Genomic DNA, 55035 nt, shown 5'->3' on the forward strand with positions numbered 1-55035 from the left:
ACTACCAGCATGTTGCCTGCTGTAGCATAATGTTATCCCCACTTGACGTCTGCTTTTATTACAAGCATTTCAATTCCAGATTGGCTAGTGATCATTTCAATCATGGGAGGATTGCTTCATTGGACAATTCATGTTTATTCACCTTGAGCATGTTTACTAAACCAGTTAATTATCTTTCCCTGTAGAATGGCAACCAGCACTACTGTGGCTTCCAGGTTCGGGCTCCTCAGATCTTCTGGGCTCCAAACCACATCCCCTCTGAGGCTTGCTGCAGTATGCTGGAGGCATGGCGCACACGGCTGGAAGGGCTTCTGGGAGAAACTCCGCTCTCCTTCACCCCCTCAGACAGCTTTGATGGTGGGCGGGGCTTTCAGCTTAAAGAGGATATCCAGGAGAAGCATGCAGCCAAAGAGTTCGGCCTTACTGTTGGAACCCACAGTCAGATCAAAGCTGGGGTGTGAAGGATTCTGGGATAATGTCCTGCTCTTCTGTACCTGGGTCGTTGACGGAACAACCTTTTTTCATGATGGCAAATTAATAACTTAAATTGGGTAGCTTGTGATATTACTAAAAGCTTCAATCATGAGTAAAGTCATGCATCTTGTCTTAATGTTGAACCTGATATGACAACTGTCCACTGGTGTGACTGTTCTCATTAAGGTTGTGAAGGCACCGAATTAATAAAATTCCCTTCACCTGCTCTTGTAGTTCTTACAGTTTATGTCAAGGAACAATAGTCCCAAGTCTACTCATATTTCCAAATAGTTGATTTTGTTCACTAAAGTAATGTCCACTTGGTGTGACACACTTCTGTTTAATTACTTACTATTGCGCAGGGGAGGGTTCTCTTGCAATGACGTACAGAAGATATTGCTGGTGCACAGCCTGGGAAGCTTTATTAGAAAGATATTTATCAAAGTATTGCACTCTGTCATTCTGATAAAAGGGGTCAGTTTCTTAGTCCTTTGGGGTAACTATTACTTTTTAAATTACCATGTAGCCTGAAATTTCCAACAGGGACAATGAGATATCTAAATACTTATTGGTATGATGTACCAGAGCAAATGGCTGTCACTCCAGGGGACAGAAGCCATTAACCTATGAGGACCCTTTTAGACTTCAAATTGTGTGGGTTGCATACACATTTACCAGGTGTAGCGACATGCTTGTTCCTAGTGCCAGCAGTACAGTATCTCTCAATGCACGCCTGAACATTTTCTACAATACAAAAACCCTTGAATGTGTAGGTAACTTTTGACTAGTACTGTGTGTACATTTATTTTATGCCTACAATGTAGTCAGCTTGTAAAACGCCTGCAATTTTCCACTCCCTACTCGGGGGTGACAAAACAATGGTCCCTTTGTTGTGAAATTTTAAATCCTTATGAGGATCCATTACTGATATTTTGTAATGATTGGAAGCATTTTTTAATATGTCAAACTTCAAAGTATGATTGCAAGTGTTTTGTCCATCGGGGTGATAATGTCCTATGTGTGATGCTGATAAAGACATGCGTTGTCTTGGACAAAATGCAAAAATTGTTACGCAGGTGACATAGTATACAAGTAAGCGCATTGCTTTTTTTCTAGGTTTACAAAAATGACATTCTTACCCAAAACTTAATGGCAAGACACTTGGTTCACATTAAAGGAAATGTTTTTCAATTGAAATGCAAGATTTATTTCCTGGAATATTAGTTACAGAAGTAACTAATGAATAAAATGTCTATTTAAGAATCATGACACACTAGAGGACAAGTTCAAGGGACTAAGCATTACATGGTTCATTAAATTCGTTATTTTAAGATTAAAGGTGGCCATATAACATTGAGAAGTTTATTGCAACTTTATTGAATTTTAGAATACACTTTTTTAGCCATATGGCAACTATCCACATGCTGTTTATGCTCTTAATCACATAACTTATTGGTTTCCTCAGAAATGGTGTTATCTTCAAGTCAGTGGTTTATTCACTTTATCAACAATTATGGTAGTATATGGCTTTAACTGTAGAGGGTGCTGACTCTCTACAACCTTTGATTATTATTTGAACCTGCTGGTCATCTATGAACATCTTGAAGAACCATCTGGCCTTAATGGCCATGTACTCTTATCTCCACCCGGCACAGCCAGAAGAGGACTGGCCACCCCTCAAGAGCCTGGCTCCTCTAGGTTCCTGCCTTTCTAGGGAGTTTTTCCTAGCCACTGTGCTTCTACATCTGCATTGCTTGCTGTTTTAGGTGACATGTTTTGATGTAAAAAGGGCATTATAAATACATTTGATTGAACTTAAGTTGCTTAATTGGTTAACTTTCTATAAAGGAACAGGGCGAGTCCCAGATGCAGACACGGAAGGCAGATCGTTCAAGTCTCTGATATTTATTAGTATCCAAGGGGCAGGCAAGAGAATGGTCATGGACAGGCAAAAGATCATAACAAGGTCAGAGTCCAGGAGGTACAGAGTGACAGGCAGGTTTGAGGCCAAGCAGTATGGTCAGGCAGGCGGGTTCAGAATCAAGTGTCAAAACCAGGAGGACTAGCCCAAAAAACAGCAAACCGGGATCAAGCAGGAGCCCGGCGTAACATGCTGGTTGACTTGACCAAACTGGCACAGACAGACAGAAAACACAGGTATAAATACCCAGGGGATAATGGGGAAGATGGGCGACACCTGGAGGGGGGTAGAGACAAGCACAAGGACATGTGAAACAGATCAGGATGTGACACTGAGTAATTTCAACTTTCACGATAATAGTTTCTGACTCATTCAGGTCTGTAGTGGAGGGGAGGGATGGGTAAGTTGGGCCACCCTTGTTTCTAAGATAGAGTGTTCTATACATCAGTTGGTGTCTATGTAAGCTTCAAACAGAAGTCCTAAACCTAGTATGCAAGTGGATCCTTGTAGCTGTGTGGGCTAATATAGTGACCATGTTTGGGTTAATGGCCATGGGGTAAGTTGAGCCAATAAAGATGAGCAAATGGACAGGGCCTTTCCTATGTTAAGTTTTTCAAAAATATAAACTTTTAGCCTGTGTTAAAAGATGCTTTCAATTATTAACATACAAAGTGATTGTGCTGAATTGTGTTTGGGAAATAAAGATGGACATGGTTTTAAAAAGGTAGTGGTAATATTTAATTCAGTACAGAAATGTGTAGGTCGGCTTAACTTACCCTGTCCTGCGGCTCAACTTACCCCATACCCCCAGAGTAAGTTGTTGTGCCAAAATAGCAAGCTGTGCTTTCAAAACTGCAATGTTTACATGAATTCTGATTTATTTCCAGGGACACACAACAATACATGTAGATATCTTTGCTAGAATACTATATTCCTCCTGAGGTCTATTTAAAATGTTGGAACCAATTAGGTAAATTACTTTGACGATTAACACTGCCATTCACAAAGGTTTATTTGGAAGGGATGTAAATACAGCACAAATGTAGCTTTAATTTAAGAAAGCTAAGGACACCACCCAGTGCTGTCACTATCACCCCCTATTTTGATAAACACAGATATTAAATTACTTTCAGAAATTCTGTTGTCTCGTTTGAAACTTACTTACCTAAATTGATACATCTGGACAAAAGCGGGTTTGTTCATAAACTATTATCCTCAGATAACCTCTGTTGTGTATTACTTATATGCTTCATCAGAAACCAAAGATTCTTAGACAGTTCTATCTCTCAATGCAAAAAAAGCTTTTGATAGATTAGAATGGTCATAGCTTTGGTCAGTTTTTGAACATATGGGACCTTTGCTCCAATTTCATATGGTTAAAATACCATATGCCAATCCCTCAGCCATAGGAATAACAGGCAATACCTGCTCTGTTCTGTTCATTATAACAAGAAAGTAGCCAGAAAGGTGCTATTTTTGTCTTTGGGGCCCCTGCCCCAGGCAATTCGGCAATCGAAAGAAATTACACCAATATCTCAATTCTACGGCTCATGTCATCTCATTATATGCCGACGATGTCTTACTTTATCTAGACAACGTATCTCAAGCCCTCCCAAAAGATTGTAAACAAATTCAGCTCCATCTCAAGTTATAAAATATATCTAACCAAATCAGCTTGACTGCCTCTCAAGACTCCAATTGAAGTATTTGGGAATATGTATGTTTTCCTCCTTAGATAAAACCATTGCCAGAAACTTTAACAGAACGCCCAAATCAATTCAATCCGACCTCAGTGGATGGACTAATTTCCCAGTTACTTTGACCGACAGAATATCTATCGTAAAAAATAATATATTGCCACAGCTGAATTTGTGTAGTTCAATGCTTCCCTTGTCTCCCCCTTCTGGCTATTGGGATACAATCCATAGTGTGGTCTGAAAATGTTATCAATTACCAAACTTGCAAAGGGGGAAGGACGTAGGAGGACATTCCGTGCCAAACTTTAAATTGTATTTCCAGGCAAAAGCATTTCGTCCCATCCTAAATTGGTTTACAAATTATTCTTCCACTGAGTATGGAAAGAAATATGGTGTCTCCTATTGCCCTGGAAGAGGTGGTCTTTACTGATATATCCCTTAAACAATATAAATGACAATTTGGTCCTATTATTGCTCACACAATTTCTGTTTGGGCACAAACTTGAAAAACAATGCATGCCCATACTCCAAAATTTCACAATAACGCCTTGCGATCTGGAGGGCAGCCTTTTGCATACCCCAATGGTCCAAATGTGGAATCCGTACCCTTAGCGATATTATGGACAGTAATGGTTTGAGAACATTCCAAGATTTAAAAGACACATACTCATTACCAGGCAACTGCTTTTTTCTATATTTACAACTTAGGTCAGCTATGTTGGCCTATGGAATCCCTTGAGAAACCCAACTACCAAACCATCCAATGATGGAATTTATAAATAAATGATTTGGGCTCCCAAAATTACTGATCTCTATGTATAGCAACTTTGGGAAAGCTGCTATTCTGAGCTTGCAATTAAAAAAGTATGGTCCACTGATCTAAGTGAATCTGAACAACACTTTAACTGGAACAGAATATGAAAGAATTTGACCTTGGCATCTCATAATTTGAACCATCAATTTATACATTTTCAGTTTGTCCACAGACTGTTTAACACCAAGGAAAAGTTTTAAGACAAAATTGTCCCCAACTCCCAACTGTTCACAATTTTTTTCTTTAAGGCCCACAGGGAAGGGGTGGGTTTTTCTCTGGTTGCCGGGGTGGAAAGGGTGGATTTATGTACTTTTTGAAGATAAAAAAAATGCTAAACTTACCCCACTCTCCCCTAGTTTACTAATCTTGAATGGTAACGCCTGGGTTTAGGCTCACTAATTTGCTATGGACACAAAAGCAGCCGCATTACATTCAGTTCTGTTGAATCTACATCATCCCATCTGGCCTTTAGGAGTTCAAGTCTGTCAGTTCATACCCTCCCCACAAAGACATGCTGGTGAACTTTATGCAGTTTCCCACTGTGCAGCAGCTTGAGGCCTCAGACCTTTCTCCCTCTCTCCTAGAGAATAGGCTTTTGTTTGGGTCGACAGGAAAAGGGGCCTGTACCCTGCCACCCCAAGCCATCAGCCTCTAGACAGATGTAGACTGAAGTCTGACATATAGGAGCTAAGAGAAGGCTTTCTACAGGCAAGATCTCACCAGGTTGCATGGTGCTTTGTTTACATCAGCACTACAAGCTATTGTATTGTGTTATGAAACTTCTCTGCTTCTGTTCATTCCAGTACAGGCTTTTTGCAGCTATCAAAACCATTTGAAACTGTTCAGTGATCCTGAACGTACCTTAGTGACCTAGTATCTGTGGCTGCTTGGTGTGTGAGAAGACTCTGTTCGATGGTTCCCATGTGGTGTTTGGAGCCAGTGGGAGCACTCTTGTTTTGGCTGAACGCACCCCTTGCCACACGCCCCTCTGTGGTTCACCACACGACAGAGGCACACTGGGAACATGGTTAGAATGCTTGGAGTTCACTGGGACGGCTGTTACAGAACACAGGAAGCAAAACCGCACAGCTAAAGGGTCAAGGGGTACAGTGTTTATGTGAGGGAGAGTATAGTTATGACGTAGGGCCAGGGGTTTTTCCTGAACCTCTAATTGAGGTTTCTGACATCTAACATTCGCCAAGTCAAGAGCAGAAATAGTTGAAGGGTCAGGGTATGTTTGTGTCTGTGCCCACCCTGCTCTGGGTTGTGACTAGATGGAGTGCAGCTATGACCGGAAGTGACTTTTGTCACTTAACTATTTTCCTAACCTTAACCTAATGCTCCTAACCTACTATGTTAGTTCTCCTAACCTGCTATGAAAATGTTCCCGTATACTACCTAGTCAAAACCCCTGCTCTGCTATTGTCCTCCTTGGTTCTCCCACACTTTAAGGAAGGCCATTCTCCACACAATCAATGGGAGGAAGTGGGCACTCTCTTCCCAGGCCCAGAGCCCGGCTGTCCGGAAGAGCAGATCTGGATCTCTCAGGGAGCCAAAAAAACGCACATCCATTGAGAAAAACCTTTCTGGCACAGTGTTTGAAGCTGGACAGACAGGTGTGAAACACACACGCAAACCAACATATGTTTTTAAAGGCACTGGTTAAAAATATCCAATATAAGCCAAGAGTAACTAAGACTTGCATAATGTAAGGGGAAAAGTAGGCACCTTAACTAACTCAAATGACATTAGACCACTTACAATGAGCCAATTCACTGAATTAAATGGATATGACACTTTTAACATCAGTTACTATACTATATATTACCAGTTCGAAAGACTTTGAATAATATGACATTGAATTTTTACATCCCAAAGGCTGCCTAGGTATCAGGGGAGAGGTTTGAATGTCTGTTTATTAGATAATGCAGCGGTGAGCCATTGAAGTGTGCTATGATTGATCTGTTTTCCTCTTGCCACGGGGTGTCTTGACGGGGCAGTAAATGAGTCTCTGTTTGAGCCAGACGTGACAGGGTTAACGATGGGTCAGTCACTAAAAATGATGACCCACAGCAGGATACGAGGAGAGAGACAGAGGGTGATAGAAATGGAGAAAAATAGAGTGAGGGAGAAAGATCCCACTGGGCACAGATGTCAATTCAACGTCTATTCCACGTTGGTTCAAGGTCATTTGATTGAAATGACGTGGAAACAGCGTTGACTCAACCAGCGTGTGCCCAGTGGGATGGGGTGGAAAGGGAGAGAGGGGGAGAGTTTGGGAGGAGGGGTATAGAGAAAGTGAGGGAGAGAAAGTGAGAGATAGTGAGGGTGAGAAATGGAGAAGAGGTGTCGACTTGAAGGAGATTTATATGATCCATGTGTTATCCTTTCACGCTGTCAGAACACACATTAAAAAACAATCAATTACCTCCTGAGAAAGAAAACGGGGGTCCAACGTGTGTGTGCGTGCCTGCAATGTGTGTGTGCGTGCCTGCAATGTGTGTACAGTGTGTTAGGGGAGAGTGAGACAGGGTTCAGCACAGAGCAGCTGGATTGAGATTGACAGGCAGGAAAAGTGTGTAATCAACCACCAATGTCTACCTGCCCTCCTGCCACAACCCCCCCCCCCCCCACTTCCCCCTCTACACAGGAGAGAGGTACAGCATGAATATCCCCTCCCCCTCCACACACCTCAAAACTAACAGTATGTCCTTTGTATGGTACCTTGTCATTACTGAACCAAGGAATTCAGTCAGTCTGATGTCGGAGTCCAATCCCCCTCCTGATGGACCAATCATAGCTCCCAACTTCACTTCCTCCATTAGTCTACATAGCAGTGTACTCCCTCCTAAAGCACTTATAGACTTAACTACGTTTTGACTTCCACCCTTAGTCTGTTATTTAGAGCAATTCTAACACAGCACCTTTTTATCGAAGCGCAGCATGTGGAGAGCTAAACCTACATACAGACAGAGAGGACACACAGTATGCCTCTCATAAGTTGTGGAAGTGACTGTAATCATTAGCTATGTCCCACCTCTGACCCACACTCTACTGTGGTGAATGTAGACACACGCCTCCCGCCAGCCATAGACACATTTTAGCCTGCCAGATTTACTGGCATCTGCTCTGAGACGGTCCTATCGACTTATTTTCCTCCTGTCGCACATTGAGTGTGTGTGTGTGCTAGCCCCAGAGAACAGTCAGAAAGATCCTGTAAGGCGGTGGGCAAATACACACATTGTGACCTCAGCTCTTAAGGTTAATGTTGCGTTTAACTCAGTCAGCCATCAGGAATTCTCAACCCCCAGCTGGAGAGGAACACTGCAACAAATAAGCTGTGTCGAATCACTAAAGTGCTCTATTTGAAATGGTTTGAATTGAGGAAGCATAACCCTAAGGGAGAAAATATCACAGCAAACAAACACCAGCTCCTTCCTTCCTCTCTTTCCTCCACTTACTGGACTCCACGTCTTTCATCCTTTGATTTTTTCTCTACTTCTGCTTCCACTGGGAAAATATCCTCTCTCTGTAGTAGGAGCGTACAGAAAGCCATTTTCACTGAAAACAGTGGGACTTCCTACACACCTTCTGGTCATTACAGTGTGTTAAATGGCCCAGGATTCCTTAGGGAATGAACTGTATTTTATCCTCTAAGGACTCAAACATTCTCAGGACAGACCCCAGACCGATCCTTTATACCATGGATTAAGATCGATACAGCTCAGAGCACACTCACATGGTGAGGCCTCCATTCCGGCTCTAATAACATCAGACTGCATGGTCCTCCATTCTGGCTCTGATGAATAGAGTGCCAGGCACTAACAGGCTGACATGAGACAGTGACGGGCTGTTTCATATTTAATGGTAGAGTGTGAGTGCGACTGGGAGGCTCAGTGCAGCCTTGGTGGTTGGGGGTGTCAGAGCAGGTTTGGAGTGACAGGGTTAAGACTGGAGTCAGCCATTAGAATCCTCTCTAAAGCCCCTCTATGCTGTAATGAGAAGCAGATCTCGTCAGCCCCCTACCACACTATCTACAGCAGAGTCTGGGGACTGATGGGAGAAACAGGCAGAACTGCACACTCTCTCTCTCTCTCTATGTCTCTGTCACTCTCTCTCCCGCCCTCTCTCCCACTATGTCCCTGTCACTCTCTCGCTTTCTCTGTCTCTGTGCCTGTGCCTGTCTTTCTCTCTCTCTCTCTGCCTCTCTCTCTCTCTCTCTCTCTCTCTCTTACACATGTAGCTTTGCTGATGTATATCACCACATAGTATAAAACTACAAAACACTACATCATCCGTCATATCTTGTCTGTGAGTAATGGGTGCACACAGTGATATTACTGTATTTACAATGTAACATAAGTTAAGCACTTGGTCATAAACAAGCCCTGAGGGAGGAATGGAGAGAACAGAGAGAAGAGAGAGGGAGGATGGATGAATGGGAGTGTTAGCACTCCTATCCCTCACTAGGAGCTCTAGGCGCACAGGGCTCAACTCCAGATGGCGGTTGGGTTGCCACATCCTGGCCGTAATCGCCCCGTAGCGCTGTGTTCACCCTTGTGGACCATCGGAGGGTAAAACCATGAATGGGAACCACCTGGGATGGAGAGAAATAGCCAGAGGTAACTTTCCATCACGTGATTTTACCCTGGCAACTCAAAACCTTTGTACTCTATCATTGGAGTAAGGGCCCAGCTAGCACATACCAATATGAAACCAAAAACATACGTTCCCACAATTTCCAAGGAACTAAATGTGTTAGCTAGGGGACTAGATACTTCTGAGTATTATAGTGCAGGTTTTATGTCCCAGCTGTATGATCCGTCCGCATAGCTGGGTGAATACATTTCTTCATGTAATTTATTCTATCAAGCTGTTTGAGTCATTCTTTGTATCCTATCAAGCTAAGTGTTGACTCCCCCATGTATGTTTATGTCTGCTGTTGCTAAACTCTGTTTTTTCAGTTTGAATAAGGAATGTAGTCGATTCAGATCGCAAAGATTGGATGGTCTTTTTGTTGACAGTATAGACAGTCTGTTAAGATGCCTGTTTAGATGTTCATAACTCACCAGTGGCTGGTTAGTTTAACCAGGCAATGTAACACAACGTTGAGCCCTCTAGGCTGTGGTGACAAGGTACCTGTGGCTGTGAGCAAGGCTTATTTTGTTTCCCTCATCTCTGTCAAGAGGTGTTTAAAAAGACTGCACATTCCAGCAGAGTACTGAGGTGGTTCATTTTTCATTCGCTGTTTGACAGCACAAAAGAGCCAAAAGTCAGCCACCGTATCTGTGAACTCTCTCTGTCTGCAGCGTATAAAACCGGCATTCTCCGGGGCAGACGTCAGGAACGCCGGGATAGGATTACGGGATTAGCGCTGTTAGCATATAGGGAACGGTTTTGAAGTGTACACCCTGTCTTGTCCTCTGTTGAGAGAGTCTGCCTGTCAGAGCTCACTCACTGATCCGTAGTGGACACACTCTGAGCCCTCAGGGAACACCTGTTCAGAGTTATGACCTATTATCTACATGGACCTAATGGGCTATATATCATATGGAGTTACAGAGCATAAAGGTGTGTGTGCGTGGTTGAGTGCGTGCGTGCGTGTGTGTGCCTGCCTGCATGCGTGTGAGTGTGCGTGTGTGTGGTAGGCAGAGCCTGTGGTAGGCACAGCCTGGGGTGTATTCATTACTCCGGTTCTGTTGCAAAACGTTTTACAACAGACAACATTTTTTTGCGACAGAATCGGTGTAATGAATACACCCTGGGTGAACCCTCATTCATAGAGGTCATATTCAGATGAATGAAACCGCTTTCTCCAGTTATTTCACTGGGATGGTAGACTGATAGATATCCCTAGAGTGGTCCCTAGGCTGGATGAGATGTTTTTAGGACAGCAGTACATAGGGGCTGTGAGTTACTGAACAAGTAAACATAGTCGACAGACTGATGGAGAAGGTGAAAGAAGGAGAGAGAGAAAGAGAGACAGCAACTACTTAGACATTTTGAGCGATAGGTAAACTGAGAAGAGGTAAGTATTAAGCATTTCACACCTGTATACCTCTACAATAAAGCATCTGGGTAAACGCTGGCCTTTCCGGCATGTTTGACATTTAGTCAGTTATCAGGTTTCAGCTGCGGTCCATTCAAGGTTGCTGTGAGGGACACTCAGTGTGGAATGTCTTTATGACTGTGCTACCTGATAGGAACACTCTCTGCCAAACACACACACCTGCATGAGCCTGACCCAGAACACAGAATCAAATGAATATCCTCCTACATACGCTAAACAACAACAACAACATCAACACAGTGTTACATTTTCTTATGAAACAAACATCACACCTACATATATCGAATTTCTAGGATAGCACAAAAACATGGAATTATGTTGTCTCTCATCTAAAGAACGAAAGAGAATGAGTGAAGTTGGAGAGGGAGAGAAGATGTGGAGAATGGGGAGGTAGAGAGGGGGTGAGGCTTTTTGTGGTGAGGTAGTTGCATAATGAGGGTGGAGACAGGGTGAAGAGTGTGAGGAGTATGGGGTTTAGGAAGGGGAAAGAGAGGGTCAGTGTGAATAGTGTACTTGGGGTTGGAGAGAGGGACCTCTCTCTCAGCCCTCCTATTGGGTACAGGGTAAGAGGACAATGCCACACTGAAGTGGACTTAATATGAAGGGTTCTTCACTTTTTGTCTCTCTTTCTGCCTCTTTTTCTGGTTTCTGGGTCTTGCGGTCTATCCTCCATCTCTCCCTATCTCTAAATCTTTGTTTTCATTTTGTGTGAGGCCAGTCCATGCTGACCCTGAGAAGTGCAAGTTTACAGTGACCACCCTGTCCACGGTTGAACATAACTAAACTACGAGACCACAGATCAGAACAGCTCTTATTTAAACTGTGTATAAGTAAACCCAAACAGAAAGAATGTCTTATAAGTCAGACTGAGACTGAGACACCACGCTCTATTTCTCTTTGTCTCTGTCTCATATTCTGTCTCTGATTGTCTCTCACTCTTTCTCACACACACACACACACACACACACACACACACACACACACACACACACACACACACACACACACACACACAGTTATTATTACAGAAAGAGCAGCTTTGGTTTCCCAGGATACATCATTAAATACATATTACAGTAATCTAGCCCCCCCACAGGACTCATAACAGTCACCTCCTGTACTAGATTAAAGACTGGTAAAGAAACCTTACAGGAACAGGTCTACAACTGTACATGCTGTGTTTAACCTTTAACCAATAATCAGTGACAAATTAGTATGGCTTTTGTCTTCTAAAGGAGAAAAGGAACTCTCTGTGTCCCTGATTGCTGTTTGTGTATGGTAGGCCTACCCTTCTAATATCAGAGGTCGGTTTAGTCCATTAGACTTTAGGTATTAATACACCTGTTGCTTGGAATGTTTTGAATACACAGTACTGTGGGAATTGTTATTTTAGCTCTGCAGCTGCACGCACAGACACAGATGTGCACACGCACACACACACAGACGTGTGCAGATACACACACACAAACACAAACAGCCTGGCAGCCGGGGTCTCAGAGGAACCACTTCGTCCGCTGGTCGCTCTCTCTGTCTCTGTCTCTGTCTCTGTCTCTGTCTCTCTCTCTCTCTCTCTCTCTCTCTCTCTCTCTCTCTCTCTCTTTCTCTTTCTCTTTCTCTCTCTTTCTCTCTCTCTCTCGCTATCGCTCTCTCTCACACTCTGTATGAGGGTTACTGTAGAACAGAACAGAGGTTGGCAGCGGTTTAAGGACCACGGATGCTTATCTAATACACTTCCTATATCCCCCCTGATGCTCCTGATACCGAGGACAATGGATATGCGTGAGCACTGGGGACTCCCTTTCAACCCGCACAGAAACAATACAACTGCATCCACTCTATTGGTCCTTTATGAGGTCAGAGTACTCCCTGATTAGAGATCAGTGGCCATGTGACCTAATAGTCATATTTCAGAGGAGAGATCATTAGTGAATGTTGTTGTTGTAGCTTTGACTATTTATTGGTATCATTAGTCTCGTCATGTACTGAGAGTAACTGAAATCTGTGACTAATTGTACCGTAATGAGAGTGTGTGTTAAATATCTAGGTCTGCTTGGTTTATGGATGGTTTATTGATGATGTGGTCAATGTGGAAGATAGTATTCCTTTGTACTTTGTTTCATAGACTTATACTGTATAATAAGCTTTGTTTACAGACATCTATCTTCTCAGCCTGTTTGTAAAATTCATGACAGAAGTTCATATTTGATCAGATGGTCAATATATATATATATATCCGACAGTCTTATTTGTCTAATGAACGATGACGTCCTTTCAAGACACAGTTCCCTTCACAGTCAATGTCTCAAACTCGGCTATTACAATGGACTGGGGCCTAAATGCTTTGTGATTGGTTGTTTAGACAGATAGTGCTGCTGTATGGGGGACAGAGGAGCAGGTGAGCACTCAGTCAACACACATTCGGCTCCCACAATGCTTTGTGCCGGTTCCAAAAGGATACGCTGGTGCTCAGAATGAGACTGAATGCTGGTGAACAACAATATAAATTAGAACAAAAAAAGAACATGGCACCTGACTTTATAAATACTGTATTATTTATACTGAACAAAAATATAAATGCAACATGCAACAATTTCAGTTGAGTTAAGGTTCAATTAAGGAAATCAGTTCATTTAAATAAATTCATTAGGCCCTAATCTATGGATTTCACATGACTGGGAATGCAGATATGCATCTGTTGGTCATCGATACTTTAAAAGAGAAGGTATGGGCGTGGATCAGAAAACCAGTCTGTATCTAGTTTGACCACCAATTGCCTCATGCAGCGCGACAATCTCCTTCGCATAGACTTGATCAGGTTGTTGATTGTGGCCTGTGGAATGTTGTCCCATTCCTCTTCAATGGCTGTGCGAAGTTGCTGGTTATTGGCGGGAACTGGAACACACTGTCATACACGTCAATCCAGAGCATCCCAAACATGTTCAAGGGGTGACATGTCTGGTTAGCATGCAGGCCATGGAAGAACTGGGACATTTGAATCTTCCAGGAATTGTGTACAGATCCTTGCGACATGGTGTCGTGCATTATCATGCTGAAACATGAGGTGATGGCGGTGGATAAATGGCACGACAATGGACCTCAGGATCTCGTCACGTTATGTCTGCGCTTTCAAATTGCCATCAATAAAAGGCAAGTGTGTTTGTTGTCTGTAGCTTATGCCTGCCCATACCATAACCCCACCGCCACCATGGGGCACTCTGTTTAGGTTGTTAACATCAGCACACCGCACGCCCACACAACGTCACACATGTGGTCTGTGGTCATGAGGCTGGTTGGAAGTACTGCAAAATTCTCTAAAATGACGGAGTCATTAACTCGTTTTTCAACCACTCTACAAAATTCTTATTAACAAACTATAGCTTTTTATTTATTTATTTAACCTTTATTTAACCAGGAAGGACTCATTGAGATGAAAATCTATTTTTCAAGAGCGCGCTGGCCAAGATAGGCAGCACCAAGTCATTACAAAAAAATTAGAGAGACAACATGAAAAACTACAAGTAATCCAATAAAAAAAACATTGAATTCACAAGAGTATAAAACAGCAAATTAAAAACATTGACAGGTCAGGGAATCAGCCTTAAAATCCTTCATCAGTGATTTAAAAACACCAATCGGGACAAGTTCTTCCAGTTTAAAAGTATTTTGTAAGGTGTTCCAAGACGATGGCATAGAGTACATAAAAGCCCTTTTACCAAATTCAGTTCGGACATTTGGAACAGTTAGCAGGATAAAGTCCAGCAAACGAAGAGAGTACCCACCACATTTCTGAACAATAAAAATGCCCAAATAAAAAGGTAGTAAACCCAAAATGGCTTTGTAAATAAAAGTATACCAGTGACTGAGCCTACGAGTGACTAGAGAAGCCTGGTATACAAAGTGCAGTGGGTGCATAAGGGTTTTGCAGTTTAAAATAAATCTCAAAGTGCCATGGTAAAGAGTGTCAATTGATCTCAAACACTGAGCGGAAGCATTCATATATAAAATAGTTTTGGTTAGGACATCTACTTTGTGCATGACACAAGTAATTTGTCCAACAATTGTTTACAGACAGATTATTTCACTTATTCCAGTGGGTCAGAGGTTTACATACACTAAATTGACTGTGCCTTTAAACAGCTGGGAAAAATCCAGTAAATGATGTAATGGCTTTAGAAGCTTTTGATAGGCTAATTGATATAATTTGAGTCAATTGGAGGTATACCTGTGGATGTATTTCAAGGCCTATCTTCAAACTCAGTGCCTCTTTGCTTGACATCATGGGAAAATCAAAAGAAATCAGCCAAGACCTCAGAAAAAATGGTAGACCTTCACAAGTCTGGTTCATCCTTGGGAGCAATTTCCAAACGCCTGAAGGTACCACAGTCATCTGTACAAACAATAGTACGCAAGTATAAACACCATGGGACCACGCAGCCGTCATACCACTCAGGAAGTCTGTCTCCTAGAGATGAACGTACTTTGGTGCGAAAAGTGCAAATGAATCCCTGAACAACAGCAAAGGACCTTGTGAAGATGCTGGAGGAAACAGGTACAAAAGTATCTATATCCACAGTAAAACGAGTCCTATATCGACATAACCTGAAAGGCCGTTCAGCAAGGAAGAAGCCACTGCTCCGAAACTGCCATAAAAAAGCCAGACTAAGGTTTACAACTGCACATGGTGTCAAGATTGTTTAGAGATGGATTGGACCAAGGTGCAGCGTGGTAGGCGTACATTTGACTTTTATTTAAATAACACCGAAAAAACAACAAAATACAAAAACGAATGTAAAGCTACATGCAGTGCAGAAAGCAACTACACACAAACAAGATCCCACAAACTAAAGGTTAAAAAAAGGCTGCCTAACTATGATCCCCAATCAGAGACAACGATAGACAGCTGACTCTGATTGGGAACCATACCCGGCCAACAAAGAAATAAAAAAACTAGAATGCCCACACAAATCACACCCTGATCTAACCAAATAGAGAAATTAAAAGGCTCTCTAAGGTCAGGGCGTGACACATGGGGACAAAGATCGTACTTTCTGGCTAAATGTCCTCTGGTCTGATGAAACAAAAATAGAACTGTTTGGCCATAATGACCATCGTTATGTTTGGAGGAAGAGGGGGAGGCTTGCAAGCTGAAGAACACCATCCCAACCGTGAAGCACGGGGGTGGCAGCATCATGTTGTGGGGGTGCTTTGCTGCAGGAGGGACTGGTGCACTTCACAAAATAGATGGCATTGTGAGGACGGAAAATTATGTGGATATATTGAAGCAACATCTCAAGACATCAGTCAGGAAGTTAAAGCTTTGTCGCAAATGGGTCTTCCAAATGGACAATGACCCCAAGCATCCTTCCAAAGTTGTGGCAAAATGGCTTAAGGACAACAAAGTCAAGGTATTGGAGTGGCCATCACAAAGTCCTGACCTCAAGCCTATAAAAAATTTGTGGGCAGAACTGAAAAAGCGTGTGCGAGCAAGGAGGCCTACAAACCTGACTCAGTTACACCAGCTCTGTCAGGAGGAATGGGCCAAAACTCACCCAACTTATTATGGGAAGCTTGTGGAAGGCTACCTGAAACGTTTGACCAAAGTCAAACCATTTAAAGGCAATGCTACCAAATACAAATTGAGTGTATGTAAACTTCTGACCCACTGGGAATGTGATGAAAGAAATAAAAGCTGAAATAAATAATTCTCTCTACTATTATTCTGACATGTTACATTCTTAAAATAAAGTGGTGATCCTAACTGACTTAAGACAGGGCATTTTTACTGGGATTAAATGTCAGGAATTGTAAAAAACTGAGTTTAAATGTATTTGGCTAAGGTGTATGTAAACTTCCGACTTCAACTGTATGTGCAGAATAGTAGCTTATTGATTTCTATCATAGACCTATCTCAGATAATGACTGTCTACTAAGTAAATCTTTATTATCATCTGTCTTTGGCAGTCTGCACACAATAGATCCACCTGTTTGCATGAAGCACAAACGTGTTTCGACTATTGGGCAATTGTTTGTTGGACAAAGTGAAAATCAGACGCCTTTGTTTCGCTCTTGGCAGAAACTTCAATGAATGTGTTTTGGGACCTGCCTTGGGAGGCGTATCACTACGCAATAGGTTAGGCCTATTTAACAAGTGCAGTGGGAGGCACGAGGCCAGGTTCACTATAGCTGGGAGGAGAGAGACACTGGGTACTCACCCACTCATTCGAATCACATAGCGGAGAGCTCACAACCACCACCTCTCCCTATCTTGGACAAAGCATAACAGGACATCCCTTCGCCCAGGAGAAGCGGTGCAATTTCATCGAAGAGCTCACGCTTAAAGCATTTTTTTTTCTCAATTACAAGTAAGACATTGTATTTTACATTCATTTTAGTTTCTAGGTAAACCAGTTGACAGGAGCATCTCCATAACAAGAGGTTGCGGGCCAAACAGCTGCACTCCTAACATTTCGGTTTCGTGGACAGCCGACAGTCAATTTTACGTTTCAGCTAATGGTGCATTGTTGCGTGTTGAGTTTTGGCTAAAACATTATCCTAATGTGACTACTTGCCTCTGATGTCCTCAAGTCGTTCTATCCATAGAAAGGGCCATCGGCTTTCGCAGCGTGGCGCGCGGATTAGTAGTGCCTGTTCATTAAACGTCGCCAGGTTACACACGGAGTCCCCTGGCATTTGATAAGGAAGGTGGTTTGTTTTCAGGGAAGATTTAAACATGGTTTACGGAATTGAATGTGTTCTCAGATAGGCTACAACAGCTTCACGTCAGATTATTTCAGTGCTCTCTCGCGCGTAATGGCAATGTACGGATATAAAGAACAACTCGGTTTTGTAACTCTACATAAGTGTGTGTTTCTCACTTATGTAAATTCATCCGTTCCCTATCATATACATATTTTCTTATATTTAAAGTGTATATTTTAAATATATGCATTGTGACGCATGGATAATGTAATACCATATAAAAGTGCAAATGCGCTAGAAAAGTGCAAATAAATGCGCTTGGGTACGAAGGTTACCCATATTCAAATATATAACCAAAACGAAAACGTTTATCTTCCTCGTCTCATATAGGGTTCTGGCAGCTATAGGGACGTTTGTGGGCCCTCCCTTGACCCCTCTCCATTGAGTCCTTTTCTTTTGCAAGACAAAAGCCTAAACCAACAGGAGAGAGCGCTTCCAGCAAGAGAGAGCTCCGATCTTTTATTGTCACACCTGCAGCATTCTCTGGTTTTGGATTAACACATGAAAACATTGCTCCCTATTTGTCCAGTATTGGAATGCATGCATCATCTGCCCTGCATACTGCTTGGCTAATGTGTAACCAGATAGGGAATCACCAGGGATCATAAAATACAGATGTAGGATCTGAATTGGATAACTATTTTGTTGCTGAAAATTTTCCTGCTCGGCAGGAAATGCAAATTTGTAGTGTAATTGAGGTCTAAAAAGGCTTCTAAAGTTTGTAATTTCCACATTGAAATTTCAGACGTGATTTTCCCTTACGAAAAATGTATCAACCCCTTCAAAAATGTATTATAATCCACATAATAATTCACATTTCCTGTTGCTGCAGGATTATTTTTCTGCTGTAGCAAAGTGGCTCCAATTATGATCCTACATCTATACCGCAGCCCTCGAGGTATAATATAATACATTTACATTTTAGTAATTTAGCAGATGCTCTTATCCAGAGCGACTTACAGTTAGTGCATTCATCTTAAACTAGGTGGGACAACCACATTCCCAGTCATAGAATACATTTTCCCTCAGTAAATCAGCACAATCAGAGCTAGTAAGGGGGAACATATAATGCTCATGTTCATACAGCCTCTCATGTTCTATGTTGCAACCAGCTCGGCCTTATTGGGTATTTGGAGTATGGTGAAACTATAGGTTTGTGATCTGAGTATTCCCCAGTTACTTGTAATGAGAGTTTGAGGGGCAGATAATGAGAGAGAGGGAGACGAGGAGAGAGAGAGACAGACAGAAAGGGGGAGAGGGACAGCTTATCAGTGCAGTGTTTTGCTGCTGTGCGTGTGTGCATGTGTGTTTCTTTGTGTGTGTGTGTTATCAGATGGGCTGAGTGTGAAGGGGATAATGGATCAGAGAGATGTGACGTGAGCTGGCACCTCAGGTGTTTCTGTTTACCATATAATAGAGGTGAATTACAGGGACACTTATGTATGAGGGCTTGAGTTAGACTACACCAACAGAAAATTAAAATTCTACTGTAGTAAAGGGCAAGTGGTCGTGTGCCAGAGGTGAAGGGGTGAAGGGCCAAATAAAAAGGAAAAGAGCAATCAATTGAATAGCTTCTTGATCACTGATAGAATCTGCTGAAACTAGAGGCAGTCATAACACACACACACCTATGGGCCACTGCTACAGACATGTGCAACAACACATTCAGCCACAGATAGGCCCTCCCTTCTCCACTGTCATGGTCTCCTGTGGAATCACAGACAGTTTGGCGTGGGCCATGCGGTCACACACTCACTGAGCTCACACGCACAGCTGCTTAAGCGGGTCACGTTTCAATGAACTTTAACCTGCTGTATTGCCCAGCGGTCGCCGACCTGTCTTTGACCGTGGCTGGACCGTTTCTAAAGTAGTTAAACCCCTTGGTAACCCCGCTCTGATGTCTCACAGTCTGTGGACATGCATGTCAATCATAAGGAACAGGAGGATTAAATCACTGATAGCTCATGTCTGACCTCTCACCTTTAACCCCTCACCTCTCACTCGTCATGTTGTGTCTGTCATGGGAAGAGAGACATCAAACTAGAGCGTAAAATGACCAATCAGACATACTGTACAGGGAGGTCAGAGGTTGTGTTGTGACCCTGGTATACATAAAACAGAGAGCAGTGTGTGTCCATATGTGTACATGATGTGCATGCATGAGTGTGTAGGATCCCTTTGCGTGTGTTTGCATACTGTATATGATTAGCCTCAGATGTTTTCAGATGATGTTGTGGTTATAACAAATCTGTCTTCTCTCTCCTTCCCTCACTTTATTTCTGGAGGAGCAGTGGCACACGAAAAAATGTTTTCTTGCATGCACATCAATGGAAAACATTATTTAAAGCGACATCAGGTTTACCCTTCCGACTGATGCTGGATCTCTGAACATTTTGGAATTACACAATGTTTGTGTCCCAGATCCTATTGCCTCACATTTAATCTGTTTTGGGACTAATGTAAACATACTGTAGCTGGTGCTGCTCTCTGACTGGATATAAAAACATACAGAGTTTTTAGTCATTCCTCAATCATCCCAAAACAACAGTCTTTATGAACTCATAAAGCAGTTTTTAAAGAGTTAACTACATTTAGATTATTTGGGATCAGGTTGCATATCATAAAATCTTTTTTTGTACATTTCATTTGGATGCTTATTGGATCTCATAACATACCATAGAATACAGTGCTCTCTGTAGAAGTAAATACCATATAATGCAGTGCTCTGTGTAGCACTTAATACCATAGAATGCAGTGCTCTGTGTAGAAGTCAATTGATTTTCTGATCTTACTCTGCCCCAGAAATAGACTGATTGGTTGAGGTCTCATCAATGAAAAGCCAAGGGAACTCAGGGCAGCACTCACCAAATATAATTCAAACATTTACTGTGACATGCTGTATGTATGTTGATGCCTGGTTCCAAACAGACAGATTCAGAGACATTCCAGCTAGCACATTTTGTTTCCTTTGAAGTTGTGGGAACGCACGTTTTTGGTTTCCCATTGGTTCTGGGAATGAGCCGTACGTTTCCTGACCGGTAAAACATAAAGTTTTTTGAACGGAAGAGAAAATATAGCCTTTTCTGGGAACATGCATTTAACGTTGCAGTGAGGTTCTGAGAACATTTTTCTATGGCTCCCTGAAGGTTTTCCTGGGAGGTTTTATTAACTTTCTTTTAACGGAAATTATAGGTTATTTGAAGGTTATTAAATAACATTCTCTAAATGTTGTGAACGTTTTGAATGAAATGTTAAGGTAATTTGGAGGTTTTTGAATAACTAACTTAACTCTCACTAAATATTTCAATCATACTGATAGCTTAGGTTAACTGTTTTGAACTCCAAGCACATATAGTACACATGGAAATTAATTTGCTTAGGCATTAATCATGCAAACAATTTATTTATTTATTGTGGAACGTCATCAGCGAGATTCAAACCTATGATCTCAAATAAAATTTTATTGGTCACATACACATATTTAGCAGATGTTATTGCCGGTGTAGCGAAATGCTTGTGTTCCTAACTAAAGCAGTGCAGTAGTATCTAACAATTCACAACAATACAGACAAATCTAAAAGTAAAATAATGAAATTAAGAAATATATAAATATTAGGATGAGCAATGTCGGAGTGGCATTGACTAAAATACAGTAGAATCAAATACAGTATACACATATGAAATGAGTAAAGCAGTATGTAAACATTATTAAGATGATTCATGTTCCATTATTAAAGTGACCAGTGATTACATCTTCTGTTATATATATATATGTTTTTAAATAATATTCTTTGAATGTTACTAATGCTTTCTTGTGGCTTTTTTGGAAAGTTTTCTTAATATTCTGAGAACATGACTTGACCGTCAGGAAACCTGCGGAAAACCTTTTGTTGAAGTGCTGAAATTCCCTCAGAAGAACGTTGTTTCTTAATGTTCTCTGAATGTTCTGAGAACTTGACTTTAATTTGAACCATGAGGAAACCTGTAGAAAACATTCCCACAGAAGAACGTTGTTTCTTAATGTTCTCTGAATGTTCTGAGAACTTGACTTTAATTTGAACCATGAGGAAACCTGTAGAAAACATTCCCTCAGAAGAACGTTGTTTCTTGATGTTCTCTGAATGTTCTGAGAACTTGACTTTAATTTGAACCATGAGGAAACCTGTAGAAAACATTCCCACAGAGAATGTTGTTTTTTGTCGTTATTGGAACCATTTGAGAGCATTCCTTTAAATAGAACCACGAGGAAGCCTGTAGGAAACGTTATGCTGAAGTACGGAAATTCCAACCTAAGAAACACATAGTTCTCAGAATGTTATGTACTCCCTGGGTATCAATCCTGCACCGTTCCCAGAATGTTGTGGGAAGGTCGTATGCAAAAAAATTATAGGACAACCTCTAAGAAACATACGGTTCCCAGAACGTTATGTGCTAACTGGGTTGTACAGTGCCTTCAGAAAGTATTCACACCCCAATTTACACAACATTTTGGAGTGTTACAACTTTAATTTGAAATGGATTAAATTAAGATTTCGTGGCACAGGCCTACACACAATACCCCATAATATCACAATTATTTTTGACAAATTAATAAAAAATGAAAAGCCTTAATGTCTTGAGTCAATAAGTATTCAATACCTATGTTGTGGCAAGCCTAATTAAGTTCAGGAGTAAAACATTAGCTTTAACAAGTCACATAATAAGTTGCATGGACTCACTCTGTTTTTCATAATAGTATTGCACACGATTTTTGAATGACTGTCTACCTCTGCTCTGTATCCCACACATACAATTATCTGTAAGGTCCCTCAATCGAGGAGTTTATTTCAAGCACAGATTCAACCACAAAGACCAGGGAGGTTTTCCAATGCCTCGCAAAGAAGGACACCTATGGGTAAAAAAACATAAAGTAGACATTGAATATCACTTTGAACATGGTGAAGTTATTAATTACACTTTGGATGGTGTATCAATACTTCCAGTCACTACAAAGATACAGGTGTCCTTCCTAACTCAGTTGCGGGAGAGGAAGGAAACCACTCAGGGATTTCACCATGAGGTCAATGGTGACTTTTTAAAACAGTTAGAGTCTAATGGCTGTGATAGGTGAAAACTAAAAATGGATCAACAACATTGTAGTTACTCAAGAATACTAACCTAAATAACAGAATGGAAACATTTTTGTTGTTTGCAAGAATGCACTATAGTAAAACTGCAAAACACATGGCAAATAAATGTACCTTATGTCCTGATAACAAAGTGTTATGTTTGGGGCAAATCCAACACAACACATCACTGAGTATCACTTTTCATATTTTCAAGCATGCTGGTGTCTGCATCACGTTATGGGTATTCTTGTCATCGGCAAAGACAAGGTTTCTTTTGGGGCGGACGGGATAAAAAGAAACGGAATAGAGCTAAGCACAGGCAAGATCCGAGAGGAAAACCTTGTTCAGTCGGCTTTTCAACAGAGACACAGACAAATTCACCTTTCAGCAGGACAATAACCTGAAACACAAGGAAAAATATACTGTATACTGGAGTGCTTACCAAGACGTCATTGAATGTTCCTGAGTGGCCTAGTTACAGTTTTGTCTTAAATCGGCTTGCAAATCTATGGTAAGACTTGAAAATGGCTGTCTAGCAATACTCAACAGCCAACTTGACAGAGCTTGAAGAATTTTTTAAAGAATATTGTGCAAATATTCTACAATCCAGGTGTTCTAAGCTCTTAGAGACTTACAGAAAGACTCACAGCTGTAATAGCTGCCAAAGGTGATTCTAACATGTATTGCCTCTGGGGTGTGAATACTTACAGTACGAGTAAAACATTTTTAGCATGGCTACTACAGCATTCTGCAACGATACGCCATCCCATTTAATTGGCGCTTAGTGGGACTATCATTTGATTTTCAACAGGTCAATGACCCAACACACCTCCAGGATGTGTAAGGGCTATTTGACCAAGAAGGAGAGTGATGTAGTGCTGCATCAGATGACCTAGCCTCCACAATCACTCAAACTCAACTCAATTGAGATGGTTTGGGATGAGTTGGACTGCAGAGTGAAGGAAAAGCAGTCAAAAGGTGCTCAGCATATGTGGGAACTCCTTCAAGACTGTTGGAAAAGCATTCCAGGTGAATCTGGTTGAGAGAATGCCAAGAGTGTGCAAAGCTGTCATCGGTGCAAAGGGTGGCTACTTTGAAGAATTTCAAATATAAAATATATTTTGATTTGTTTAACACTTCTTTGGTTACTACATGATTCCATATGTGTTATTTCATAGTTTTGATGTCTTCACTATTATTCTACAATGTAGAAAATAAACTTAAATGAGTAGGTGTGTCAACTTTGGACTGGTCTCTATGTAAATGAGATATTTCTGTATTTTATTTTCAATGCATTTGCAAATATTTCTAAAAACATGTTTTTGCTGTTTCATTTTGGGGTTTTGTGTGTGTGTGTGTGTGTGTGTGTGTGTGTGTGTGTGTGTGTGTGTGTGTGTGTGTGTGTGTGTGTGTGTGTGTGTGTGTGTGTGTGTGTGTGTGTGTGTGTGTGTGTGTGTGTGTGTGTGTGTGTGTGTGGATGGGTGAAAACAAATTAATCTATTTAATCCATTTTGAATTCAGGCTGTAAAACAACAAAATGTGGAACAATTCAAGGGGTATGAATACTTTCTGAAGGCACTTTATGTTGATGTTTAGTTCCAAACTGACAAAGTGATATCAGGAATGATGGGCTGCTGCCTTCTTGTCTCTACAGATCCCAGGTCCGTGAGGTGTGTGCGATCATTCCCAGCAGAAGGATGAGCAGCTTTGATTTGGTTGAGCTGCTGGACACTTGGGAGGACCTGAACCTCACGGGCCTCCTGGAGAATGGGACGCGTGTGGAGATGGTCGGGTGTCCAACAGCGTTTGACCGCAGCGCCCTGCTCCACTCCATGTGCATCCTTTACATCTTCATTTTCGTGGTCGGTTTGGCCGCCAACGGCCTCGTCCTCTGGGTCAATGTCCGCTCCCAGCGCACCACCTCCAGCTCCTCCCCTCGCCATGAGACCCACCTCTACATCGCTCACCTGGCGGCGGCTGACCTGTGCGTGTGCGTCACGCTGCCTGTGTGGGTGAGTTCCCTGGCGCAGCATGGCCACTGGCCCTTCGGCGAGGTGGCGTGTAAGCTCACCCACCTGCTCTTCTCTGTTAACCTCTTCAGCTCCATCTTCTTCCTGGCCTGTATGAGTGTCGACCGCTACCTGAGTGTAACACGGCCCGCCGACAGTGAGGATGGGGGCCGACGCCGGAAGCTGATTCGCCGCAGCGTGTGCGTAGGGGTGTGGCTCCTGGCTCTGGTGGCCTCCCTGCCCGATACCTACTTCCTGCAGGCGGTGAGGTCATCACACGGGGAGGTAGTGCTGTGCCGGCCGGTGTACCCAGAGGAACACTCCAGGGAGTGGATGGTGGGAGTTCAGCTGAGCTTCATCCTGCTTGGTTTCGTCCTACCCTTCCCTGTCATCGCTCTGGCCTATGCCCTCCTGGCCCAAGCCCTCTCCTCCACCTCCTGTTCCTCCTCGGCGATGGAGCAGGAGCGTCGTGTGAGCCGCAGGGTGATCCTGGCCTATACCGTGGTATTCCTGGGCTGTTGGGGGCCCTACCACGGAGTGCTCCTGGCCGATGCCCTCTCTCTGCTGGGCCTGGTTCCTCTGAGCTGTGGGCTGGAGAACGCCCTCTACGTGGCGCTGCACCTCACCCAGTGTCTGTCCCTGCTCCACTGCTGCTTCAACCCCATCCTCTACAACTTCCTCAACAGGAACTACCGCTATGACCTGATGAAGGCCTTTATCTTTAAGTACTCCACACGTACAGGCCTGACCAGGCTCATAGAGCAGCCCCACATTTCTGAGACAGAGTACTCTGCCGTCGCCGTGGAGAACCCACCACAGATCTGAGACTGAACTCTAGAGCACACCCTGGAACTTCAGAACACACCACATAACTCTAGAACATAGTCTGTCCACCTGATCCAAAATTATTGAAATGACCTAAAATGCAGTAACCCATGATAACCTATATAGGCTAAATTTGGGCCATCACAAAGAACAAAATTAAATATGTGTCTTAACAACTAGAGCATAACAAATAACCTTTCCCAAAGCCTAGGCTGTACACAAACTTCATCACTGCCACAAGTTTGTGTGCCCTCATCTGAAGCAAACCAAACATGATTTATAATCCAACATTCCCCTCACAGAAACTACCTGTGTATTTGTCCTGCTACCATACGTTCCTAATAAGGATGGTGTGAGGGACTGCAGTTGCAGGCCATTATCAACTCAAACTAATGATGTCTGGAGAAAAGCACTTATATTGAGTGGAAGAGTAGATTCTCTGTCTGACAAACAGACTGTTTTAAAGTGCTTCTGAAGTAGTGCCAGTGTAGTCATGGCGACACAGACAAACTCTCTCTCAATCTCTCTCTCCACTTCAAGACATACCAATCCCAGTTTGTCTGTCTGAAGAGTCCTATATAACTGCTAGAGGTGTGTGTATGTGCGTGAGTGCGTGTGTGTGTGCTTGTGTGACACCTCAAATCCACTTTGTAAATAGTTAGAAGGGCATTGAAATACATATATTATAATTGTTAGATTGTTATTATTCAACTTTCTATATACTGTATTTTTGTACATATTATACAATACTTTCAAATTTGGCATTGTTTATGTACAGATGTAGGATCTTAATCACCACATATTAATTTACATAGAGTTACTGAAAACCACTAACACGTGGTTATATGAGACCCCCGCCTCGATTCTTATGTAACAACATTAAATTTTTTTTTTTTTTTACATTGGATAAAATGGTGTATCATACACTGCAGTTGAAAAAAAATGGGCAAGTAATTCTGCTTTGAAAGTTGATAAACTTGTAACCCCACTTTTGAGAAAATGGCCCTTGAATGCTTTGGTACACCTATTGGAGAGCTCTTCTTTGTCTACTCATATTCAGAATCGTTCACACCCTCTTAAGCAGTAAACAACCAAAGACGTCAAGACTAAAAGTGGTTTAAGTAGTAGCCTAAAAGAAGGAAAAACTCCAGGTAAAAATACACTTGATCTAGTCCTTGGCCTATATCCTAACCTAACTTTGAAAGTGTCCAGATAATTATATTTTATAATTATAAGAGATTACCCAGACATTTGTCTAAATTGAAGGGTCATGTGAAATAAATGCTATAACCACCCCCCAGACACGCCTAACTAAGTGGATGGGTCACTACTGTTTGTTCATCAAATACAATAGTTGTCCGAAATCACCCCCAGACACACCTGGCTAACTTGATCGGTCATGATATAATTCTCTTGCGAAGTGAGAATGCTAGCTAATTAGCTAAACAATACACCATAATCCCACCCATAGCTATAGTACAAACGGATTGTCATAGATGAAATGAATGAATGAACGCTTCACGGCAGCGTGTCTTTTCCGTTTGGTTTGTAGTTAACTACAGCTTATTTTGCCCGTTGTTGTGTCAAGTCACTCCAGTTCACACTGACCGTGTGCAGAAAGTAGTCCATCACAACTTTTTTCCACAGATCTTAGTCGATAGCCCCTGATAAATTTGGAGCAGCAATGTTGTTGAGAGCAGTAGCAACACTTTTATGCTATAGACAGAAGCATGCTACATGGCAGACCAATCCCAACTAATTTCTCTGCATGTCTAGTCCATCCATTATCTCAGCCAATCATCGCTAGCGGGAAGGTTCCTGCCTTCTTCCGTGGCTAAAACAACTAGGCTCATAATTTAACCATTTTATTTGTATTTACAGAACGCATACACATTTGTTACACACATGAAAGTTCACACAAAAAACGCATTTTGATAAAAATAAAAATTAAAATGCCTCTTATGTGAAGTAGTGATGTATGACATATGCCTAGCTTCTTGAAATGGGTCATATACTGTATACAGTATTGCACTCTACATGTCCAGCTAATAGCCTAACCACCGACCAAGCACTATGGACTAAACATTCAAATCCTGTTTCTGCGGGATAATTTTGCGATGACAAACGGGTCAATTTAAGATCCTACATCTGTAGTTTTGTAAATCGTAATTCATATGTTGTTGATTCAGAAGTTCACATCACTAATTTCTATGTGTTCATGAAGCTGCCTCATTGTAAATGAAAGTCACTGACTCTGTGACACGAGTCTATTATAGTGAAAACAGTGTGACTCACACAAAGTTCCATACCAAATGATGATGGATAAAAACATTGAGTTATACAATGCTATGTCTGTCTGTCTGTGGTAACAAACATATTTTGTTTGATCCATTGCCATGGAGTTATAGTGTCATCTGATTGGATACATATGTATCCTGTTACATTGTGAGAATTCCAATCCTAGCAGTCATTTTTGAAAGAGAAAGCAAAGGACTATTGATGTTTTGTGTTTACTGTATGTTATGGATTTTGTTACTTACCAAAAATGAATCTCGTGTCTGAAGTTATTTTGCTTTGTGTTATTACTTTAATCAGAGCCTTTTAATTAAAGTAACAAGAGGTGAAACGTAACCTGGGTTTACTGCACCACTGAACACCTTTTAGTATGGCAGCTCTGACTGGAGTGCATTAGCATGAACACATTCAACCAGACACATTTTCAACTGTAAACTTTATGTGGCCAATAAATGGACTAAGTCATTTATAACGTTTAATTAGATCCTGTATCCTAGCCGTAACCGTTCAGTTATGAAGCACGGCTGCAACATACACAGTGCTTTTACAATGCTTATCATGACACGTAGGACACATGTCTTACAATTAAAGTCCCAATGCAGAACAATGCATGTTTTATTCAGACATGAAATGAGAAAGAATTCAGGAATAGAGATGTAGACCCAGTTGATTGGCAGACAAACCAGGTTAATATATCCAGATATGTGCTCACTCAGTCAGGGGGACAGGCAGACACATACACATATATAAACACGGGCTTCACACAGTGTTTAACATGGGGGTTCTCTGCACCTCATGAAATGTCATAGTCTTTCTTACCAGACTGAGCAATGGGGAAATTATGATGACAGTCATAGCATTTACTCTGGCTCTAGAGTCTAGATGGAGTGATACCTCTATGGTTTAAATAGTACATCAGCATTAGTGCAGAACAGACAAGAGTCTCCATGTGGTTCTACAGCATGTGTTCAGACTTTCATTTGTTTCTCTCAGAGTGGTTCTGATACACACTGATTGGCCTGAACTGCAGTAACACACAGTAACACACAGTAACACACACACTCCTGCTGCTTCATGACTCTGACTGAAGAGCATGTGTTTTCCTTGGCTCGCACTGTAGTGTGAAGTGTTTTCGCTTCCCTTTACGATTTGCTTCCCTTTTATGATTCACTTTAGATTTTCTAACGTGTGCAGTATGATGTGTATGGTGCTTACAAAGGACGAGTCAAGCAGTATTATTCCAGACCCTGCTATTCAGCCATCCAAACTATCTGTCAAGTGTCTTGTCAGAGCCGTTTACTTTAGAGACTTTCTTATTAGCAGGCCTCTGTTCTCACTATTATGAAAGCCCACTTTAAATCTTGGTGAAATACTCCTCTGTTCACAAGGCTCGCCAACAGATCGGAAGGATATGCAGCACAGTCACTGTAAATAAAGCACAGCACAGAGGCTGAGTACAGTAGAAGTGCAGCATATGGTTTGTATATGTTGAAATCATCTGTTGTTTGACTTGATGCAAGCCATTCTCTGTGAGTTGTATGATTTACAGTACAGCCCATTGTGGGTTATCACTAGGTTTTGATTTAATATGGACAGATAACGGCCCAGATAAGATATTGATGGAGGGCGGGTTGCTTTATATTGCTATGGAGCTATAGATCTCATGGTCCATGCCCTGCTCATGCCCTGCATACTATAGAGAGACCATTAACACTGGAAAGGATGAAAGGGGGAGGATGAGGAGAGGTACAGGGTAATTTAGCAGGAATTTAGGGAGGGAAATATGAGCTTACTCATACAGTACACGTGTACACACACATACACACTAATGTGCATGCACACACGCACACATGTGCACACACAGCACTATAGGTCTACATTACTTCTGGCTGAGATGCAAGCGCTTACTTTAGACTAGATTTAATTCTCAATCAAGCCCATATTTGCTTCAGTGGGCCTGGGATCAATTCCATATGAGAATGTATGGCTGTGGAAGGTCTTGAATTATTAATGAAGTTGAAGAGTACAGCTGTGCGTGCTCCTAGGGGAGTTTCTGGAGTGAATTTGAGGAGAAGTCAGAGCAGAGAGACTATTTTGATGGAGGATAGGGATAGTTTATCACCCCAGGACACCTCACTCATCTAGGAGAGAAGAGTAGGACCAGTCATACTGGCAGGCAGATGTTAGACAGATGTTCTGCAGCGAGAGACAGGGAAATGAGAGGTGAGAGGTCATCAAATCATGAGTTGGATCAAACATCAGTAATCATACATACTCATTTACACAGAGTAATCATGCATATTCATTTACACAGCCACGCCTTATTTAACCACCTGAACAGGCTTGGTAACATTTTATTTATAGTGCCTAAATGTTTTTGACTGATTATACTTGGAGGTGGAGGCCTGCAATACTTTTATTGTGATGACCTTGTCCACACCTTTAGACGTTGGGATTACTGAGAGTAAATATGTGTCTGACTTCCTACTTTGTATGTCAGCATGATTCTCTCATAACTTTGTATCCAAAGAAGCAACTGCCCTTCAATGTTATTTTAGGTTATTTGTATGAAACATAAGCAGAACATGGTTGCACAGTTGCTGGTTCAAATCCTGCTCTGACTGCTTCACCTCAATCACTATATTGGTGGCAATGGTGGGATCAGAACAGTCTCTGAAGTCCACCTTAAAGGGCAATTCTGCCACTCTTCAACCTCATTTTCATCATCTCCAGCACGAAACCAGTGTCTACATATGTGAAAACAGAGTGTTTTTATGGTCTGTGGTTAAAAAGATAAGAAGAAAGGTCCTAAAAAATGTTTCTCTGTGGCATCACTGTTTTAAAATGATTTATCATTTGATGATGTCATTGCGTAGAACTTTTTTACTACAAAACTTAGAAATGTGCATACAGTATGTTGACATGTATTGTGCTGGAGATAATGAAAATGAGGTTTAAAAGTGGTGGAATTGCCCTTTAACTGAACAATGCTTCTTTATCACTTTCGCTGTAACCCACCACCTGTGCGCCCTACCCAGTGCTTAGCCCTCTCATTGATATTGCCACATGGCTCATGTCTATGTAAATAACGAGCTTAACCAGATCAAAGGCGATGGTATGGACAGGACACATGGTCTTGAAAGCTGGGGCTTGTAATGTTGATTTATATTGCTCATACGTGCCGGGGCTATGGATCCGGTATTTAGACATCGCTTAATTCACCCAACACCCCGTCCACTAAAAAACTCCACACACTCCACCCCACCCGCCCGCACACTGTCAGAGCAGCATGCTATTGTCATCCTTAACGACAGAACTTCAGAAAAGCGCCTGCGAAGAGACGGCAGCTGTTTAAACCTTTAAGAAGACATGAACAAGAGCAAAACCATTTCCTCTGTGTTATCCTAAGCTCAACGTGTTTCTTCATTAAGCGTTTCTCGAAGTGTAAGAAGACGAAGGGATAAATTAACCACACTATATGGAAAAACATGTGTGACATTTCCACAATCATGTGTTTTTGGAACACATCACGTGATGATATTTCACAAGTGGATTTTTGCATGATCACATAACCTTTCGCATGTGGATTCAAATTATCACATTTCCCCAGGTGATGCCCCACATACTGAAATGAGTCATTGTGATACACACAGCATGTTTAGCATACCGTGTTTTCAGCTTACATAATCAAATAGACTTTGACTACATTGTGTATGTATGTTTATATATACAGTAATTAGAAAAACAATCCTATTTATCATAATGATACAATTATTTTTCCCCAGGCGGTCTCCTGTCCTTGTACTAACCAGGCTGGACTGTGAAAAGGTATATATGGCCACAATAGTATTTTATTTATTAGGTCCCTTGGCTCATCTCTGCAACTCAATGCATTCAGGAGAGTCCGAAGCTCAAGTCATGTTTCCTCCAAAACATGACATGCCTGGCCACCTACTTGTCACTTAACCTTCCCTTCGGCCAATTGTGCAGCATTCTATGGGGCTCTTGGTCACAGCTGGTTATGACACAGCCTGGTATCAAACCCGAGGCTGTAGTGTCACCTCAGCAGTGCAGTGCATTTGACCGATACGCCACCCAGGACCCTCTTATCAGAGTTATTCAGGAGTAACATTCAAACAAAATAATACTCACCAACATTAGACAACTATACAGAAAACCCTGAAATTGAGAATAGTCAGAATAACTGAAAACTAAAATAGCAGTGCAGATGGCACTCCTTTGCTAAGTGCAGAGATGTATTATAAGTAATGAATGTGTAGGGGAAGGTTGCAGACTTTGTGGCACAGCAGAAAGAGCAGCATATCTCAAATCTAGAGGTTGAGAGTTCAAATTCCAGATGGGGTTACATTTTAGCTGAACAGCATACAATTGACTTTAAATTCCCCATACTAGGTTATTACTTTTCTTATAATGGTTTGGGTTGGTTTGACATTATTGGGACGGCAGGGTAGCCTAGTGGTTAGAGCGTTGGACTAGTAACCGGAAGGTTGCAAGTTCAAACCCCCGAGCTGACAAGGTTGCCGCCCCATCTGTCGTTCTGCCCCTTCTGCCCACTGTTCCTAGGCCGTCATTGAAAATAAGAATTTGTTCTTAACTGACTTGCCTAGTTAAATAAATAATAATAATGTGATAACGTGACAACATGTAAAGCAATGTGACAACATTTGACATTTGAACATTTTAGTCATTTAACAGATGCTCTTTTCCAGAGTGACACATTAGGTACACACATTACTACATATGTGACAACATGTGAGCACATGTGAAGTGTTCCAAAAACACAAGTCGACATTTTACATGTTGTCACATTTATTTCACATGAATTTGACATGAGATCATGTGTGTAGTTTTATGTTATCACATTTTGCTTCACATGTTGTCACACGTTATCACATTAACGTCACACTAGATCACGTGTGTTCACATGAAATTCATGTATTGTTTTCCATATGGGCCAAAGAAGACACATATGATACTCTTCTATCACATTATCAAGGTATTTGGGTTTGACTGTTGCTTTTTCACTCATCTAACTTACTCATCCTTATCTTTCTTTTATATGTTTTATTTTGGATAAAAAGAGAATGGGGAAAAAGTCATTCTATCATCACAGTAAAGGGGATGAATGGAGACCATATACATGAGAAGCCAGCTAAACTCGTGGTCCATATAACACTTGTCCCCTCACACCATAGTAGGCCTATATGGGATTCCATATGAGCACAGTTTGGGATTTTTGGAGAGAAAAAAATTCAACAAACTTCATACAGTAAGATTGCCCCTTAATGTAGCTTGTACAGTATAATTAATGGCCTATCTGGTGTGCTGATAGTCTTAGTGTGTTATTAATGATACCCTAGTTGGACAAATAGAACAGAACAGTGTGAAAATAACAGTGATGTTTATAACCTCAGACTCATAACTCTTGAGTGACATATGAGGTGAAAAACAACATATGTTATGGGCTCCTCTGGAGTCACGAAGAAACACAAAGAGACATTTGGCTTTCGTTCACACATCTCCAGTATAGTCACTTCCCTGACAATATTTAAGCAGAAAAATGTCCCCCTCTGTTGCTGTGTTCCTGTCTGGGGCAGGGTTTGCTTTTTCCCAGTAAAAAAACATCTGTTTACTGAAACACAGACAGAAAGAAAGACAGGCCAAACAATGCAGTGTGCAGACTAACAGACTAGCAGACTAACAGACTAACAGACTAGCAGACTAACAGACTTGCAGACTAACAGACTAACAGACTAGCAGACTAACAGACTAACAGACTAACAGACTAACAGACTAACATACTAACAGACTAGCAGACTAACAGACTAACAGACTAACAGACTAGCAGACTAACAGACTAGCAGACTAACAGACTAGCAGACTAACAGACTAACAGACTAACAGACTAGCAGACTAGCAGACTAACAGACTAACAGACTAGCAAGCTGTTACATTGACCAGAATTATTCCTAATAAGGTTTAACAGCTTTATAAAACACTCTTTGTCTCACATGCCTTTATTTCTATGTACAGGAGGACAAACCGACTTGGTTTTCCTGAAAACAGTCTGAAAACCAGCCTGTCCAGTTACACAGTTACTCACACCCTCAGGCACACTCACACTGCCACCATGGTCAATGAAACCAGCACAGTTAAGACTGACTCTTGCAGAGATAATCTGATTACTGTTGGCGATTGCATATTCCCGTGTAGATGTTTGGAGACACATTCAGAGAATTTGCACAATTTACACATTTAGGCCAACAATTTGCATAGTGGGTTTCAGAGGGCTGAGATACATAGATATAAATGCCAGTACACACTATGGAATAAAGGAATGCACTGCCAATGCCAAAAACCTCATTCATGTTATTGGCTTTTTGCCTGGGATTTATTACATATGATTAAACCAGTAGAAACATAATGTTAAAAAAATGCCTGCCAAATCTGTCCACTCCCGAGACGGTCAGGAAAACGATCATATTATTGACCTTATAATATGAGAACAAAAATGACAGCCTAAACTATAGCGGGAAGTTCTGACATCTCCAAGAGAGATGGGCAGGCCTCCAATGCACTGTACTGCATGTGTCATATAGCTTCAGTTACTGATTGCAACAAATTCCTCTCTCTCTCCCCATCAGGCACTCACACGCACTGTCACTCACACTGTTACACAGTCTCTCAACAAGCTTCCTCACAGATAGCATGTGTAGAGTGTTTATGTTCCTCTGTCCTGGAAAGAGAAAAGATGTGGATTAGTCCTCTTCATGTAATAGGCCAGACAAAGGTCTGCTGTCTCATATAACACACTATAGGACAGTGGAAACACACACACACATATGCACAGGCACACACGCACGCACACACATATCCTCTCCCTATCTGTCCGTCACCCACTCTCTCCTCCCCCTCTCACCTTTTCTGTTCTCTCTCTGTCCTCTCTCTCTATCCTCTCTCTCACTCTGTCTCTCTGGACAGCAGGACAGAGACAGGGCCTGATATCACTGTGAGTATCAGTTTACAGGGAGTTTCTCTCTCTCTCTCTGTCTCACTCACACACACCCCCACACACACACTTCTCACCCTGGGGTTTGGACAACATTCAGTGAATGGAACACAACATTCAATGGAATAGAGAATAGCCATAAAAACTAGGAAGATTAATCCCTGGTTCCCTGGTCCTGTTCCAGCCTCCATAGAGACATGCTGTACCCCTCCCCATTACCGATAGTTCCCTCAGATTCCCCCCTCCAGATCTTTTGACTATCATCTGAGCGTCCCTCTGTGCTCATGTTGTTGTTGAAGGTCCACACTTGCTGAGGGCGGCTCTGTGTTACATCCTGTGCACCCCACTGTGATATGATTGCGAACACGTATAAACACACACACTCTCATGCACTCACCCTCACAGAGAATAAACTGAACTGCAGATTAACTTTCTTCAGGTTTAATGGAGGATCCAAACCTGAATACCGAAAGTGAAACTCAAGTTATGCCCACTGTGGTCAGTGTCCATTTTCAAAGGCATCGGATGACTACCCTTTCCTGACTGACCCTGCTTTTCATTCAGTCCTTCTGGCTCCCCCCTGGAGTGTGGTTTCTCTCAGTTTCCCCCTGTGCTCATAATAAAAGGGACTATTTCCTCGACACTGTTGCTCTGGGCTTAATATCTGAGGACATAAAAGAGTGACAAATTAGTTTGCAAAAAGCTCCATAGAAATAAAAGTGAGATGAATGGAGAGGAAGCTGTAGTTTCCTGGGAGGGGGAAGAGGGACGGGGGCAGGGGGGTTAGGGTGGGGGAGCTGTGGATTTAGGAGGTATGGCACGCCCAACACATCCGACACCAAATCTCAGCGTCCGTCTAGTACAATTGACCAGATCTTAGAATGGCGGCTCTACTCAGGGAAGAAGCAAGACTCAGGGATTGATTGTCTTCCTGGGTCCATTCAATTCATCTTGCTGTCCTTTGTCCATCCCCTGCCTGCAGTGATCCGGTTATACTGTACATCCACTATGTATCAATAACCATCCATCCGTTGACTGTCACCGTCGTCATAGCAAACCGAAGATAACTTTCTCAGCTAATTACAGCTTATTTGTTTATTTGTCAAAGTATTATTGATCATAGAATTAAAACAGATCTCTACCCATAACTTTGAGCCGTAGTTGAGATCCACGGCATAGCTATATAATGGTTTACAGATACAGTAGAACAACCTGCTAAGATAACAGCAGGTTGTTCATCAAGCCCATAGTAATCTAAACCCTATAAATTCCCATTCCCAGTTCCATATCTCTATGCTAGTTTATATTTATTAACTCTCCTCTCTCCTCTCTCCACAGACAGAGTTTCACACATGTCAGACACTTGACTCCCAGTATTCCGACTCATTGGAAATAGATGTGTGATCTTGATAACCCGAAACATTGCCCTGCTGACAGGAACCAGGCCTACTCTGAACATCAAAGGGCCTCCGGCGTCTAGAGCCCAGAAAGTGTCATAGACGCGGAGGAAAATAAATATGGAGGGAATGAGAGATAGAAGGAAAGTAAGTCCTTATCTTTCCATTCAGAGTCTACAAGGGAGTCTGCTACTGAGAAGTTCCTTTGATAAAACATCATCAGGTAATTAACCATTCTGAATTTACCAGATATGTTTGCTTTGGCCAGGACTGGTAAGCTAACACATTTCTGTTATTTTTATACACCCTCTGTAACCTATTAACCGTGTATGAACCCCTGTGAACTCTCTATGAGGCTTCGCTTGGTGTCACACATGGATGGTTGAACTCTCAGTGTGAACCCGGAATCTTTCAATCCAAGGGTGAACCTGAGAATAATAAACTTCACCACTTCCTTATTGTGAAGATTCTTTAGGAAATACATTATTACTCAGAATGACACTGGTATTCTTTGAAATCCATGGTTTCCTGGCCTCGTCATTTTACATAGCAACAGGCTCATCTCAAAGCCACCTAACGAGACTAACAGGAAGACCCATAGAAATTATATTTCTATGGATATACCTAGAAACAGTCCCTTGTTGTTGTCCTGGCTGTAAACTCATGCCTGGCTGCCTCTGTCTCTCTGTCTCAGTCCTGATGAATGAACACTTTCATTGGGCCTGAACGTGCCAAGCAGAAAGTGAAACAGTACCTGGGCTCTCCCTCCTGATCAACAAACTTGGTACATGATAAGGCTGTGTTGCAGTAACCCTGTCTGAGCAGGGATGATTGGGACAAACACCAGTGTAGGTGTTCCATGTATCAAAGTGTTTAATGGGCTTCCTTCACGTGTCTGTCACCTTGTAATCAATATAGCTGGAAAAACAGCATACACAGTACGCCAGTCATCAATAACCTGTCACACACACCTATAACAACATACACACACATTCCCCCATACATTCTATCAATAGGTCTGACTGATTGCTGAATCTGCCAACTATGACAAAGTCCACTACTGACATGAGACACTCATGTGCACACATGCACCCACACAAACACAAAACAAAGACAGTTTTCTGAACACAGTCATTCATAACTGTCTGCTAACAGCACACCTATAAACGTACAGCAGCTCCATACCCCCAGGCCATCATCCCAGCCTGCCGGGGGTCCTGGTCGGGGGTACTGGTCTAGGGGTCCTGGTCGGGGGTCCTGGCTGGAGGTCCTGGTCGGGGGTCGGGGTCAGGGGTCCTGGTCTGGGGTCCGGAACGGGGGTCCTGGTCGGGGGTCCTGGTCAGGGGTCCTGGTCGGGGTCCTGGTCAGAGGTCTGGGCGTGCAGGGTGGGACACAGCAGAGGAACCTGATCCACACACAGGGCCAGGGACTGGACCAACACAGACCTATGGTATTGTAAACACACACACACACAAACACACACGCACACACAGTTTATACACAAACATGAATACATCTGCATCTCAGACAAAACAGAGATGTCACTATTTCATTCCCTCCTCACATCCTCCTGCTCTCCCTGCTATGTGGATTATGTCTGCAGACTGGTGTATAAATAGTGCTGAGAAGGTGGCCTCATAATGAAAACACTGATATACGGATATCAAAGGCTTCCCTCTCCCTCTCACATTCTATACTCATAAATCAATGGAGTGAATATGTCTTGTGTGTGTGTGTGTGTGTGTGTGTGTGTGTGTGTGTGTGTGTGTGTGTGTGTGTGTGTGTGTGTGTGTGTGTGTGTGTGTGTGTGTGTGTGTGTGTGTGTGTGTGTGTGTGTGTGTTATGTGCGCGTTGCACCTTATGTGTGTATTTTGTGAAAGTGGGTGTGAACATATGGCTGCACTGTTTACACTTTCCCACATAGGCTGATTTGCTAAAAGCCTCGGGTGGCCCTAAGCTGTGACACATTTTAATAAACGACCTAGAGTGCTTTGGGGCCTCTCGCTCAAGACTGACTTCCCTGGACTACACTATAAAGTTAACCCTGACTCTAGTGGGTCATAGGTAAAGGTGTACGTAATGCATAACTCTGTGTTGGATAGAGAATAAGCTCTTTGGTGCCATTAGCATCAGTCATGGGAGATTTACTGAATGATTAAACCCTGTTACCCTTATCTCCACTCGGTTTCCAATGTTCTGTTTCTTCTCAAACCCTATACTGGCCTGTCATTGATAATCTGACATTTTTTACAGTCTGTGTTAAAAACAGCTTGTGTCTCTTTTAGATTCACGAAGATATGCTAAGATATGCTAAGATACTCTAAGATACTCTGAGATACTCTGAGATACTCTGAGATACTCTGAGATACTCTGGCTTTAGATGCCACTGGGGTCTAGTTTTAGTTCAGCCAATGTGTAGTTAACCTGTCTATCATCCACTCTTTCTGCCTGGGTCAGATCTCACGCTGACTTGTGTCAGTCACTCTCTGGGTCATTACTGGGACAAAAAACACAGATCAGAGAGCAGAATGAATAGTCTACGAGGGCCTTTATAGGCAGTTGGTCTCATTCATGTCCATTGTGTGTGGGTGCGTTCTCACTCTCTGTCAGGCCACATGGAGGGCCTATAAAGTTCTACAGAGTTTGATTGACAAATGCAGTGATCTTGTGAGGTCCCAATCATGCGTTTCATTCCTTCTACTAAGCAATGGATCAAAATGTACATAATGGGTATCTGGAGGGAATTTGGGGAGGGTCATGCTTTTTCAATTTCAGTCAAGGGGAGGGTTTAGTATTTTTTAAATCTAGTCCAGGGGAGGGTCATGCAATTTGTAATGGATGAAATGTCAATATTTCCCAGTATTTTATAATTATTTGCTTATTAGGCTATACAGTATATCGATGTGTGCCTGATAACGCCCCTCATCTCTGATTTTCCACTGGGCGAGCAATATCAAGTGAGCCTATAAGCTATTTAGTGTGGTCTCAATCAAATGATCCGTAGCCTATATCCTGTAGCATACAAAGTGCATGTTCTCAGAAGCCTAGAGTAAAGTCATATTTCTAAGATAGCTGCTAGGATGGTGTAAATAAAACCAGGCTGCATTACACACTCAATAGATATTCCAACCCTGAGCCCCAGCCTGCTCTGCTCTTGGGCCCCGATTCCGACCCGAGTTAAGCACGTATAAATGGGACTTAATTCCCTTTTTATGCGCTTTTGTCTATGTGTATTCTGACCTTGAACTTAAGCATGAGAATAGCATGCTATTAACCTAGTATTGGTATGAGATGGAGCCTGAATAAATTAAGGTGTGGCAGAGGTGTGTCTACAGATACAGTATGCAGGATTCCGACCTTGATTTAATTCCCTCATAATTCCACCACCTTTACATGAAACCGTGAATAAGGTTGAGCAAACCTGCTGGTTCCAAGTGGAAAAAGCATTTACTTAATTTTTTTCAATAGAAATAACAATAACAATATTCTACAAGCACTCTATTTTATAAATTGCTAAGAACTATTGATTAGAGCGAGGTAAATTAGTCATCCGTTTGGAGAAGGGGATTGTAAATACTCATAGCAATTGTTTAAGATTTTTCCTTATGATCCCTGGAGACAAATGCGAAACCAACCAACTGAAAATCATATCAACATGGCATGAGACCCCTAAGACCTTCACAAACTTTTTACAAATGCAGAATTGAGGGTACCCTGTCGGGCTTTTTCACCACCTGGTCCGCAACCGCAGGGCTCTCCAGAGGGTGGTGCGGTCTGCCCAACGCCACACTGGGGGCTCACTGCCTGCCCTCCAGGAAATCTACAGCACACGGTGTCACTGAAAGGCAAAGCAGATCATCAAGGACCTCAGCCACCTGAGCCACGGCCTGTTCACCCCGCCACCATCCAGAAGGCGAGTTCAGTACAGGTGCATCAAAACTAGGACTGAGAGACTGAAAAACAGCTTCTATCTCAAGGCTATCAGAACGTTAAATAGTCACCACTAGCCGGCCTCCACCCAGTACCCTGGTACCACCCAGTTACTCTACCATGTACACAGTCATGGAACACTGCTCATATTAATAATGTTTGCATACTTTTACCCACTTCATATGTATATACTAGTTAAGGTATATCCTAGTCAAGGTATATCCTATTCAACGATTGCTGTACATACAGTATATACAGTTGAAGTCAGAAGTTCACATACACTTTAGCCAAATACATTTCAACTCAGTTTTTCACAATTTTATCCGAGTAAAAATTCCCTGTCTTAGTTCAGTTAGGATCACCACTTTATTTTAAGAATGTGAAATGTCAGAATAATAGTAGAGAGAATGATTAAGTTCAGCTTTTATTTCTTTCATCACATTCCCAGTGGGTCAGAAGTTTACATACACTCAATTAGTATTTGGTAGCATTGCCTTGAAATTGTTTAACTTGGGTCAAACATTTTGGGAAGCCTTCCAGAAGCTTCCCACAATAAGTTTTGGGAAGCTGAATTTTGGCCCATTCCTCCTGACAGAGCTGGTGTAACTGAATCAGGTTGTAGGCCTCCTTGCTCGCACACGCTTTTTCAGCTCTGCCCACAAATGTTCTATGGGATTGAGGTCAGGGCTTTGTGATGGCCACTCCAATACCTTGACTTTGTTGTCCTTAAGCCATTTTGCCACGACTTTGGAAGTACGCTTGGGGTCATTGTCCATTTGGAAGACCCATTTGCGACAAAGCTATAGCTTTGAGATGTTGCTTCAATATATCCACATCATTTTCCGTCCTCATGATATCATCTATTTTGTGAAGTGCACCAGTCCCTCCTGCAGCAAAGCACCCCCACAACATGATGCTGCCACCCCTGTAACTTCCCCTTTCTCCTCCAAACATAACGATGGTCATTATGACCAAACAGTTATATCTTTCTTTCATCAGACCAGAGGACATTTCTCCAAAAAGTACGATCTTTGTCCCCATGTGCAGTTGCAAACCGTAATCTGGCTTTTTTATGGTGGTTTTAGAGCAGTGGCTTCTTCCTTGCTGAACGGCCTTTCAGGTTATGTCGATATAGTACTCGTTTTACTGTGGACATAGATACTTTTGTACCTGTTTCCTCCAGCAGCTTCACAAGGTCCTTTGCTGTTGTTCTGGGATTGATTTGCACTTTTTGCACCAAAGTACATTCATCTCTAGGAGACAGAACGAGTCTCCTTCCTGAGCGGTATGACAGCAGCGTGGTCCCATGGTATTTATACTTGCATACTATTGTTTGTACAGATGAACGTGGTACCTTCAGGCATTTGGAAATTGCTCCCAAGGATGAACCAGACTTGTGGAGGTATACAATTATTTTTCTGAGGTCTTGGCTGATTTCTTTTGATTTTCCCATGATTTCAAACAAATACATATGTATATACTGTACACTACCAGTCAAACGTTTGGACACACCAACTCATTCAACGGTTTTTCTTATTTAAAAAAAAATATATTTTATACATTGTAGAATAATAGCGAAGACATCAACGCTATGAAATAACACATGTAGAAACATGTAGTAACCAAAAGAGGGTTAAACAAATCAAAATATAGTTTATATTTGAAATTCATCGAAGTAGCCACCCTTTGCCTTGATGACAGCTTTGCACACTCTTGGCAATCTCTTGACCAGCTTCATGATGTTATTACCTGGAATGCATTTTTTGGTTACTACATGATTCCATATGTGTTTTTTCATCGTTTTGATGTCTTCACTATTATTCCACAGTATAGAAAATAGTACAAATAAAGAAAACAGCAAGTGTGTCCAAACTTTTGACTGGCACTGTATATTTTTCTGAAAGGAGCGCCATCCATTTTCATTTCAGAGTGGTCAGATTTTCTCCATATAACTCTTATTATAAATAACGTTCACTCCACTCCCTAAGATATGTGTGTTCGCATGTGTCTCCCACTGTCTGAGAGCCAAGAAAGTCAGCAGAGGTGTAAAGCACTTACAGTGAGGGAAAAAAGTATTTGATCCCCTGCTGATTTTGTACGTTTGCCCACTGACAAAGAAATGATCAGTCTATAATTTTAATGGTAGGTTTATTTGAACAGTGAGAGACAGAATAACAACAAAAAAATCCAGAAAAACGCATGTCAAAAATTGTCACGTTCTGACCTTAGTTCCTTTGTTTTGTCTTTGTTTTAGAATGGTCAGGGCGTGAGTTGGAGTGGGCAGTCTATGTTTGTTTTTCTATGTTGGCTTCTGTGTTCAGCCTAATATGGTTCTCAATCAGAGGCAGGTGTCGTTAGTTGTCTCTGACAAAAATGTTATAAATTGATTTGCATTTTAATGAGGGACATAAGTATTTGACCCCTCTGCAAAACATGACTTAGTACTTGGTGGCAAAACCCTTGTTGGCAATCAGAGGTCAGACGTTTCTTGCAGTTGGCCACCAGGTTTGGGATTTTGTCCCACTCCTCTTTGCAGATCTTCTCCAAGTCATTAAGGTTTTGAGGCTGACGTTCGGCAACTCGAACCTTCAGCTCTCCACAGATTTTCTATTGGATTAAGGTCTGGAGACTGGCTAGGCCACTCCAGGACCTTAATATGCTTCTTCTTGAGCCACTCCTTTGTTGCCTTGGCCGTGTGTTTTGGGTCATTGTCATGCTGGAATACCCATCCACGACCCATTTTCAATGCCCTGGCTGAGGGAAGGAGGTTCTCACCCAAGATTTGACGGTACATGGCCCTGTCCATCGTCTCTTTGATGTGGTGAAGTTGTCCTGTCCCCTTAGCAGAAAAACACCCCCAAAGCGTCATGTTTCCACCTCCATGTTTGACGGTGGGGATCGTGCTCTTGGGGTCATAGTTGATGTCAAAGAGCTCCATTTTGGTCTCATCTGACCACAACACTTTCACCCAGTTGTCCTCTGAATCATTCAGATTTTCATTGGTAAACTTCAGACGGGCATGTATATGTGCTTTCTTGAGCAGGGGGACCTTGCGGGCGCTGCAGGATTTCAGTCCTTCACAGCATAGTGTGTTACCAATTGTTTTCTTGGTGACTATGGTCCCAGCTGCCTTGAGATCATTGACAAGATCCTCCCGTGTAGTTCTGGGCTGATTCCTCACCGTTCTCATGATTATTGCAACTCCACAAGTTGATAAACAGGTCTGCTGATCTCAAACTTGAACAGACTACTGTGGCTACTTGATCATAATGTAGGCCTACCAGAGTGGTAGAAATGCACATGTTTTGTGCTCTTCAAGAAAGCAATCCCTCCTCCATTCCCGACTACAAATGATCTATAACTGGGCAAATAACTCACTAAGTAGCAAAGAATAAGTACATTTAGCTCTCGCGTTGATCTCTAAACAAGCACATCTACTCATGACCACTCATACTGTAAAAACAGTCCAGTGCAAAGTGAGTGGCACAGATCCATATGTGGTAATGGTCTATTTGTATATAGGCCTACTGCAGCTCTAATTGGTTGTGACTCACCGGTCTGTGTAGAGTAGGGGCTGAGTAGTGCCTGTCAATGCAATAGAATCCTACTCCGTTGCATTCGGCCTACAACAAAATGTCTTGCATAGTTAGTTTTGCATACTAAGTCTTGCATAGTTTTGTTTCGGGGTGTTGCACTGAAAGTGCTTAATATTGCATTGATTCGATCACAATTCCCACAGTAAAAGGAAACGTTGATAGCGTTAACGAATGGGGAAAACTCTAGAAATGTTCAATTTCATGCTTCTCTGTGCTGTACGATATTTATTCTGTGCGGCAGTCCTGGGGAGCTGCTCGCACTGTATAGCACAGTGCCCTAGTAACAATCCAAGAGCTAAATATCAAGCCATTTCCTTGGGGTGGAGTTTGGACGTAACTCTGGAGAGTGTGAGAGAGCGTGACAGATGACTGAAATCCAAGAACATCCCAAGTCTTTATGGTTTTCAGAGATGTGTCACTTCCCTGCCTCCCTGAAACTAATAGGAGAAGCCAAGATGAGCCCCTCAATCTACAACGACCTTACATTACATTACATCCTCAGGTCACAACCTTTAGGGGTGGAGGTGAGGACGATTACAGACTTAACATCCTACATAAATTGTTCAGGGAACATGCATTGGAAGAAAACTCACTCCAGCCCTGAACAGAACTAGGAAATGTATGCCGGCAGAAACAGTGTTGGGCTTTCCTGAAACTCTGCCAAAGTGATGATGTGCATCTGTCTGTTTCCCTGACGTAGTCTGATGATATCATCTGATTGTTTCTCTTATCATGATCCTGGGTTGAAACTGATACTCCATGTGCTCTGAGATGTAATCCTAAACATAATCCTAATCATATCCCAAAAGCCCTAATGTTTATAATGTTAAACATAATGTTTGTACAAATGTACGCACGCATGCACACACTGATACACATACACACCCACACACACAACCTACACACATGGCACGGGATATGGCACGGGTGAACTCCAGGAAAAGATGGAAATAACAGGCAAAACAGGGAGCTGGCCAAAGGGAAATTCCAGCCAGGGATCGAGGAGTGTCAACACAGCAGGAATGTACAGCCCAAATTTATGTAAGTGTCATGACAACCGTGTCCAGGAAGAGGGGCACACCTACTCTGTCTTCTGCTCTGTTGTTGTTTACAGATGAGCAACCACAGGTTTGTTTGGAGATGGATCAAAATGTACAGAATGGGTAATTGGAGGGAAATGAAAAGGTAGGCCTACTGTCTGGGATGAAAAGGTAGGCCTACTGCCTACTGCCTACTGTAACTTTTGAAAGTACTAAGCTCAGATTCCTAATGAATTATTTGAAAACAGGGACAGTTTCATTGCAACAAGACACATTGATTTAGCATTGAAGAAATATGATCAGATGAACACATAGGCCTATCTCTCTGTCCATTCTTAGCCTGTAGTTTTGGTAATTTGTGTGTTATTAAAAATACATTTTGCTAATATGTAAAATTACATAGAATTGCATGAAACATTTATAAAAGGCTATTTTTGCTTTGACTTGCAAATACAATGATAGATTCATGCATTGATTTTACTATAAAGGAGATCTTTCCACCCCTACACTTGTCTGCCTTGGTCTATGAACCCACAACCTACTGGCCCGCAACCTTCTGCGCTATCAACATTTCTGTGTTGCCATGTAATGATTAAAGGAATAAGAACAGTTTTTAAAACTGTCCAAGAAATGAGGGTGAACAGTAAGAATGTTCTCTGCTATTCACTTCATGTTTTAGTTGTTATTCTGGGTATAGGGGATGGTCACTTGTTTGTTTTTTCAAGCGTTTATGGAGGGTTTAGGTCAAACATATTTAATGAAGGGAGGGCCAACCATTTTCATTTCAGAGAAGTCTGTTAATGTCCATGTAACCCTTATTATACGTAACGTTCACTCCCTTAGAGACAAACGTATCTACATTTATCCAACCAGAATCCTACTTGTCACTTGTATGTGCGTTGAAGAAAAACACATGTCATGGTCATCTGGTTTACATAAAGTGCCCCAAAAAAGCCAAGAGAGGATATGCAGTATGTTTATGAAGGGAGCCACTAGTGCAGTATCTCATCAAAAGTGTGTTCTGGCTCCCATTCAAATACAAACAACAACAAGTCTAAACATGATTTACACAACTGCCACCACAGTGCAGTGAAGGTTATTTGCACACCACTGGGGATAATAACCCAATGACTTTCACTATTCAATGCAATTAAGTCTGAAAATAACTTACTTGCTTCCTCTACTATTTATGGTCAAAGTAATTATTTATTAGAGTAGGCTTTGCTATAACACACTTCTAACGTACTTTTAGACGTCCTCTGTAAGTCTTTAACAGAGCCTATAACAGCGGAAAGAGTTGCATCAGAGTCATTTCCTCTCTGGAACATAGTTTTCTTCCATTGCGCATGAAGTTCAAGAGGTGTGTGGACGGTTGATATGATGGCATGGGATATCGTTTTACTACAGGGAAACCCCACCCATATGGGCTGATAAAAATCTTCCTGCTGCAGACCTCTACGTTACATAAGCCAGCAGCACTGGGTGGACACCCACAGAACAGGGAAGGAAAATACGATTTTTTACATTTTTTTTAATTTCACCTTTATTTAACCAGGTAGGCCAGTTGAGAACAAGTTCTCATTTACAAATGCAACCTGGCCAAGATAGAGCATAGCAGTGCGACACAAACAACAACACAGAGTTACCCCATGGGATAAACAAACATACAGTCAATAACACAATAGAAAAGTCTATATACAGTGTTTGCAAATGTAGTAAGATTAGGGAGGTAAGGCAATAAATAGGCCATAGTGGCAAAATAATTACAATTGAACAATTAAACACTGGAATGATAGATGTGCAGAAGATGAATATGCAAGTAGAGATACTGGGGTGCAAAGGAGTTATTTTATAACAATATGGGGATGAGATAGTTGGATGGGCTATTTACAGAAGGGCTATGTACAGGTGCAATGATCGGTAAGCTGCTATTACAGCTGATGCTTAAAGTTAGTGAGGGAGATATAAGTCTCCAGCTTCAGTAATTTTTGCAATTCGTTCCAGTCATTGGCAGCAGAGAACTGGAAGGAAAGGCGGCCAAAGGCTTTGGGGGTGACCAGTAAAATATACCTGCTGGAGTGCGTGCTACGGGTGGGTGCAGTCAGGTCGGAACCAAGGGCTCTGTCTGTTCTTAGTTCTACATTTTTTGAACGGGGCATGCTTATTTAATATGGTGAGAAAAGCACTTTTAAAGAGTAACCGGGCATCCTCTACTGACGGGATGAGGTCAATATCCTTCCAGGATACCCGGGCCAGGTTGATTAGAAAGGCCTGCTCGCTGAAGTGTTTTAGGGAGCGTTTGACAGTGATGAGGGGTGGTTGTTTGACCGCGGACCCATTACGGACCCAGGCAATGAGGTTTTAGTGCTTCTTTAAATCAATAGTTTTCAACTGTGCTAACATAATTGCAAAAGGGTTTTCTAATGATCATTAGCCTTTTAAAATTATAAACTTGGATTAGCTAACACAGAGTGCCATTGGAACACAGGAGTGATGGTTGCTGATAATCGGCCTCTGTACACCTTTGTAGATATTCCATTAAAAATCATCCGTTTCCAGCTACAATAGTCATTTACAACATTAACAACGCTGCATTTCTGATCAATTTGATGTTATTTTAATGGACAAAAAATTAGCTTTTCTTTCAAAAACAAGGACATTTCTAAGTGGCCCCAAACTTTTCAACAGTAGTGTGTATATAAAAAGAATGGTTAGGACTGTTGTTGTGTCCTATATTGTCGGGTTGAGTCAAAGTTCAGTTCCTGCTCATTGATTAGAGTGGAATCTCCTGAGAAGCTTTCTGCCTTTTAACCTCTCCCTTTCCTCTTTCATTGATACTGTTTACACCGCTGCCATAAAACACAGCTACACACACACACACGACAAAATATGGATATGAGAGGACAGAGCCCAGTATCTGTTGTGTCCAATGTACCATGATGACTCCCTCTCTGTTTCAGTGTCCCTCAGTCCACAGGAACAGGGGATATAGGTGCTAATGCTACTGCACATATCTGCAGTGAGTTCCCCCCACAGACATTACAGAGCACTCTAAGGCTTGATGAGAGGAGCTATATAAATGTAGTCCATTATTAGCCCGTTATAAATGTTGGATCTTGGATCTCTCCCTTTGGATCTCTCCCTTTGGCAGCCAGTTCGCCATGATAAGGCTGACCTAAAGCCTTCAGCTTTCCCAAACAAAAATACATCAGAAAAGTCCATATCAGCCTTTATACTGCCAACCAGCTGGAGGAAAATGAGTCTAAAAGCAGAGAAAATACCTTACAGGATATTTAATGGCTGAATTTGTATTTGTATTTATTAAGGATACCCAAGCAACTACTCTTCCTGGGGTCCAGCAACATTAAAGCAGTTACATACAGTTTAATATATTACATGACATAACAGTTCATAACCCAATACGTACAATACCCAATACATTGGGTAATGTACATTGGGTAATGTCCACTACTCCACTATCACATATTTACAAAACAACATCCGTGTGTGTATGTAGAGTGCGTGTCTTATCATGTGTATGTGTGTCTGTGCCTGTGTGTGTGTCTCTTCACAGTCCCCACTGTTCCATAAGGTGTATTTGTATCTGTTTTTTAAATCTGATTCTACTGCTTGTATCAGTTACCTGATGTGAAATAGAGTTCCATGTAGCCATGGCTCTATGTAGTACATTGAGCCTCCCATATTCTATTCTAGACGTGTAGATTGTGAAGAGACCTTTGGTGGCATGTCTTGTGGGGTATGCATGGGTGTCCGAGCTGTGTGCTAGTAGTTTAAAAAAGATACCTCGGTCAATTCTGCATGTCAACACATCTTACAAAAACACGTAGTGATGAAGTCAATCTCTCCTCCACTTTGAGCCATGAGATATTTACATGCATATTATTAATGTTAGCTCTCTGTGTACATTTAAGGGCCAGCCGTTCTGCCCTGTTCTGAGTCATTTGTACTTTTCCGAAGTCCCTCTGTGGTACCTGACCACGCAACTGAGCAGTAGTCCAGGTGTGACAAAACTAGAGCCTGTAGGACCTGCCTTGTTGATAGTGTTGTTAAAAAGGCAGAGCAGCTCTTTATTAAGGATAGACTTCTCCCCATCGTAGCTACAGTTGTATCAACATGTTTTGACCATGACAGTTTAAAATACAGGGTTACCCCATGCAGTTTAGACACCGCAACTTGCTCAATTTCCACATGATTTATTACAAGATTTAGTTGAGCGTTATGGTTTAGTGAATGATTTTTCCCAAAAACAATGGTTTTAGTTTTGGAAATATTTAGGACTAACTTATTCCTTACCACTCATGTTGAAACGAACTGCAGCTCTTTGTTAAGTGTTGCAGTGACTTTCTATTGCCGTAGGAGCTGATGTGTATAGTGTTGAGTCATCCGAATACATAGACACACTGGCTTTACTCAAGGCCAGCGGCATGTCATTAGTAAAGATTGAAAAAGGTAAAGGGCCTAGACAGCTGGCCTGAGGAATTCCTGATTCTACCCAGATTATGTTCTCTTTATCCACAATATTACAGGGGGTGTAATGACATAATACATAAGGTTTTCGATCAGCAGACTATCATCGATAACGTCAAAAGCCACACTGAAGTCTAACAAAACAGCTCTCACAATCTTTTTATCATCAATTTCTCTCAGCCAATCAATAATTTGTGTAAGTGCCGTGCTTGTTGAATGTCCTTCCCTATAAGCGTGCTGAAAGTCTGTTGTCAATTTGTTTACAGTAAAATAGCATTTTATCTGGTCAAACACAATTTTTTCCAAAGTTTACTGGTTGGTAAAAGCTGATTGGTCGGCTATTTGAGCCAGTAAACTGGGCTTTACTATTCTTGGGTAGTGGAATTACTTTTGCTTCCCTCCAGACCTCAGGGCACACACTTTCTAGTAGGTTTAGATTGAATATATGGCAAATTAAATCATGGGGGCAGACACACAGCAGGGCCTGAGTCATAATACAAGCAGTGTTTGTCGAGTGCTCCCTTATGTCTCACTGAGCCTCTCCTGAGGTTCATCAGCCATAACACCAATGTGCTTGCTTCCGTCTATTCTCTGGATAATTTGAAAAAGGGAGCCATTGTCAGGAAGTGTGTGTGTGTGTGTGTGTGTGTTTTGTTAGGGGTTGGAATAACTTGCGGAGGACCTCTCTACTTTAACAGGCAATTTCCTCTGATAACAGCAGTCATGCAGTGGTGTCCATGGTGATGATTCCACCAGAGAGTATAGCAGAGTGAACTGTACAGTACTTCACCTCTACAGGGTGCAGGCAGAGATAAGCGTTTTCCCTCCACACACACACACACACACACACACACACACACACACACACACACACACACACACACACACACACACACACACACACACACACACACACACACACACACACACACACACACACACACACACACACACACACACACACACACAATTCCCTCCCACCCCTTCGCCCTGCAGATGGATATGGTGTGTGTATCATGTGTTAGGGTAGAAGACATGCTTTGGCCTAGCAGATTCATTTTGTGTGTGAATTTTTCCAGTACAATATAGGTTCAGAAAATCCCCTTATTTTTTGGGATTCCTTTAAATGGACCTTAAGAAGTCATTCAATTCATTGTTTCCATCAATTATAAAAAAGCTGTTTCTATCTAAAGAGACAAGACTACCAAGAGAAATACATTAGCTAATAGTAAAGGTAGACAGCAATAAAAATATACTACAGAGATACAAAATAAGTTAGAGGAAAAACTAAAATTACTGGAGGAACTTATCCAAGAACGATCTAATGTAATCTATTACAAGAATAAAGCAAACTGGATATAATATGGAGAAAAATACACCAAATTCTTCCTGAATCCCCAACACTGGAATGTTAACAAAAATAATTTGCAGAAACTCATTAATAAAGACAGATTCTATCTATGATTCTCCAAATTATATTTTAAAAGAAGAAGCAAAATATTTGTAGCAGATGCTTTCTTTTCCGTCTCATCCTCACCCTATGAATGACGATTACTGTAAGGAATTCTTTCCAAATAATACAAAATGGGAAATTAACAAATGTACAAAAAGATCAGCGCCAAGGCCAAATTACAGAGGAATAACTTTTTGAGGCTATCAAATCCTTTCAGTCTGGAAAAATCCCAGGGCTTGATGGCATACTGGTAGAGGTATTATCACGGCTCAAGAGAAGACCCAGATGCAGACAGTTCGAAGTAACAAAAGTTTATTACAAAAACAGGGGGCAGGCAAACAACAGGTCAAGGGCAGGCTTTGATGACACAGGGCGAGACCCAGATTCAGACACAGGAGGCAGATGGTTTGGGTCTCTGATATTTATTAGAATACAAGGGGCAGGCAATAGGCAGGTCGAGGGTGGACTGAGGGTGGAACCCAGAGGACAGGCTGGCCGACAACCCAATGAGTGTGCAGAACGCCTTCCAGAACCGGGACGAGAACGGAGGACCCCAGTTGGAGAACATGTCCACCGGGAGTCCATGGATCCGGGAAGACGTGCTGCACCATGAGCTGGGCCGTCTCTTTGGTAGAGGGTAGCTTGAGAAGGGGAATGAAATGGGCGGCTTTGGAAAACCAGTCCACTACTACCAGGATGATGGTGTTAACATCAGACAGGGGAGACCCGTGATGAAGTCCAGGGATATGTGAGACCAGGGACAGTGAGGGACAGGGTGTTGAAGGAGACCAGCCGGAGCTTGCCGAGGAGTCTTGTTCTGCGCACAGATCGTGCAGGCGCCGGCGAACGTGGAGACGTTAGGGACCATGGTAGGCCACCAAAAGTGTTGTAGCATAAAGGCCAGAGGGAGAAGTTAAACCGGGTGGAAAGCAGGGCCCACCTAGCTTGCCTGGAATTGAGATGATTGGCGGTGCAGAGATATTCCAGGTTCTTGTGATCCGTACACACAATGAAAGGATGTTATGCCCCCTCCAACCAGTGCCTCCACTCCTCCAACATCATCTTTGCCGTGAGAAGCTCACAATTCCCCAAATCGTAATTCCTCTCTGTGGCGTTAAGACGATGGGAGACGAACACGCAGGGATGTAACTTGAGGTCCAGGGCAGAACGCTAGGACAGGACAGCCCCCACTCCGATGTCCAAAGTGTCGGCCTCCACCATGAACTGACCAGGGCCTGGAACACAGCTAGAGCATTGGTAAGACCAAATGGCATGACCAGATATTCGTAGTGACCGCTGGCCGTGTTGAAGGCAGTGTTCCACTCATCCCCTTCCCGTATCTGCATCAGGTGGTAGGCGTTCCGAAAGGTCAAACTTGGAGAAAATGATGGCCCCCTGGAGTGGCTCGAAGGCCGAGGCGATAAGTAGTAGCGGGTAGCGATTCTCAACCGTGATGTCATTGAGGCCCCGGTAGTCGATGCACGGGCGCAGGGTTTTGTCTTTCTTCTCCACAAAGAAGAAACCTGCGCCGGCGTGGGAGGAAGAAGGACGGATACACCTTGCAGCTACGGAGTCCTCGATGTAGGTCTCCATAGCCTTGGTCTCCGGACCCGACAGAGAGTACAGTCGTCCCCAGGGTGGTGTGGTGTGGTGCCTGGGAGATGGTCAATCGCACAGTAATAGGGTCAGTGCGGTAGAAGCGAAGTGGCCTGGGCCTTACTGAAAGCCTCCCGGAGGTCCTGGTACTGTGCGGGAATGGCGGAGAGGTCCGGGCTACTTCCGAGCCCACTGGAAGATGTCCCCGGGCAAGCTTCGCTGACTTCAGGCAATGGGCATGGCAGAACGGGCTCCAGCCCATGATGGCACCAGCAGTCCAGTCAATGACGGGATTGTGTCACTGGAGCCAAGATAATCCCAATACCACGGAAACCTGAGGAGACTTAATTAGCATGATATGGATAGCCTCGCTGTGGTTCCCTGACACTCGTAGGTTGATGGGAGTGGAATTGTTGGTGACCCGGCCAATAGTGCCCCTTCCAGCGCTCTAACGTCCATGGGAATGGAGAGGGGCTAAGTGGGGATGCCCAGCTCGGACGCCAAGGTAGCATCCATACAACTTTAATCGTCCCCAGAGTCAATGAGAACCAGGAGAGATTTCCACTGGTTCACCTACAGCAACATGGCATGGAGAGGGGTGCAAGTAAGGGGAGATCAAAAGTTACAGTGCCTTGCGAAAGTATTCGGCCCCCTTGAACTTTGCGACCTTTTGCCACATTTCAGGCTTCAAACATAAAGATATAAAACTGTAAACTGAATCAACAACAAGTGGGACACAATCATGAAGTGGAACGACATTTATTGGATATTTCAAACTTTTTTAACAAATCAAAAACTGAAAAATTGGGCGTGCAAAATTATTCAGCCCCCTTAAGTTAATACTTTGTAGCGCCACCTTTTGCTGCGATTACAGCTGTAAGTCGCTTGGGGTATGTCTCTATCAGTTTTGCACATCGAGACTGACATTTTTTCCCATTCCTCCTTGCAAAACAGCTCGAGCTCAGTGAGGTTGTGAACAGCAGTTTTCAGTTCTTTCCACAGATTCTCGATTGGATTCAGGTCTGGACTTTGACTTGGCCATTCTAAAACCTGGATATGTTTATTTTTGAACCATTCCATTGTAGATTTTGCTTTATGTTTTGGATCATTGTCTTGTTGGAAGACAAATCTCCGTCCCAGTCTCAGGTCTTTTGCAGACTCCATCAGGTTTTCTTCCAGAATGGTCCTGTATTTGGCTCCATCCATCTTCCCATCAATTTTAACCATCTTCCCTGTCCCTGCTGAAGAAAAGCAGGCCCAAACCATGATGCTGCCACCACCATGTATGACAGTGGGGATGGTGTGTTCAGCTGTGTTGCTTTTACGCCAAACATAACGTTTTGCATTGTTGCCAAAAAGTTCAATTTTGGTTTAATCTGACCAGAGCACCTTCTTCCACATGTTTTGTGTGTCTCCCAGGTGGCTTGTGGCAAACTTTAAACAACACTTTTTATGGATATCTTTAAGAAATGGCTTTCTTCTTGCCACTCTTCCATAAAGGCCAGATTTGTGCAATATACGACTGATTGTTGTCCTATGGACAGAGTCTCCCACCTCAGCTGTAGATCTCTGCAGTTCATCCAGAGTGATCATGGGCCTCTTGGCTGCATCTCTGATCAGTCTTCTCCTTGTATGAGCTGAAAGTTTAGAGGGACGGCCAGGTCTTGGTAGATTTGCAGTGGTCTGATACTCCTTCCATTTCAATATTATCGCTTGCACAGTGCTCCTTGGGATGTTTAAAGCTTGGGAAATATTTTTGTATCCAAATCCGGCCTTAAACTTATTCACAACAGTATCTCGGACCTGCCTGGTGTGTTCCTTGTTCTTTATGATGCTCTCTGCGCTTTTAACGGACCTCTGAGACTATCACAGTGCAGGTGCATTTATACGGAGACTTGATTACACACAGGTGGATTGTATTTATCATCATTAGTCATTTAGGTCAACATTGGATCATTCAGAGATCCTCACTGAACTTCTGGAGAGAGTTTGCTGCACTGAAAGTAAAGGGGCTGAATAATTTTGCACGCCCAATTTTTCAGTTTTTGATTTGTTAAAAAAGTTTGAAATATCCAATAAATGTCGTTCCACTTCATGATTGTGTCCCACTTGTTGTTGATTCTTCACAAAAAAATACAGTTTTATATCTTTATGTTTGAAGCCTGAAATGTGGCAAAAGGTCGCAAAGTTCAAGGGGGCCGAATACTTTTGCAAGGCACTGTATACGTTTGGCCCTAGAGAGTACTGGCCCCTACCGGTGAGCCTGGTCTTTTAGTGGGCAGGAGGACACGAAATTAGCAATAGTCCTGCAATACAGGCAACTCTTTGTGTGAAGCCTGTGTAAACATTCGGCTGCATACAGCCTAGCTCTGCCTAGTTGCATTGGCTGGGGAAGAGGTGAATCGGCAGAGTTCGGAGACTCTTGGGGGAACTTGGGTAGTCTCAGGTTTTCTCTGAAATGGAGACGCCGGGGACTTTCGGGATGCTTAGGCGGCGAGGTGGAATTCTTGGGCAGCTGAGTGGAATCGGACCT

At 42.4% G+C, this 55035-nt stretch overlaps 1 protein-coding gene across 2 annotated transcripts; it reads left to right on the forward strand.

The window, feature by feature from the left end:
- The first annotated feature begins 17144 nt into the window (after nucleotides 1–17144).
- On the forward strand, nucleotides 17145–28305 carry LOC139380655 (atypical chemokine receptor 3-like). 2 transcript variants are annotated; one of them, XM_071123555.1, is made up of 3 exons: nucleotides 17147–17338; nucleotides 24498–24855; nucleotides 24945–28244. In XM_071123555.1, the coding sequence occupies exons 2-3, from the start codon at nucleotides 24611–24613 to the stop codon at nucleotides 25675–25677; spliced, it is 978 nt and encodes a 325-aa protein (XP_070979656.1). In that variant the 5' UTR covers nucleotides 17147–17338; nucleotides 24498–24610; the 3' UTR covers nucleotides 25678–28244. The 2 variants fall into 2 exon arrangements, with proteins under 2 accessions (XP_070979655.1, XP_070979656.1); XM_071123554.1 differs by having other exon boundaries at nucleotides 17145–17338; nucleotides 24498–28305.
- The last annotated feature ends 26730 nt before the right edge of the window (nucleotides 28306–55035 follow it).

The sequence above is a fragment of the Oncorhynchus clarkii genome, chromosome 22 (assembly GCF_045791955.1).
Source record: "Oncorhynchus clarkii lewisi isolate Uvic-CL-2024 chromosome 22, UVic_Ocla_1.0, whole genome shotgun sequence".
NCBI classification, from domain to species: Eukaryota; Metazoa; Chordata; class Actinopteri; order Salmoniformes; family Salmonidae; genus Oncorhynchus; species Oncorhynchus clarkii.

What these genes read in the sequence shown, in the direction of transcription:
- LOC139380655 (XM_071123554.1), top strand. Translation starts at nt 24,541, where the DNA reads ATGAGCAGCTTTGATTTGGTTGAGCTGCTGGACACTTGGGAGGACCTG.